The sequence below is a fragment of the Diplotaxodon limnothrissa genome, linkage group LG13, assembly GCF_057381915.1.
Source record: "Diplotaxodon limnothrissa isolate DT_005_m linkage group LG13, D_limnothrissa_male_GT1.1, whole genome shotgun sequence".
NCBI classification, from domain to species: Eukaryota; Metazoa; Chordata; class Actinopteri; order Cichliformes; family Cichlidae; genus Diplotaxodon; species Diplotaxodon limnothrissa.
In genome coordinates, this window is record NC_140608.1 from 22,357,772 (window position 1) to 22,428,630 (window position 70,859).

A 70,859-nucleotide genomic window follows, 5' to 3' on the forward strand; every position below is an offset into this window, starting at 1 on the left:
GCCATGAACCAACATCTTCGAGGTCGCCAGTAGCGCTGAGTCACATTTTCTGTCCCAGCCTTCCCTTTGCGCGACTTCTGGAGTTAACCCATCCTGCAGCGTGTTCACACCTTTGCATGTCATGCGTTAAAACGGACCTTACAGAAGAAAAAAAGCAGCACCGACTGTGAGGCTATGAGGAAGTCAGCGAGCATTGCTGCAATCCATATTATGGCCATGAAGACACAGCAGGCCGCATTGCTCCTGCCCAAAGTTCCTCCTTTTGCAACCAACTGAATGCTGTGTTTCTTAGGAGATAAGGGCAGCCTCCCGCAAAAGGTGACTCAGCAATCCAGCCACACGGCCTCTCCTGAGATAAGAGCCCTCTTTGGGGCTTGTGGGACACTGGGAAAAAACAGCCACAAGGAGAAAGAGAAAATAGTGGAGTATAAACTATCACATATTCTGTAAAATGAAGTGCAAACTTGTCCAACCTAATCCGTTAGGTTCATTTATATATGTAAACACAGCTGATCAAGCAGGGGTTCAAACTGAACTACATTACAAGCTCCACCATGAGATACTAGTGACGGGACATATCTCAAATTGAGTTTTAAAGTTGACGGCGGTGTGCAATTCCTGTTTTATTTGGAATTTTCTTCATTTTCAGTCCAAAATGTATATTTATTTGAACAAATTCAGACTCCATTTGTGGGCAGTCCGCTCAGGAGTCACCTATAGGGCTGCTTTAGAAGCTGCCACACAGGTTAGCAATAAAACAAACTGTAGGCCAGAAAGCCTCTTTGAAGTACAGTGTTGTATAATGGTGTGTGCGGCTGTCACCGGGCAGCAGTTGCGTGTGTGTTATCGCCGTACTGTAAGATGTGATAGCTCGACTTTGAGAGCATGTGAGCTGTCGCCGCGTTGGAACTGAGATGATTGACTTTAATGTGAATGCTGGCAGCAGTGGCAGCATCTGAAACTAACACATCTGATACACTTGGAGCCGGTGGCCCAGTGTTGGTTTGTAGATTCCTGCTCATGAAACCAGAGGGAAAACCACATTTCAGTAAATTAATGCATATCTGAATGATGATCTGCTGCAGGACTGAGAGAGGATGCACTTACTGTACACGTATTTTAAAACAGGAAGTAATAAAGGAGGCTAATGTTAAGAGATGCAACTGTTTGCTCAGGCTCAGACGTAATCCTGATTGTGTACGCTTCATTCGTGCTGTGTTAAGGTACAGGACAGGAGGCTATGACGCTAGAGGTAACACAGAGAGGTGGGGGTGGGGGGATGGGGGAAGCAAACTGGATGAAACATTAAATAGAAGAAGAAGAAAAGCTCATTATATGGGAAACACTTGTGTTATTTTCATGGACTGCTTCAGAGTGCCAGAACAGGTGACAGAAGGGGAGCTGTCCAATATGCAAGTGAGGAGTAACCCCCCCCCCCCCCCCCTCTCTCCAGCCCACACTACCCCCCCCCCCCCCCCCCCCACCTCCCCCAACCCCAATCAGCTTCTTCGGTGTGAATGAAATAAATAAACAATGAATGGTCCACTCTCCTCGCTCGCCTCATCCCATCTCATGCATGGCTGCCAGTGATGGTCTACTGGGTGTCAGCTTTTATTGGCACGGCACAAAGCAAGTGCCAGGGGTTCGGTGGCCCGACTCCCCACTGCAGACTGTGGATAAAAGCAAGCAAAATGCCTCAGCCGAGCTGAGAGACATAGTCATGTTGGGCTGGAACGAGGAAGTGCAGTGGAGAGGGGAGGGACTCAGGGCGCAGCTCCATGGGGCCGCCGCGGCGCTGCGACCTTCTGCACATGGAGCCGGGGAGAGTTGGAAGAACTTCATACTGCAAACTCAAGGAATAGCAGGTAAAGTGACTTCAACCGCACATTTCAGCTCGGTTCTCACCTCAACGGCTAGGCCAATACCTCTAAAGTGATTTCGATGGCAGTGAAATGGTTTAGGAGACATTTGCGCCTGACTGGAAAAGACTCTCCTTATAGTTTCGGTGCAGGTGCGCCTCAGCATCAAGGTCCCGTTTGATGCGCGTAATTTTCTACTGCCACAGAGTTTATAACGGATTAAATAACAAGACTGTATTTCAGTAATATATCGGGGAAAATATATTGTTTTTAAAGCGTTGTCTGTGTCTGTAAGCTACGTGCAGCAATTTAAGGGAAGTAGAGGGAAATGTTCCCCATTTTCCTTGCGTCTTTTTTTCTCTCTCTCTCTTTTGGGAAATATGGATAAATTATTTTCCAATTAATTCGACTTCTATAAAAATCCGAATCACATTTTCTTTAAGAATTCATACAGATCGGCTCGGGGCTCGTTATCATTTTAACTCGTTTAACTGTTTTTCCCTCTTCGGCTACGGCACCTGTTGCAACAGATGTGCGCACTCTGTAAACTTTAGGGCCCTTTTTTTAAAAGTGCCTCAAGTTTATTAAGATATTTAAAATGAACTTTTTTTTCAGGAAATAATTTTCTTTAAATTGTTGAAAGCGCAAAATTGACCGGGGCCTAAACTAATGCGAACATGTTTTTGCTTAAACAGGAAATCAGTACGCACCGACTAAACGCGCTCTCAAGCGGCTCGAGTTTACACACAAATCAGTCGCTCTGAGCATTTCTCGTTCCGTTAATCTTTGTGTCGGCCTGTTCAGAATCGAACCGCAGTCTCGGTCAGCCGGTAAGGCGTCTGTGTGGAGGGAAGAAAACAGGCAGGACTGATTAAACTTTTCACGCTGCTGACGCTCAAAGGTGAAAAAGTTGCTCATCAACGCCCAGGCAGAAAACTGAAAGATTCACCGCCGAAGAGATGGGGGGGGGGGGGGGGGAATGATCGGGGGGTTTTTTTCTTTTTAAACGCGATAAAAAAACAGAAGTCCAAGAAAGCTGAGTTTCCTCAAATATATATATTTAACCCTTCTCTAAATTATTATTCATTAACTATAATTAACCGTGTGTTTAAAAGTGGCGCTTGTGGGACGTAAAATAAGTTGGCATTAATTAAATTTTTTTAAACTTGGAAAGCATCTTTCTCTGATGTGTCCTATTTTTTTTATTAACACATTTCAAGTTTACGGTCAAGCAGAAAAAAAAATATTTCTCCGCAAATGTAAAGCAGTTATCTACTTTAACAATAAATGTAAGATAATAAATAAACTACGCGAAAAGTCAAATAAAATAGCAGAAAACTCATTTTTGATTTCTGAACTTGTAAACGGAGCTCAGTACCTGCGCACATAGGGCTTTTTTCATAGCTCAGTTGGAAAGAGAAGTGCTGAAAGTGCTGCAAATCTGTCTGCGGATACATCATCTTTCTTGTCAGTAGAAACAGAAGTAGGAGGGGGTGTGAAAGGGGGAGGGGGGTGGAGGGGTTAGAGGAAGACAGACAGTTATTAAAATGATTGTACTGTCTGAATAGCAGAGTAGTGAAGTGTGTCAGATGCAAATGAAGGAAACTTCTTCTTCAGCGCACCTTTGCTCTCCCACCACCACCACCACCACCCCCCTCCTCCAATGATAGACTCCCAGAACACATCTGCTAACACTATCTGCCCACTTCCACCCATACATTTCATGAATTACTGATGAGCATCTCTGCGTGCACACACGAACAGAGGTGTCCGCGCGCCACGTTGCTTGGCAGTGTGGGATCATCTCTTTTCCTCGTTATTGATAAGAAGGCGCCCACGGCGGTGTTACTTATTGCAAAACTCACAGGACGGATCGTTATTATTTGAGATGTTTTTCGATAATTGTCACTCAGACTGTTCAGTTAAAAGTGGAAAGTCTGAGTGGAGCGTATGAGTAGGAAATCACTCAAAGTGGGGCTCCTGATGTGAGGCGAAGTGTGATGAAGCTGCATTCACATAGCCGTGTCACAGCACTGCTGTTTATCTGCAGATATAGTTTAATTTATTTAAAATATTTAATTGCTGCCAAAACCTATAAGTATAAACTTGTTTTAAAAATACTGGGCCTTCAGTCATATTTATGATGTTTAATCAGTAGAAAGTTCCAAGTGAAACTCTCAAGAAGTGTCACTTTAAAAAAAAATCCTTCATATTTTCAGTTTGTTTTAACTGTGCATTAATCTAAACACACACAGACACGCCACTGTGTCAGCTTTCTCCAGGGTATCCAGACTTTGCTGGTGTGGTCCTCAGTATCTGTTAACGGTTTCGTGTGTTTCTCATCTCCACCCTGCTCCCTGGTGTAGCTTTGCACCTCGCTACCCCCACCCCCAGCGACACACCGCCACAACCATCCACCAAACACACACACACACACACGCACGCACGCACACGCACGTGCAAACACACAGGAGGAGGACCGAAAATTCTGTCAACCCACAAGCCTCTTCCTGCCTCTCCTCAGTTGACGTACTCCGACCAAAACTGTTCCAGTCCCCCCTTTGCGCTCTGTGTTAGAAGTCTTTTCTCTGACTCCTATTTCACCGCCTGAAAGATTCCACCTGCCCCCAGTTCGTACACTCATACACTTTGACACTCATACGCCAACGCGCGCACACACACACACACACACACACACACACACACACACACACACAATAATTTCACTCTGATTTGAGAAGGAGAATCATTAATAAGTCTGGATAGTTAGATGGAAATGTTTTAGTCGTGCTCCGGCTTTTATCAAAAAGTTCTACTTTCAGTCTGAGTCTTAACTTGATGATCACCAAATGCCAAAAGTATGTTAAAGTAGAAGCACTAAAAGTAAAAACAGAGCTGTCGGTAAACACAAGGAAAAAGTGCCATGAGTGTTCTGAACAAAAAAAAAAGAATTTCCTGAATATTCTACATGCACTTTACTTTCCACATGCCTACGCAAGTGGGTTGTGGCTGAATGTAGGAACTCTCTCTCCTTTTTCTAAACTTCTGTCAAAGCCCCCCCGCCAACACATCCGTGTTTCCCCTCTCACCATCTGCCCAGAAAAAAAGGGCACATGAGAATACACCTCCCTCTGCCCCCGACCTGCAAACTCCAGATGCTGAGGAACGGCGCTGCCGAGTTGTCGCTCGGCGCAGTAACACGCAACACCACCGTGTTATGCTGAACAAATCATCTGCACCAGTGACCTATGCCCCCCCCCGCGCCACCCTTTCTCCCTCCTCTCGCACTTGCATCCTGAGTGTCTTGCAGGCCTTTGAGCTCCTGACTTGACTCCGCAGAATCTTGTGCGTTGCGACAGAGCGGCCCCGTTGCTTCCCACTATTTGTTCCAAATGTGTGGAGCCATCTGTCAGTAAAACAGGAAGGGCTAGGTTCCCCTTCTCCCCTGGGTTTGTTTCGCTATTTTCGGGAGCTTCACTTCTCCCTGTGTGGCTGCTTGGACTGGGCAGCGGCCCCACCAAGGGCTTCTTGAAGTGGCGGAGCTGGGGCTGAGGCTGTCGGGCCCATCTGCTGCAGGTTTGAGGGCCATCCATTATTAATGGGGCCACGAGCATTGGTGACTCCTCAGATATGCAGCCCTGGCCGGAGGAGCGCTTCTGGACTCGATTGCCTCTTCTTGCTAAAAAAAAAGGTGGGGGGGAGTGTAAAAATAAATAAATAAAGAGAAGTTCTCGGTCCTTCTGCCTGCTTTTCTGTCTCTTTTCTTTTTCTGCACCTTCCTCTGACTTTTTGCCCTTTCACAGACATCTACTTCTCTCCATGCACGTCTCGCAGCCTTTTTCTCATCTCCTTCTTCTTCTCTCTCTTTTCCCTCCCTCTCTTTGTTTCTGATTGTGGCTTGCGTGTGTCTGCACTCAGGCCGCGGGCTCAGCGATGCATGCTCAGTAAATTAGAGAGAACACGAACGCCGATCAGCTGGGCACAGCAAACACCCGCATCCCCGGTGACCTGGGGCCAGTTAATTTTCTGCTTAATTTTGCGGCAGTCAGTTTGCATTTTGGGATGATTATGTGGCAGGAAATTAACAATAAATAACAAATGTGGTCTGAAAGCCTATTCCCGGCAACCCCGCGCTACCGTCAGGGCCCCCATCAGCCGGGGCCCGAGCTGCTCTCCGTGCTCCGTCTTTCTGTCAGACTTGTAATGAAAATGTCTGTAATTCTTTGTAATGTAATGTGAGGGAGAGTGGTGTATCTGCGGCTGTGACAAGAGCGATCTCAGTGAGGTTATGGAGTCACGCCGAGAAGTACACCCTTTTACTCCACTCTAGATTTTTATAACGTTGTTTCCTGCGCCTGCACTTGATTAAACTTACACGCACCTACATCTCTATCTTTCTCCCATTAGAGTACTTGCACCGCATGGAGACAGAGGAGGCCCAGGAAATAGCCCAGATGCCAGGTAAAAGCTCGCCTACTGCATGATTGAGCTGTAGAATGCACAAAGTAGATACAATAGGCCCACAAACAGGCTCTTACAGGACGGAGAGGTAATTTTGCTACCCCTGAATGAGTCATGTCACGGGGGTTGCGTAGTGAGTGATGGGTGTTTGCTGGTGTGTGTCTCTACCCCAGACAGGGACAGTCCCCCTGCCAATGAAGCGTCCGAGGAGGCAGAAGAGCCCATGGCTGTCCCTGAAGACCTGTCAGCCGGCTCCACCCAGCAGCAGAACAACCGAGGGGACAAAGGTAACTCAAGCGCAGCCTGACCGTCACCGCTGCTTCTGTGAATTAAAATGAAAGTAAAAAAATCAGTGTGTGATAGCAAAATTATGTTGATGTATTGAATATATCCCATGAAGCGGCAATCAAAAACAAGCCTAAACGACTGCAGTGCCCTTCCCAGCAGTAGTCAGACGTATCATTCCCAAAGCATCCAAATCAGAGTAAAGCGATAAGTGAAAGTAATGTAAGGATCAAAAGTGTGACATATATGTTAAAAAAAAGCATAAAATTAATCAAATGAACATCCAGTGGGAGATATTTGCTGTTCCAAATCCCTTGGAAAAATTAATTTAAAGCTGCAAAGAGACACATTTAGGTCATTGGCAGGAAAGGTAAAAAAAAATCCCTTTGATCCATGGCACGTCATTAATAAGCTGAATCTTAAGGAATAGCTAATGTGGCCTTGATTTGAGTTTGCAAACAGCAAGCCAGGGAATCTCATGGTGAAAATCAGGATGGAGAATGCAAGGGGGAATCACATCAGTGACATATGTTTATCTCAAGTCTCCTAACATGGGCGGTTTGTGAAACAGGAAATGTTTACTGGTCATTAAAGGCTGATCGGTTTTATATGACAGCAAGATAACCGGACATAGCATTCACCTTTCATAGGACAAACAGCATAGTTGTTTTGTGTGTATTGTGCCTTTTTAATGTCCAAAACATACTTTCACCTATTGAATGAATCACTTGAAATCTTCACATATCACATATAGGAGTTAGAATGCAAAAAAAAAAAAAGACAAAATGGAATGGCTCAAAATTGACCATCTTATCAGTATTTTTCCACTTACATCCAGATAACGGCAAAGATTAGCAGCGCACAGTCAAAAATAAGATGTGAGAGGAAACTGAAATAGGATGTGTAAGAGTTTCCTAAGAAGAACTTGCCATCAGGCAGTTTCAACACTCCTGGAGATAAAGAGTTCAGGAACGGGGCCAAGCTCGGAGAGCGCATCACCGCACCACATAGGTCGCACACCTGCTTACTCACAAAGGCTCTCTCTTTCCTACTTTTGAGCTGTCAGGTGCTGAACCCGACACAGGCAGGAATCTGTGAGTCTAAACAATCAACACGTGTTCAGCCGAGTAACGGAGGATGTGTGTGGAACCACGTTTTACATCACACATGCACGTCTTAGTCAACCGAAAAAAATGGGAAATGGTCGTCGTGAGCATTATCTAAATGTTTGACTTTCATTGGCAGCCTGTAAAGAAGGGAAAGAAGGTGCAGCTGGGTGTATGACTTTATGTTCTGCGTGCGAGTTTCTTTTCAATCCTTTTGCACGAGTGTGTGTCTATATAAGGGACAGAAAGAAAGAAGGGAAGTGCAAGTATCTGGTACATCTATGCATCACTGCCTCAGTGATAAGAGCCCAAATGAGTTATAATTATCGCCCAGGATCATGTGCTGCTCAGTTCTCTTTAGTGAAAAAAGAGGGGACTATATGTGGGACATGGGACCTCAAAGTATCGAAAGCTTAAAACCTCGAAACCCAGGTTATTTCCTGTTGCAAGTGAGTCTTTATAGCCTGGGAACGTCATTGTTGGCGCACATTCGCTGTGGTACAAGCTACACATGTATGACTACACGCACGAGGGAGGTTAATATGTGACGCCTATTTAACCATTTCGTGAAAGAAACGTTTTTACCGCCTTGTGTTTCTTACACCGAACATAAGCCCAGAGACTCTGTTAAAGTCACAAGACTGTAAGATGACCTTCACAACATCCCAGTGAAATGATTTCGCTTTCATTTTCAGTGATTCAGATAGGTCCTCGGCTATGTCAGAGACATGAGACTGAGAAGGAGACTGAGCGGTTTAGTTCCCGAAAGCATGGAGGCGAGTTGAAAAAAAAAACCCAAAAAACGAAAAAAAACAAAAAAACGTGTGAGGGCAAAAAGCAGGCTGTTTTTGGTGTTCCTGCAAGTTGTGTTCAGTGTGTTGCTGGCGTGGTTTAACACTTGTGGTTCCACTACTTTGCACACAGGGTTATTTTCAGGCAGTGAGAGCAGCACAACTCAGTAACAGGAACCTCCAGTGGCTCCTTGTGTTTCCACGCTGCAGAGCACAGTGCTGTGTTGCTTCCTACCCGCTATGCATCCTTGTCAATGCAGCTAGTTTATTTTTTCTTTTTATGCCTTTCTAAAGCTCTAGCATTTTACTTGTTAATTATTTTTCCAGTCACTGCTCCAGGGCGTGCTGTTTCTTTACCTGTAGTGTGAGGAGTAGATCCGTATCAGGTTATAACCATTTTATTGAGACCTGTTTTGTTTGTCTACTGTGATCTGACACTTGCTTCCCAAAATGAGTAAATCAGGATGTGTGATGTTCATGACAAACAAGATGTAAAGCAAAAGCTTTCTTCCTATTCCCAATTTAGTCACAACTTCCCCATATCCATGAGAAGTGGGTGTCAGCCCAGTGTTCATGGTTCCCTTCTGCTCCAGCTAGTTGATAATCTCAAAGCTTCACTGGTGTATTAGATGATAATAGATAAACACATTTTTTTCCACCCGCTCTGTATCAACCATTTCCTGAAATTGTACACCTGCCTCACTGTGAAAAGGCGTTATTCTTGGATCAGTTCTGTATTTTTTGGGGGGGTAGAGAATTCTTTCAAAAGCTAATGTGCACGTAATTTATGTACTTTTTACAATGTCTATCGACATTTAAAAACAGTGTAATTATCCTACGCTGTGGCAGTTGAAGGTTTTGCGGCTAAAACCATAAATTAAATTAGCAGGATTGAAGTGGTATAGCCACTTATGGAGTTTTGCTTTCGAGTTCTGTGATATGCAAATGCAAATTCATAACTCAAAAAAATCCCTACAGCTAAGCTACACTAACACATAGTCATGTAAATGTTTTGTTTCAATGAGAAAAAAACCCTCAGTGGTTAAAGTGAGAACCTCATAGATGTACACTTTGCAATAAATGAAACGTAAAATCTTCAAAAAAGATGACTATGGCTTCATAGCTTGTGATTTCTGTTTGTATCTGTAAAGACAGTTAGCAACAACATTCCATAAATCGGTGACGAGTTAACTTTACCAGGGGAACTGCTGGATTGCTGCATTTGCATTCATGAAATTCAAACATTTTTCCAGTAGCAGAAGCAGATTATTTTTATTTTTATCTCACTGATTTTTTAAATTTAATTAATTGTATCACATTGTATAACCTAAACATGACTTGCTGAGAGTGTACATAAATTGGAACTGCTACACAGTTAGCTGTCACAGAAAGGTTAGCTTAAAAAGTAACAGAATCATTATTAGGAACGCCATAACCAACAGATAAACCAAAATTTGTGGTAGTGGTTAATTGTTCAATTAGTTACCTAAATGTAATAGATAAATTATAGAACTACATAGTGTTATCCAAAAGTAACAGATAAATGATCAAAAGTGCTAGCTAAAATTAAGGGACAAATGATTATAGTTAAAAGTAGCCAGAAGGAGACCTTAAAGCTAATGCTAAATATAATGGTTAACAGTTTGATGGATAAAAACAAGGGAGAAATGTCTTATATAATTTTGATAAAAACCCACAAATAAATGGTTCTAATAGATCAAGTTTGAGCAGGCTAATGGCTAAATGCCTAGCTAATAGCTAGTGGATAGCAGCAATGTTAAGCTACTTAAACAAGGACAGTTGTTATTTTAACTGATATAATGTGAAACAGCTGATTCTTGAAAACTCAGAAAGATAGCAACGAGTAACAGATAAATGGTTGACATATTTGACTGAAGCTAATTTAAGTCACTGATCAAACTGAGGGTGAAACAGATTTTATAGTTTTTCTTTAATGTCTGTAAATAGTCGTTAAAATAAGTTGTAAACGTCTGTAAAAACAGAGAGCTCCTAACTGAAACTAAACACAATAACAGAACAATCCCCACTTACATGCCATGCTCATCTGTGGTGCATTGTAAGGACATTTTGAATGCTGTGTAGCCCCTAATTCCTACTTGGTTATGTAACATAAATGATGGCCAGTTTAGCATTCTAACCACACTTTTGTTTTTTATAGACAGCAAAACGGTTTCTTTCCTTTCTTTGCATGTTGGTGTGTCTTTTATCTTATCTCCCCAGCAAAATACAAGTCTGTCCAATAAACCCAGCAGTTTAACAGATGAGATTACTTCTCATGTGACATAAAATAAATAAATAAATAAACACATTGTTTTCAAAAGTGTGGGTATGGACTGTCAGATTATGAGAAAAGGGATGATCACCAACATCTCGTGATCCTACTCAGTTCTCATGTTTCACTCTTCCCTCTGTGGAAAATGTACATTAGGGGATTTATGCCCCCTCAGTGACTCTCGGTGAAAACAACACTCCTGCATTAGAAAAAAAAAACTGTTTCAGTTACAGGCTGTTTTACAATTCCTTTCCCATGCTTCCCTTTCTGTCACTTCTCCATAATTCTTGGTATTTCAGTTAGACAGGCCCTCTTTGTGAAGCTTCCCCTTTTCCATGGATTCCTATATTTCATGATTTCCACTTCTTCCTCTTCAGTTGTACAAACAGAGGTAGAGGCATGGGGAAATCAGGCTGTCACTGTGACATGCAAACCACAGGTTGGTAGCTGCGGGACTTACATGATCTGTCAGTTCTCTTAAATATTTCTTAAGTCCATTGGTGGGAAAATGAAGCGGCTGAGAGTTAATCGCACAGGGCACTTCTATTTTCCTTGGAACACTGGACATCAAATACACGCTACAGTGTGTATTGGTTTTTTTTTAAGCTTTTCTACAGATAAGATAAGAGCAGGCGCTGATCGCTCGGGTATAATTTTCTTTCGGCACTTTAAAAAGCTAGAAATGTACAAAATGACACGAAGACCTTTGCAAATGAATACGAGTGTGAAGAGGCCACATGGCTGTATATCTGTGTTGTTCGCTCGGTTGCTATGATAGATACCGCGCGTGTCCCTAGTTTCGCACTGCTTCCTGTGTCTCTGTTTCCTGTTTATCTTGCTGTCATTTGCTTCACCAAAGTGTGATGGTGTGAGATGATCGGCACGTTTCTTCATCTCCTCACTGACATCCTCAAAGAGTAGACATGCTGTCCACCTGTGTGCCCTTATGAAGAGCTTTGCCTTTTAATGTGAATTCAGAAAAAAAATGTCTGAAATAGGAGGGAAAGTTTCTGAAGGGCTGATGCAGCATCCCTCTTCACAAGAAAACGTGCACTAAAGGAAGTTGCTATTACAAAGCTGTTGGTGCCCTAGTTAGGGCAGTTGCAGTTTCTGTGTTACAGCTTACGGTGCTTATTCCAACAGGAGTAAACACAGAATGTGCAGAGCTCCACTGAAAAAAATATCTCTCTATATATGAATAAATTCAAATAAAGCCAGGTATATTTTGTCACAAATTAAAAAATCAATAAAGTTCAGTTTAATAGCTGGAAATCCCAGTATGAGTTCAGCATCATGGTTCTTTATACAAAAAGCAAAAAACAAAAAAAGTAGGAATATTAAAACACAGTGTTGGGATAAACATCTCTCTAACTTCTCATGCCACAGTATCAATATCACACTGATAAATTGCCCATCTTTAGTATTTAACATCATGCAAGAAACAAAAATGCTCGTATTCTAAACCGTGGCCCCCCCTTGCCCTCTTTTCCAGCCTGTAACATTAAAGTTGAGGCTCGCAGTGATGAGGAGAATGGGCTGGCCTGTGACATGAACGGTGTGGAGGAGGAGGAGTGCGCGGAAGACTTGCGCGTGATCGATGCCTCCGGGGCCAAGGTGAACGGCTCACAGCCGAGCCCCGAAGCCAAGGCCTTCTCCTCGGCCGGCGGTATCCGGCTGCCCAACGGGAAGCTCAAGTGCGATATCTGTGGGATAGTTTGCATTGGCCCCAATGTGTTGATGGTGCACAAGCGAAGCCACACTGGTAAGCCACGCCGTCTGCAACACTTCTTGCCCTTCCTTTGCACCCATGTTCACTGTTAGTATAAAGGAGATGGATATAGGGGTAGAGAGGTGTGCGCTGTGGCTCCTCCGCCTGTTTAGCCAAACATAAATTCTTTTCAGAAACACAAGCAATGTCACCATGCACACATACACACTCTCTGAGAGTAAATTCTTTTGCAGTCCTCCTCACACTCACTTGTAGCATGCTTGCATCTGGCTGTGTGCGTGCAGAGCCTAATATCGTGCATGAAATAGACTTCAAGATGTAGCATTAGCATTCGTGATTGTTTATCTAACAGTCTCTGAATTGCCACGTGACAAGCAACTGATCAGGTTATTGTGTGATAAAGTAGCAGAGACAAACTTGGTCCAAAGAAAACATACCTTCAGTTGAGAAACAGGATATCTGCAGCAATTAAATGGGATCTCTGCAAAGTGACAATTATCTGGCTATTAAAAGTTTTTCAGAATTCAAAATTGATATTCTATTGTAATGGAGCCAAACCAGTGGTGGGGAACATTTGTGAAAAAGGCACTTAACTGTCAGGCTTTAGAAACTAATGAAACTCAAAATGGAAGAAAGGAACAGTAGACTAATGTAAATGCAAAAGAAAGTACAATAAAAGATATAATGAAGTGCCTCCTATTTAAATAGAAAATATTCTGTGGTGAGTCTTTGCTCCTGAAATGCATTTTTAATGAATTTCCTTTTTTATATATTTTTGCTGCTTCACTGGTGACTCTTATTTTACGGGGGGGGGGCTTTGAAAAAAAAAGAAAGCCATATTAAAACGTTCTCACAGAATGCCACAACACTCGGAGAGGATGGATATTGGTTTATTCCAGAAGCGCTGATCAGGAAGACTGGCTCTCAACACAAAGTGTTTCCTTCGCTTTATTCAAATGAGGCTGAATTTGCATTGTGATGTGCCGCTCTTATTTTAGAGACGAAGAAGAGGAAAAAATGAGATTTTCAGATCAAATTGACCTAGGCAATGGTGCATTACGGAGCTGGCAGGCTGAGTCTGAAAGGCTCTTGTTCGATCAGAGCGCCAGAAGTCTGTGGGGCAGGGGGAGCATGGAGAGATGGAGTGTCACTCTGCTGTGAAACCCTCCCCACAGGCTGCTGGATCGCTCTCCGCCCCGGAGACGCTGCATCATCCGGCTTGTAGTGCGGCGACCTCCCGCGTCCCCGCAGCTTTTCCATCCGCACAGAAAAGACAAAGACTTTTATCGCTGTCAGTGGAGGGAGGGAACAAACACAGTCAGATTAGTGCACTCAAGGAAAAGCTTAAAAATGAAACAAACTGTCTGATCCGATCCATAAAATCCGAAAATTAGAAGCCAATAAAACATACAAGTTATTCTGTCCCACCCCCCTGCCCTTTCTTTCCTTGTGTTTACATCTTTGCAGTAACGTGTGTCTGCTCTGTCTGTTCTCGTCCTCAGGAGAACGTCCATTCCAGTGCACCCAGTGCGGCGCCTCCTTCACCCAGAAGGGCAACCTGCTGCGTCACATCAAGCTCCACTCAGGGGAGAAGCCCTTCAAGTGTCACCTGTGCAGCTACGCCTGTCGCAGGAGGGACGCCCTCACCGGCCACCTACGCACACACTCGGGTGAGCAAGGTCACCCCCGCTGAAAACTTCTGCACTTTTATGTTGGACGATTTTTACAAAAGGCACAGCAACTTCTGCAGCACATGCAGCATGAGCTCGGGACTATGTAAAGGGAAGTTGACAGGGTGTAGATATGGTGTCACTTTTTTTTTTTCAAATGCTTTGCAGAAGTACGTGTTAGTGTAATTTGGGTGTAAACAGAATTCTCCTTCTGAAGGGTTTGTCAGAAAAATGGAGGGATAACAATCACGATTGTGTCATTTTACAACGTAAATGTAACAGCGCCTACAAAAAAATAAGTGAGAAAGATTAAAGCATCTGATATATGTTGGTTATTGAGCTGAATTGTAATCATATAAATTCAGCCTGGAGAGCTTTCAAACTGGAGACAACTGGACTTATAATATTAAAGACATAGAATACTGTTATCATAGTAATGTAACTCCTAATATGTAAAAGGAATGTATTTAAATATAAATATATGTTAAAAAAAAAAGGCTTATTATTTTCCTTAAAAAACCAAAAACGCTAGTCACTTATTTTTAGCATGCAAAAATAAAAAGTGCATGCATTAAACTAATTTCAGCTGTTTTTATGAGCATTCACAAAACAAGTATGAATGGGTGGATGAGGGTCCTTAGGGACTAGTAAAGCGCTATACAAGTACAGGCCATTTACCATTTACAGGCCATTTGAGTTTGTTTTGTTTGTCTGTCCAGGTATGGGCAGAAAAATCCTCCCCTTCCTCAGATTTTTTCATATTTTGGATTTAATTTTCAGCACTTTTTAATTTAGGTTTATGGCTTTTTTTCTCTGTATTTAAAAATATAGCAAAAATCATCAGTATTTGTCAGCATATATTTTCTTAGTGAAAAATAAAAAATGTTGCTCTCCATCATAAGGTTTCAGTTTGCACTGTGTTCACTCTACACTAAGTTGCTACCTGAGTTACCCATAAATACAGAGGACATGAGCTCAGCACTATCTGCAGCAGCAGAGCTTATGGCATCCTAAGACATAAACTTCTACTTGTGAGTTCTTCCACAGGGCCTCCCAGAAATTGTTTTGGTTTTTGTTTGTCATTTACATTTTTGTAGGTGGTGCTCTTTTCTTCCCCCTTTACCACTGGTTGTGCCAGATCCCTAATCAGCCCTTATCTTGTTCTTAATCTGCTCAAAATGCATTCGTTACATCAATTCCTTCCTGTGTTCTTTCAAGAAGGAACCAAATGGCCATTTAACTTACTTTAGTGTTAATTATTTATAAAAAAAGTTTTGCACTGCTCTGCTTTCACTGATGTAATTTTTTTTTTGCAGTTGGAAAACCCCACAAGTGTGCTTACTGTGGGCGGAGCTATAAGCAGCGCAGCTCTCTAGAAGAGCACAAAGAGAGGTGTCACAACTACCTCCAGTGTATGGGACTGCAAAACACCATCTACACAGGTTGGTGCCTCACGAGGCGTGCGCTTTAACTTTCACCCAGATCTAATGACCTACTTTATCCTAAGCACGGGATGCAGGAAACTGTGCACAGAACAGCAGCCTATCACAGTCACTGTCTTTGTTGCTAAAAAACAAGACAGGCTACATTTCCATTTAAATATAGGCTCGTGTAGGTATCCGAGCTAATTAAGTCAGTTTCTTTTTCTATATAAATTTAGACACTTCATACTTAGTGTTCTGTACAGCTCTACATTAAAACCTGAAAACAGATCATTATGAGCAAATGTTATATTCGTAAACCAAGTGCTTCACGTGTGTCAGAATAGTCCGCTCTGTGCTCTGTGAGAAAACCACCATCAGGCTTGTGCCAGCAGGACAAACTCCAGTTACTTTGACGCTAAAATCTACTTCTCTGTCTTGCTTTCCAGTAGTAAAGGAAGAAAGCAACCAGAATGAGCAGAGGGATGACTTGAGCCAGATGGGATCTGACAGAGCCTTGGTGCTAGACAGACTAGCTAATAATGTAGCTAAACGTAAGAGCACTATGCCACAGAAGTTTGTGGGTAAGGGCTGAAATCTGCTTCTTTTGTGTCAATACAATTTCGCTGCTTTTTGCTGAAAGAAAAAAAAAGTGTAACTGTGACTGTTTGTGTTCATTGGGGTTGCATTTTTCTCTGCAAGCCTGGTTCTATGCAGTGCAGCCTAATCACAGACTGCACCTTTTATTTGCTTAATCGTCACTGGAAAAGACTACATTGAAATATTACCTTGATTCTGCATAGACATGTTACATTTAAGCGATTCATATCCACACAAAAAGCAAAAAACAATCAAAAGAGGGAGAATAATAGAACATCAAGAGGTAGACTGAAGTGACTCATTTTAAGACTCAGTGGCTCAGTGTCAAGATGGTGAGATGATAGGATGCAGGTGAAAGTGTGTCAGCGTAGTACGAACCTCACCCTGCCCTTCTGTCTCTCCTTCTCTTCAGGTGACAAACGTCTGTCGGACCTCTCTTATGACGGAGGAGCAAGCGAGCTGATCCAGCCCCACGTCATCGACCAGGCCATCAACAGCGCCATCAGCTACCTAGGCGCCGAGTCGCTCCGGCCTCTGGTCCAGACCTCCTCTTCCGATGTGGGCCTCGGCTCCATCTACCCCCTCCACAAGCCGGCGACGGAGGCCCACGCGGGGACGGGCTTGTCAGCCAAAGACAGTGCGGCCGAGAACCTGCTGCTGCTCTCCAACTCCAAGTCTGCCTCCAGCGAGAAGGACGGCTCGCCCAGCCACAGCGGCCAGGATTCCACGGACACCGAGAGCAACAACGAGGATCGCCCGACCGGAGCAGCCCCCGGCCTCATCTACCTGACCAACCACATCACTCAGGGGGTTAGGAACGGCGTGCTTCCCCTGGTGAAGGAGGAACAACAGAGGCAGTTCGACACCATCCGGGCCATGGAGATGGCCTCCGAGGGCTTCAAAGTAGTGACAGCGGACGGGGAGCAGGTGAGGGCGTACAGGTGCGAACACTGCCGCGTCCTCTTCCTGGACCACGTCATGTACACCATTCACATGGGCTGCCACGGCTTCAGAGACCCCTTCGAGTGCAACCTCTGCGGTCACCGGAGTCAAGATCGATACGAGTTCTCCTCTCACATAACACGAGGAGAGCATCGCTACTGAGCCACATCGACCAGAGAACACACATACACACTTTCACAGGATAGAACAGACACACACACAGACAGACAGACACACACACACACACACACACAGGCAAGCACATGCAATAAATTAATATAAATACATCATGTAAAATACATTGTTAATGTCTGTGTGTTTTTTATAAGGTATGCATGTTTGTTGACACACAAATAAATATACAACTATTAAAAACATTGATCTTCATCTCTGATACGAACTATTCTGTTTTTTTAGGGTTTTTTTTTTTAAAGAAAACAAAGTAAAGAAGTACTGTTCTTCATTCCTCACAGGAATGAAGAACAGTACTTCATAAATACACATCACCTGTGTATGTAAATATATATAAAAAAAAAGGTCTTATTTTTCCTCCTTTTTTTCAAGATTTAAAGTAATAGGATTTACATCCTTTTTGCTTTGACACCTTTCTGTGTTGAATAACAGAAAAAATGTCAATTCCTTCTGCGGCTGTTTCCAGTGCAGGCAAACCCAGTGTAACATAAATACAATCAGTAACGTAACAATCAGTGTAGATAGACCCACAGCTCCCCTGTAAGGTTTTAACCTGCTCTTGTGTTTGTAATAACCTTCACGTTATTTATACATTTACATGCCTGTCTGTTTTTTGTATTTATTACAGTGATCGATGTTTGTTTCTTAGAGTAGTCAAAGCTGCATTTTTTTTTCTTTTTCAGTTCGGCTGTACTAAATGTGTATGATGTTATCTGATCCATGACTGCTGCTGGAAGCTATTTTTAGTGTTATCAGAGGGAAATGTTTTCCTGGACTTTTCTGTTTTATACCTGATGGCTAAGAATTGTTTGACCCGTGAGACGAAAACGAAGTTGACCTCAGTTGAAGGGAGCTTAATGCTTGCAAAAATATCAATAAAGGATATTTTATATATGCAAATAGTGTGGGAAGAGTGTTTCTGTTTTTTTTTTTCTGTTTTTAAAGATGGCTGTAGAAGTAAGGAGAAAGCAGACCTCCTGGATATCCGTGTACCAAAGGAAATGTGAAAATCTACAAATTGGGGTCGGGCTCGGCAAAATTAACTCGGGAGTTAACGGAAAGTTTCCCTCAGATTCGTTCCCACATTTCGCTCTCTTCACACGCTCCTCAAAGTCTGTGAAATAATTACGTTTACATGTCATTCATGCTGCCAGCTCTAGCTGTCAAAGAAAAGGGTAGCAAACAGTGAATGACTGGCATTTGTGCAAAGAAACAAACACAAAAAAAGCAGACGGTGAGAAAATTAAGAGGGAGTGAAGAGTAAACAAACACAACCACACTGTAGACTTGTTTTTCAGGGGAAAAAGGCAAATACTAACTCAATTAAAATTTAATTTTGCCACATTAGATAATAAATCACCAAAGGGACAATATGAGACTGAAATATTGGAAGGTACATACTCCACACACACACATACAAAAGCATGTCGACGTGTGCCGTGCGTCCAAGACCTGAAGAGTCTGGATGGTCCTCTGAGCGGCAGAGAGCTGGGACAGGGAGGATCAGCCACCGGAGCAGAAGGCAGGGGCCAGGGCTCTGAGGGCCAGGTCTGTCTGGAGATGCTCATTCGGGCCGGCAGAGGAGCTCAGCAGCGCCGCGCACTGAGACAGCCTTGTCCAGATGGCTGCTGTGTGATTTAGCTGAAACGGGAAGCAGCTGTGGCCAGCGCTGAGCCCCCCTACGCTTGACTAGGACCCAACAGGGGAGGGAGGGCATTTGCATGAGAGGGATAATCTGGCCAACCAACTCTGGCCCTGCCAGAATCCCAGATCTCACTTCCCCTTTCAGCCCTGGACAGAAATACGCCTTCAAGAAGCAGACTAAACCAGAGTGGTGGCTTTAACATGTTCCAACAAGAAGTTTGAAATTACTATTTTTCACACTTTTGCCGGGCTGCGGTTCATTAGTGGAAGACCATAATAGAACATTTACTGCAAACTTCGCAAATGGGAGCGCTGTGTTTACCGGTGTTTCTCAACATGTGCAGATTACATTTGATTGCCTGTCTTGGCATTTCGTCACATGGATTTCACTACTTAGGAATGCAGTTTGATCATGTAAAGATATGTCTCACTAAATGAGCAACGGGGACATTAAGTGCATGTTTGCATGTTCTGCAGAAAGAGAATACTCAGCAGCAGAAATTAACTCATATTATAAAACATATTATGTTCTTTTACTCTCACATGTATCTACCTTTCAGACTGAGAATTTTATATTGAATTGTTACAATGTAAACAGTGCTGCAAGCTGGACAATAAGCAAAAAAAGTGTGGTTAGAGAAATCATCATAATTAAACAGATTCATATATAGCTAATTAGTGCTAACTAACAGACTACTAAAATTCTACCGTTTCACTCAGCACAAACTTGTTAGATAGTCTGTCTCACACAGCACGCCATAGTATTACTCAGATAACCTATTAAAATACTGTAAAAGGCCCAGCAGACCCAGATCATCTCTGGCTGCTTGCATCAATACACCTGTCAATGAATATGACCTCAACCGAAGTCAGACAATCCAGGTGAATTAATTATTTTTTTAAAAGTTCACCCAGCTCACTGTTACGAGCAGTAAAACTACCCATAGAGGCCAGACTGCTTTATTAGCAGGCTGTAAATATGTTATTTAACATTGTAAAGTTGGACATTATAACACGGGAGTCTTTGTGAACTGATGCTTTTGGAGCCAGCCTCAAGTGGCCATTAGTGGAACTGCAGTTTTTGCGGGACTCGATTTTTCCACTCTGGAGACTGCACTGTGGTAAAACAGAGTAAAGAAACCCCCTTTTTCAGTAATAGCCAGCAAACACAGTCTAATTTCATGGTTGGTGGCACAGAATGTTTTTCTTTAAATAAAATATTTGTGACATACAACAGCATGATGTACTCTTTCCTATTAGCCAATCTGAAGGCAGTATGGAATTACCGGACCCTGCATCAAACAATGCAGACGGTAACTGCACAATATGGATACATTGCAGAAGGAAATGTTGACTAAAACCATTGTATGCTTTCACAAGAACTCTAAATAAATATAGCAATAAATTTACCTGTAATGTTTCTATATTACAAATGACATGAGATTTGATTTTAAATACTGGAATTTTATTCCTATAACTTATTACATTTAAACTTCTACTTGAGCACAGCTTGTGTAGTTCTTCCACAACTGCATATACGTGAACACAGGGAAAAAAGCAATACCAAGTGCTTATACTTATTTCTACCTCAGCTTGAATCCGTATTAAGGATAAAATGATTCAGTAAAATGACCTTATTTTCTTCTCTGTAAATGTACTGTGTGATGTGTTTGTTTGTGATCACACTGCCCCAGATGTGACCACTTGCTTCACAGCCACAGTCAAATTGAGCTACAAGCTTACACCATATGGCACAGTTTTCAGTCCATACTCAATGGGCTCTATAGATCCCGTCAGCACCAGAGGAATTCTGCGCATCTGTCCTGGTCCAGCTGTGAGGAGTCCCCGCGATCAGAGAAGCCCACCCGTTGGGGGGGAAGGGTGCGTGTGTGACTACTTTCACTGCTGGCTAATTCAACAAAGTTTCTATACAGTGGCCAACAACAAGTGTGAAATATTTATCAGGGACCTGACAAAAAAGATGAAAAATAAATGAAAGCCCCGTTTTCATGGTCTTCCAGATTCTCAAAGATTTCTTGATGAAATTTACATGAGATTTTGTTTCATGTGTGCACAATCTCTAATGGCCCCCTTCAGTGGTAGTGCATGTGTGACCAGTGAGGCATTCAACTTGAAAAACATAATGTTAAAAATCCTCACACCGCTTGCGTGAGGGATGTCTTCACTGAGAAAGCAGTTGCAAACACTTTGACCGGGCACAAACTCCATGGATCAGAACTAACACAGAGGCCCTGCAAAAGGGATGTATTGCAGTAACACTGCTGTCTTAATCACTAACAGGAAGACAGGCAAAGTTTTTCTTTTTTTTCTCTTTTTAAACACAAGACCCAGGATACTCTCCGTGTTGCCCAACTTCCGCGGATATGATTAATACATCCAGCCTCAGGAACATTTCAGGACAGTGAGACTTCAGGCAAACCGTGGTTGTGGTGCTCAAACGTGATCACACTGCCCTCTGTGGATCGCATGGGATCGGATATGTCACTGCAGCCTAGAGATAAACTTATTGCTTACTGTCACACTCTGAGACAAAAACTTGTGGAGATGTGTGTGTGTGATATATACATTTATTAGGGACAAAAACAATTTCGATGCAGTTAACTGAAAAAGACCAAACAGATGACAAGCATTAAGTCATAATTCGACTGTGAATGTGTATCCTTGATGTGAAATACTAGAATTTAAATGGAAAACAGGGCTTCAACTGGAAAATGGTTTGTGTATAATACACACTACCTAACACTGGATCACAAAGCAACAGAACAAAATCAGCCTGACCGGCACAAACACCTGAAAATGACCAAAAAGCTGAACGCAGATGGCAAATTCTCTCAGTACAAAGTGGGAACGAGGTAAGGTTTTCTTCATTTTTTCTTCATGTTACGACACCCTGACCTTTACAAGTAGTGTTGAAAAACCTCAAAACAACAGACCACTAGCACAGAGACTAACACTTACACCCATAAAAGAGGCACCTGTTCACCTGTGCAATCCAATATGACTGAACTAAGCTGATACAGAGGGTTAAAATAACTATTTAACTGGTAGCCAATAAAAAGGTCCTTTTCTCTTCTTTAATTCTGTTTTCCTTGTCATTTATGGAAGCCCTGTTTTTCGTAGGCAAACAAATACAACTGAATTCAGCTCTTCATCACACAGATAAGGCCAACTTCCCATCATAGGGATATTTGGCAATATATGGGGAAAAAACAGAAAGACTGCATTAAAGAGACCCGTCTTATAGTTTTCAGACTGTCATTCTTTGTTTTTAGTCCTGGGTCCTCCCACTTTGTCGGGTTTGTGCAGAACAAAGAAAGCATTTAACGTCTTTACATTTTCCATTTCTTTCAACACCCAGAACCTGAACGGAGACAAAGAAAAGTTTAACGCCCACATCCAAAGGTTTTATTCCACTCTTCATACAGCTCCAAGTCCTTTGATGACACACTGGGACGTACAGTCTTCAGGGCGTCGTGGAAGTCACTGTAGATGATGGGTCGCACCTGATCCGCGGTGATGGTGGCGATGTCACTGAGCTGGATGCTGCGTATGGGCCCCAGTGCTGCCTCTCGACACAGCTGAGTCATATCGGCTCCGGAGAAGCCCTCCGTGGCTGTCACCACCCTCTCCACCTCGCTTTCTCCCAGCTGGTTTTTCTCCTGAGCCATGAGGTTTGTCACTATCTGGCGTCGGGCAGTCGCTTCGGGCAGGGGGATGTATAACCGCTTTGCCAGGCGTCGTCGTGCTGCCTCGTCGATCTCCTGGGGCCGGTTGGTGGCACCCACCACCAGGATTCGGTCCTCTGCTGCAGTGGCCGCTCCATCTAGCTGGACCAGAAACTCTGTTTTTATCCTGCGCGAGGAGTCGTGCTCACCGTCCGTCCGCTGGGACAGCAGGGAGTCGATTTCATCGATGAAAATAACAGCAGGCTGGTGGCAGCGGGCAATGGCAAACAGAGCTCGCACCATTTTCTCTCCTTCACCCACCCACTTGGATGTGAGTGATGAGGCGCTGATGCTAAAGAAAGTGGCACCTGATTGACAGGCAATACATTTACCTATCAGAGTTTTTCCAGTTCCTGGCGGTCCAAACAGCAGGATGCCTTTGGGTGGGCCACGGAGGCCAGTAAAGATGTCAGGTCGCAGCATGGGCCAAACCACAATTTCCTTTATGGTAGTCTTGGCGAACTCCAGACCTGCTATGTCGTCCCAGCCCACCGGAGGCCCGTGGTCCATGATCTCACTCATGATCAGCTCGATTATCTTTGGCTCAAAGTTTTTCAGACGCTCGTCCAGGATTTGAGGTTCCTGATTGGAATTACGGCTCGCCACACTTCCCTCCTCTTCCTGTCGTGGAATGGGAGACACAAATTTTGAAAATGCACCTCGAGGCCTGTTGGCGCCCAGAGATTTCTTCACAGTTGCCGCCATCCCAGGGGCCTGACCTCTCTGAGGCTGATGGGAGTGCTTTCGCTGCTGGTCAACAACAAACTGCTCACGAGCTGTTTTGAAGGTGGTAACAGCCCGTGGGTCTGATGACACCTGACTGCCATTTTGCTCCCTGCCAACATCACCTCCGTCTGTGTTGTAAAAATTTTTCCGCTTCGATGTGTTGGAGGTGGGAAAGAAGGAGGACTGATAGTGCTGCGTGACCCCTGCGGGGCCAGGGTTTACATGTGGGAGAGCTGGAGAAGGGCAACTAAACACAGACTGTGGCTGAGCTGGAGGTCGGGAGAATGAGGGTGGATTGACTGAAATCCCTTCGTGACTGCTGGGCCTTTCCACAGAAACATTAGCAGGGATACTGGCTGCGATTTTAACCTCTGATTTAAGCTGCGGTGGTTGCACAGTTTTAAAGGGAGGAGTGAGAGAGCTACCTTTACCCTCTTGCCCCACAGTTATGTTAATGTCAGCTGGTGCCACCACAAAGCTCTCACCTCCTGTCTTTGCCTGAATTGTTTTCTGAACACTGGGCAACTCCAGCACGCTCTCTGCAGTGAGGGATGACTCCCATTTGTCGCTGTAGTTCTTCTGACTGCGGGCCAGATGGAGCGCGCTTTCTGCATAGTTGTTGAGCCCTGTGCGCGGGTCGTCCGAGTCCAACACTGCAGCGTAGCGCTCCGAGTAGGTCCTGAGCAGGCTGGCCATGCCGGCCTGAGAGAGCTGGGAGCTTGCCCATGCATACTGAATGGAGAGGATGTGGGCCCGGTAGGCATCGGCCGTCTGTTCAGGTGTACAGCTGCCAGATGAAATGTCAAAGGACCTCTTCTGCCATTCGTCCAGGTGTGCGCCACTCATGCCTGGCCTGCTCCAGCCTGGTGAAGACGAAGGGACAAGAGTTATTAAAAATACATGACCCCAGTAAATGCCAAGGCACAAATCTCCCCAAAACCCATACAGAGAAAAAGCTGCCACTTAATTACGTTACATAAATAACCATGTATGCAGTAACACTGAGTTATAGTGATTTTGATATAAATGAAAGGAATTAAAAAACAAATAAACACGTGATTTGAATCCAGCTTTAAAAATGGTAGGCCACACTCATTAGCATTGAAACTGAACAGCCTTCATCCTTCGCCCATGTCTTTAATACTCCACATGTCCCAGCTGAGATAAACTCTAAATACAACATTTCGTTTTCTCAGACTTAAATAAAACTCCTTCATCCCCACATAAAGCAACATACAACTGCCTCCCTGAGCATTATCTCCAACGATGAATAGTCAGTGACAAGGCTAAAAGTAATCTGAATCTCTGTATATGTAGCTGAACCACGGAGAGCTGCAGTAAAAACAGGTTATCAGTCTCGATGCACCCAACTTGTCTGAACTGTTATCTGAAAATGCGCCACAACAAACAACAGTATTCATAATGGACGTCACTTACTATTACTGATATCTTGTCAAAAAATTATAAAAAATATATGAATACACTCGTAACAACTTTTGTAATGCACTTTAACTCGATGTTTACAGTAGCGGTAATTCCCGCCTCTAGTTTGTTCTCCCTCCCGAAACTAGGACTTCCTGTCTCGTTCCAATTCGCTCTCAAAAAATCTACAACTGTGGCCGTCGCATAACTTTTCACCTAATACAGGGAACCAGCACAAAGAAGCAACGATCTTAGTTTTTGAATACATAAAACATCGAATAATGATGACGAGACTGGGACATTAAAGTAAACGAAATGAAGCAACTAAGTTTTTTACATGTTGGAACGAGACCCATAAGTTGTCACAAGTAGGGAGTGCTCCATTTATCCTCCAGTTCCGCCCAGTCCAGGCTACAAAAGCTAATACACCTCGTTATCAAATTTCACGAAAAGTTTCGTGATTGATGTTAGTTATTTTAAGAATTAAGAGGAACTTAATATAAAACGTGGAGCGATTTTTCTTCAGTTTCAAGACTTTTTTCTGCGGACTATGTTGCCAACAGTACACAGGTCTGCTAATTTTAGTGAGGTCTACGACGCCATCTCCTGGCTACAATACGCATATGGCATTGCCGCTTTAGAGTCTTTCATTCTGGGAAATGTAGTTCTCTTGTCATTGAACTTCATCCAGACTTTGAATTAAATCAAAATCGAGTTTAAGTGAAGTAGATTTTTTTTATACATATCGAATTCATTTCGTGTTAAATTGCTTTAAAAATATAAAATAAACATTTAAACAGATATTATCCTGGACATCACTCTGTTAATAAACTACACTAACCACAACGGTTGCGCGGTGGTGTTTATGCTGTCGACGGTGGATGACAGGGTTTGCTGCTGATTTTCAGAGAATAAAGCGCACGCCGGCGGTGGGAGAATAGCCCGTGTTTGTGATATTGTGCAGCAAACTATCCACTTAGTTAATGTTTCCGCTCCTTGTGACTTTTTCCTTTGCATTTGAGGACAAATACCGGAAGTGTCTCGTAGATAACTGTTAGCAATTGTCGCAGACCGTTAGCTATAACGTTAGCTAATCCGGAGACGGGATGTAAATTTATCCAGACGGGACCAGCCCCAGTAGCCGGTATCAGCAGTCAGTCACTCCCTTGTGTGGGGCTTCTGAAATAACCCTGTGCCGACTTATGTGAAATTGCTTTACGTGGCATGGTGTTTTATATATAATACATATTAGCCACGGAGTGCTGAAATTAATCTTCCGAGCACCAGTTTGAGTTAACTGGGAAGTGTGGAGGGGATATGACTGACTCATCATCATGGCACGGACAGAGGAGATAACCCCAACCGTTCTGTCTGCTGCAGTGCCAACCCGGCAGCCGCACAACTAGCCAGACAGCTAAGTTACTCACACACTAAACCGTTTTGATTAAACCTCTGACCCCCTGTCGCAGCGGCATTATGAACGCCCCTATGTACACCTTTGTTTCCCGTGACGACAACAGTACTGTTTATGCTGAAGTTTCCAAAATCCTCCTCTCAACCGGGCAATGGAAGAGGCTGAAAAGAGACAATCCCAGATTCAACTTGATGCTGGGTGAGCGGAACAGATTACCCTTTGGGCGTTTAGGTAAGTCAGACTTTCTTTCTTGTTTCTTAAGAATTGTTTTCGGGCTATTTTTGGTGTCCACCCTTTCTGGATGAGAAAGCAGCTGTGACTGTGCAGGGCTGCATCCTGTGGAAAGATTGTCTCTCTTATTGAGAGTTTCTGTACACTGTGCATGCGGATTTATGAACAGACGGTAAAGCATCTTCACTGTGACCTTACAGGCCATGAACCCGGACTGATGCAGCTGGTGAATTACTACAGGGGGGCAGACAAGCTTTGCAGAAAGGCATCCTTGGTCAAGTGTGTGCAAATCTGTCATTCCTGCCATCATTCATGTTACTGACACTGCAGTTTATTACATGACCACTTTCCTTCTGACCCCTTTCTTAAACACTAGGCTAATAAAGACCAGCCCAGAGCTGTCTGACTCCAGTAACTGGTTTCCAGAGTCCTACATCATCTATCCCACTAACCTCAACACACCTGTTGCTCCTGCTATGAATGGCATCAGCCATCTGAAGAGCAATCCGAAGACAGATGAGCGGGAAGTTTTCTTGGCCTCCTATAACGCTAAGAAAGAAAGAGCAGAGGGTACAGTGTGGATAGCCAAGTCCTCTGCTGGAGCTAAAGGTGATATCTATATTTAGTATTTAATTGGTTAAAAACAAGACACTAGTTGGAAGCTTCATATATATATATATATATATATATATATATATATATATATATATATCTGTAAATGTGTGTGTGTGTGTGTGTTTTTCTTCTTGTTTTCTATTACTACAGGTGCTGGTATTTTGATATCCCACGATGCTAATGAGTTGCTGGACTATATTGACAATCAGGGACAGGTTCATGTTATTCAGAAGTACTTGGAGAAGCCTCTGCTTCTTGAGCCGGGACATCGGAAATTTGACATCAGGCAGGTTTTTTTTTTTCTTTTTCTTTTTTTTGCCAAACTTAAAGCCACAGAGAAAGCACTGCTATGTCCCAACTTAACAGCTTATCTTTATGTTTATGCTATTGCTAGGAGCTGGGTGCTAGTGGACCATCAGTATAACATCTACTTATACCGCGAGGGCGTGCTGCGGACCTCCTCGGAGCCCTACAACAGCTCAGACCTGCAGGACATGACCAGCCACCTGACTAACCACTGCATCCAGAAAGAGCACTCCCAGAACTACGGCCGATACGAGGAGGGGAACGAGATGTTCTTCGACGAGTTCAGGCTGTACCTGCTGAACACTCACAACGTCACGCTGGAGACCACCATATTACCTCAGATAAAGCAGACCATAAAGTAGGCAACTATTTTGCTATTGTTTTTATTATTAGTTCTTAGATAAAAAGCTGAGCTTAGCTTTTTTTATGCCACACTAAAAGGCAAAATATTATTATTTTTTTTAAAATTAGAAATCAGACATAATGCCTCTCCGTGAATCGCTACCTTATCGTGGTGAAGGGGTTTGTGTGTCCCAGGGATCCCAGGGGCTATGTTGTCTGGGGGCTTTTGCCCCCTGGTAGGGTCTCCCATGGCAAATTGGTCCTGGGTGAGGGACCAGACAAAGAGCGATTCAGAAGACCCTTATGAAGAAAACATCGAGGGAACAGTTTACACTGCCCGGGATAGGGTTACCGGGGCCCCGCCCTGGAGCCAGGCCCGGGGAGGGTGCCCGAGGGAAATTGGGTTAAGGCTGCCAGCCGTGCCAGCGCCATCTTACCCTTCCGACCATACATACATATTCCCGTTTTCCTCCTGAATCCTGCTGGTTTTTACCTCTTTAACACATAAAACTTCCAAAACATCACCTGACCAAGCTGCAATTTAAGTTAAAGCACACTCTATCAGCTCGGTAATATGATGATTGAGTCCATGTGAGAGTAATTGTCCAGAGAATTCATAGAGAGGGTGGGTATCATGTGTCCTACCTCTTTAGTGCTCCAGTCTGAGAGCTCTCTTGTCCAAACTGCACAGAGTATTCCTAGCTGAGAACATGTCTGATGTGGACTTTCGCTTGTTGTGCTACAACATGCAAAATAGGAACTTTGAACAATTCCTGGACCTGATCCTCCCAACATTATAATAGGGGTTCATGTTTTCACTCTCGCTTATCTACTCCTTGCTTGTTTGTAGTTACCCTTCTTGCGTCCTGTGTGAATAAAAACACAGCTTTAAACCTATGCTGTGGTTTTGTACAGGAAAAGGAAGATTGTGGTTTTTAGCAGAACCTCTTTTTGTAACTGTTTTTTAACAGATATATGAGTGGTTTTACACCACTTTGCATATAATTATTGGTGATTATTAATTTGTGAATCTCTTCCAAAGCATGTCTTTGTTCTTTCTTCATCCACTCGCCCCCAACCGGTTGCAGCAGATGGCCGCCCCTCCCCGAGCCTGGTTCTGCTGGAGGTTTCTTCCTGTTAAAAGGGAGTTTTTCCTTCCCACTTTTGCCACGTGCTTGCTCATAGGGGGTCATCTGATTGGTCGGGTTTTCTTTGTATTATTGAAAGGCCATATAGCGCCCAATCACAACTCCTAAAAACTGTCGGTGTGCGATTAAACCTCATATACTGGTGTTAATAACAGCAGTATACAACCATTACTGTTGTGAAAACGTGACTGATGTTTGGCAAATGCTGGTTGCTCTCATCACTCAAAGAGACTTTGTTATAAAAGGATGATCGGTGAAGATTTTGGATGTCTGGTTTCACAGGAGCTGTCTGACATGCATCGAGTCCGCAATCAGCACCAAGCACCTGTCCTACCAGAGCTTCCAGCTTTTTGGATTTGATTTCATGGTGGACGAGAACTTCAAAGTGTGGCTCATTGAAATCAACGGCGCTCCAGCCTGTGCACAGTCAGTACCTTCCATGTTACGTGTCCTTTAGCAATGTTTTTCCATCTAAAATATAACAAATTTCACATCTGTTTAAAATTTGAAATGTTTATTATTATTTTTATTATTGTTATTATTTATCCTTTCCTAATGCAGGAAACTATATCCAGAGTTATGTCAAGGCATTGTGGACGTGGCCATTTCCAGTGTCTTCACCCTAAACAGCGGCGACTCCTCATCTGCGTCCTCTTCTCCTTACTCGTCCTCCCCATCTTCCTCCTCCCTGTTCACCACCAACTCCTGTTCCTCTCCCAAACTGAGAGCACCTCTCCACGTGGGTCCTTTCACTCGCCTGTAAGCACAAATATGCCCCCTCCCTTTTTCTTCTGTGCTAGAAGCTTCTTCCATCTCCCCCATCCTCATTGGTCGCACGTGCCGCCTCTCTGCACCCTGAGATGCTACACATGCGAGCAAGCTGCCGAGCCGCTCCTTCGTACTTTTGCACACGTTGGCCCAAGGGAGACTTTCTCTTTAGGGACTTCTCTGAACTGCAGGAAAGATCCGTGCGCTCCTGATTATGCATATTTTGAATGCGAGGATGGCAATGAACTGGTCAGTAAATGTTCTCAGAGTTTCTGAACGATGACGGGCATCCCCAAGCAGATTGGTCGAAGTGGTGAAAGTCGCAGAGACGCTCCAACTGAGACTGTAGTGCCTTACATTTCCAACCACTCTCCCTTAAAAAAAACCTGCCAGTTAGCTTGCTCTGTTACAGTAACCTGTACTCGTTCTTTAAGCTTTTGCACTGTTGCTCACTGAAGTCATGTTAAGTCCACAAGAAAATAGCATAAAACAAGGCATTTGACATTTTAGTGAGCTTATGGAGGTTTGAGTGCTGTTTAATCATCAGACACTTCTTGTTTTTCTGTTTTTGTTTTTAATCACTTTTTATAACTGACTTACAAACAAGTTTGTTTGAAAAATATTAGACATGATCAAGAAGCTCTAGAGACTGAAGGATGAAGGCTCTGGTGTGTTACGCTAACACTACTTGTCTGATTGAGCTAAAGGATGGCCTTGAAACTGAACATTCCTCCTGACTTGACCATGTGGACACTACATCAGGGCAGCTGGGTGGCATAAGTGAGCAGGGAGACTGTGCTTCGGCTGTAAACCCGGGAGCGAGTCTGCTACAGGGACCTCTCAGTGGCGAAAAGGGAAAAATCCTCGTCAGTTATTCTGTAATCAATTTGTTTTATGTGATCTGAAGAGAGCATATTTGTGTGAAAGCATGTAGCATACAAGCCCTAACCCACAGCTCTGTTTGCTGTAAAGAACTCTGTGTTTTCTCTCTGATAGACTGTTATTGTAAAGTGTAAAGTAGGTCTTTGTTATTGAGCTGGTGAAGTGAGCGTAGAGTAGCTTGTACAGAGTGTCTTACTGCTTCTTAAACATGTTTAACGACCCCATTAAAGGACACTTGGAAAAGATAGCAAAGCTGATAAAATGCTTGTTTCCCGGTGTGTTGAAAAACACACTGTGGTGAGCATTACCACATCGTCATTACCAAAGAAAAGTCAGCGGTGTTAAGGAAGTCCCAATACAGTGGTTAATTTCATAATAACTTGGACTTGTTTCGCTTTGTGGGGTCTTTAAATATTTGACCTTTTCATTCGAACGAAATCTTTGTGAGTAGACAAGATTTTAGAGGTGTTCCCGTCCAAGACGACTTGTGTCAAATCTGTTTTGTGTTACTGCTCGTTAGAAATGATTGTCAGATTGTTCAGTTGTTGTCTTTTATTAGATTGAAATAGTTGACAGTTGCACATTCATGTGTTTCTAGGGGCTCGTTTGATTCCCTTAAAAAAAGGAAAAGAAACAAAAACACCCTTTTGTTGAAATATGTGAGGTTTTGTGTCCCAATAATTAAGGTGAATCATCAAAACATTTCATTCTTTCTTTTTTTTTTTTACTCTGTGTTTACAAGAAGACTCGAGAATGAAGGATGTGTAAGAGACTGAAGTTAATACGAAGAGAAAACAAAATCTTAGTATTGTTTTTAAATCTGTAGGGACATTTCCATCAAAGGGAAGGGTTCCTTAGAGGGAACTGTATATTGTTTTTTTTGTAGTTGTTTTTTTAAAAGGCGTTTAAATGCACCTTTATTTTTTTTTTGTACCGGGGTAAATTTGCCTCTTTCATTAGAAAACCTCATTGATGTCATTTCCTCTTACTTAGTGTTTTTGTACATGTGACTCATTTTCTCATGTTTTCCTTGTGTGTTTTATATCTCTACTTTCTCATCTTTACCAAAGATTATCCTGCTGCATTTTCAGTGTTACACCTTTTGTAGTGAACAGATTGTCACAGACCTGACTCGAAAGCAAGCATCATGATCAGAGGAATGTGTGCTGTTTTTTTTGTTTTCTTGTTTTTTGTTGTTGTTGTTGTTGGGTTATGATTTATTGGAAATCTGCATGAACGTTTGTCTTTATCAGAGACAATATTATTAGAATAAAACATGTTACTGCTTCTGTCATGCAAACATTTCTGCACATCCACGTGTTGGGCTGCATTTCTGATGTGCATTTCAGGCTTCTGAGCAACACTGAAGAAGATGAGGGAAGCAGAGTGGTCTGTGAACGCAGCTCGCAGACGAGCTACAGAACGTTCAGAAATGACCCAGACCTTTGGTAGGTGGATGGTGAAATAATACGACACTAATAAAAGTTCAGTTTTTGTTTCTAAATTTTGCCTCTCTGCTGTGAGACTGGTTATTAACTAATGTTTTTTTGATTTGTCTTTGAACGCCTCGCAGATTAGTTAAAAAGAGAAAATGTGTCTAATCCATTTGTTAGGTGTGACTTCTTTTATCATGGGAAAAGTCCACATGAGTAGGTTATCATGCAGATGAACCACACACCCGCACATAGTTATCTTATATTTCTTCCTTCTTTTATTACTCATGGTTTTCTTCTGAAATTTGGCTTCTCTCTGACATAAGTTGACCTCATTTGCCCCCAGGAGGTGTACCCACATGATCTTAAACAGGGACATTCAACCAGCTTTGCGTGAAGAAATTCCTTTTAAACTAGTTAACCAGGAAATGAAACAAATTATTAAAATTTTATCTAATAATCTTAGCCAAGATAGCAGTGAAAGAACTGATGTGTGGCACAGCTACATCATCTGTCCGTTGTTTTGTTCTAACCCACTGAGATATATGTAGGGTCATGTGATCTTAGATGCTATATAAACATACAATACATACATACAAACACAAACTTATGTGGGGTTGCTTTTACTAAAAAATCACTATCCACGATGTGAAAAAACACGAGGGAAATAATTATTTGATCCCCTGATTGAATTTGCAAGATTGCTTCTTTGGAAGTGAGCAATCTTTTAGACTAGTTTCATTTTGATGGAGAGAGACAGAATATCAACCAAACTTCCAAGGAAAGAGATGACATGAATGTTATAAATTGGTCTGCATGTCACAGAACATGACTTGGTGGCGAAATCTTTGTTGGCAACTACCAACAGCGCCAAGCAGTAAGACATTTCTTGTAGTTGGTCACCAGGTTTGGCCACATCAGGAGGGATTTTGGGCCACTCTTCTTCAGAGAAACTCAGAATCATTTTGGTTTCTTGGCTGCTGCTTCGCAACTCAAAGCTTCAGCTCCCTCCACAAATTCTCTCTAGGACTGAGGTCTGAAGACAACTCCATGATCAGAGAGAAAGGAGGAGCTCTGCACACCTTTACTTGTATGTGTTGATATTTGTGTATTTTTATGATTTAACATAAAACCACTGAAACATCCTTTAGTCTGTTGCACATCTGTAGTCACAGAAATCACAGCCTCAGTATTTACACTCTGTTTCGACCACAAACCTTGGTCCAAACCTTCTCCTGGACATCCAGCTGAGGTGAAATTGGAGCCCACATTAATTCCTTTTATGTGAACATTTCTGAGATCCTGCATTCACCATCCCACGAGCTTCCTTCCAAGGATGTTGAATGTGAAAAATGCTAACAGTTCACTTAATTATCCAAATTTCACACAAACTAGCACTTTAACTGCTCTTAAAAAACAAGTCAATGTCCTTGTCCAGTTTAGAGCTGGGGCTTTGTAACAAACAGAAAGAGTGGGACAGACTGGATTGTCCCATGACTGAGACATCAGCCAGCAAAGACGGGCATGGAGAAGACACCTAGAAACAGAGCTGCAATCACTCGTTTTATGGTGTGTTCTTAATGCATAGGTGGGCTTCGGACTCACAGATGGGTCAGCCTATTATTCACGTTTCAACTGAAGGAGGAAGAAGGACACCAAACCAGGGAGTTTCCAGATGTTGTGATGGCCTTTTCTTTCGTTTCTGCAGTACAGAAAGGTAACTTACAGGCCAGTCAGGCAAGCAGGCCATCGCATTGCCACATGTTCTCAAGTTGTAACTTGAGATCTCTCTGAAGGAATTTTCCCTCTTTTTTTTTTAAATCTTGTACGTATATCAAAGTTTATTACATGGGAAGGCAATGAAGTCACTCCCTGTATCAGATATACAAAAAAGACTTGTCACATAAGTAATGTCGTCAGAGCGAGGTGTGGAGAGGATTACTTGTATGGATTGTGTATGTAAAAGGAAAAGAGTAACATCAGAATCACAATGACATCATTGCGTGTGTTTTGAATCTCTACCTGTTTCATCTGGGTCTTCTTCCTGCACAGTCATCTCAACAAAATTACACAAAAACCCCCAAATGTGCACTCTGCCACAGGCTCCCAGATGACTGATTGATTCCCCTATTAAAAGCAATATTAAAACATCACATATTTATGTGTGTGATCTTTTACCGTTATTAAAAAAATGGTATTGCTTACCGAACCAGCAGTAACACTAGAGACAGCTTTGACCACGAAGCACTGTATGTGACTCATAAGCTGCTTTTCAGCAGTTTCCACTAAAAAAAAAAAAACTTTCCATAATTACAGGTTTATTCTTCAGTAACTGAATGACGTTGTGAGGGGGAACACAAACTCCACAACAAAACACTTTATTTAGTGTTAAACGTGTTAACCTGTGGCGTTTTTACTGTCACTAATGTCAGGTCATTATTGCTGAAAGATAATGTTGTTAACGGCTTTCTAAACTGGTTCCAGATGACGTCACGTGTGTACTTAATGCTTAATGCTCATAAAGTTCCCCCATGTATATATTCACTTTATGCATATAATGTTCTTCTCTCCCCTTTTGCAGTTGAAGAGCGTGTCAGGATACATTTCACTGCGTGTTGTACTTGTATAACTATGCATGTGACGAATAAAGAATCTTGAATCCTGAATCGTGAATCTTCAGTATAATAAACATCACAGTGTTACATTGAAAAGCAGCTGAATTTGTCAGATGACCTATTATAGTGTCTAAGAATAATTTGGAGTGAATAATCATAGATTTTAATATAATCCACCTGTTTTAAAGTGAAGACTTTGGTCATCAAACCAGAGGCAAAGGCTCAGTCATTAAAGAACCCCCAAAAGTTGATTCTGTTCATCTGGACGTAGAGTTTTGTGGGAGAAATGTTTCGTCACTCATCCAAGTGACTTCTTCAGTCTCAGCTGACTGCAGGTTTCCCCAATCTTATAAACAGTACATTTGCATAATGACTGAAACCAGCCCACTGAAGGAACAATGGGCTGAGAGATCAGTTCCTTCATCATAATTATGCAAATTCTCATGACCAATGACCAAAACCCACTGATCAAAGACCACTGATCAATGGCCATGAGTACCATTCACAGAGAGTTGGGGAATGGCTGCAATCACAGCATTGTAAGATGGCGAAAGATGTACCCTTAGGCCCCCTCCTCGATTCAGAGATGGTCTTTCCCTTTTCACGTAAATGGCCTCCTTGACTCCGCACTCAAACCAGCGTTCCTCCCTGTCCAGGATGTGTACATCCTCATCATTGAAAGAGTGTCCACTGGCCTGTAGGTGTAAATAGACTGCAGAGTCCTGGCCTGAAGAGGTAGCTCTTCTGTGTTTTGCCATCCGCTTCGCCAGAGGTTGTTTGGTTTCCCAAATGTATGAATCATAACAACCCTCCTGGCACTTAGCAGCGTACACTATGTTACTCTGCTTCTGTCGGGGGTCCAGCGTGCTTTGGGGTTTAAAAGCAGATGAGACGTGGTGATCACATAGAGGCAGTCCACCAAATCATCAAGCACTTAAAGCAGCATCATTCAGTACAGACACTGGATAATCAAACTGCCACTCCCTGTACCCGAAGCAAACTGGTAATAGAGTTGTTTTATATGAAAGTTTCTGCATTCATACAAACCCTCCTGTCATTAAGCAGACTCAGCACAGAGCAGTTTTATTAACAACTCCTCAGCTCAAGGAGACTGTTGTTGTTTTTATTTACTAAATGTTGTAGTGTAAAATGATTGCTGCAAGCAAAGTGTAATAAGTGGAGTTGTGGATTATGTGTCAAGATAACCAGTACTGAATGATTTTAGAAACTGGAGCTGACAAAGGTCAGGAAGACAAAGAATTGGAGGAGAAATGTTTTTCAGTTTGATCTGTGGATGTGTCCTATTAAGATTTAGCCTTGAAAAATAAAATGGTTGAAGTTGGTGTGACTTTGAATCGTGTTTTCAATGCACTTTTATTACATTACAATATGCCATTTTCTTGTAATCTTCTATTATTGTAGCATCTTTACCTTACAATATGAAGCGCCTTGAGACAGTGTTGGGTTGTTACAGTGTGGCGCTATATAATGAAATTAAATTGACTATGTAATGTGAAACATTAAGATTTAATCTTTACCTTTAGCTTTTTTTTTTTATTTCTGGAATAATAATAATGTTATTTTAAATGAGCAGGTGCCGCGAGGGCAGAGCGTCCCTCTCGGATGACGTCACGTGTAGACACCTTAAAGCCTGCATGAACGAGAGCACTTCTCGCCGGGTGCGGTGGCGCGCGCCTGTAATCCAAGCTACCGGGAGGCTGAGGCTGGCGGATCGTTTGAGCTCAGGAGCTCTGAGCTGCAGCGGACTATGCCGATCGGGTGTCCGCACTAAGTTCGGTATCGATATGGTGCTCCTGGGGGAGCTCGGGACCACCAGGTCGCCTAAGGAGGGGTGCACCGGCCCAGGTCGGAAACGGAGCAGGTCAAAGCCCCCGTGCCGCTCAGTATTGGGATCGCGCCTGTGAATAGACGCTGTAGTGCAGCCTGAGTAATACAGCGGGACCCAGTCTTTTTATACTCTTTCTCCTCTCCACAGAAATATACACACAGCACACACACTCACACATCACGTTTTGTACAGCTTATAACACCGTCAACACAGCTTCTCTCTCCTTTCTTTCCATTGAAAAAGACTGCTGTTTGTTGGTCCCACAGCGCCTCCAACTTGAGGAAGAAGAAATTACCAACACATTGCAACTTCACTAATAATAATTTTTTAATAATAATTCATAATAACTGTAAAAATTATACAAATAACCATTTTTCTTTCTTCGGTGACTGTATTCAATGAACACAAAAATAAACAAAAGCAGCCTAAAGCAAAGCTCTACTTTCTCTTTTTTAAATAAATGAAGCATGAATACTTTCAGCTATTATGTCATCCAGAGCTTCAATGTGTAATCTTTTGCTTGGCAGTTGTAATATCCACAGTCTCCCTGTGGTTTACAGTTTAATGCTACAGTGCATCAGGAGTATAAGAGAACCTGTAATGCCTGTTGCAGGCAAACTGATGTCTGAAGATTTGAAAGATATTAATTTACTAAATAAAATCAAAATGCTGGACTGTAAACAGCACAGAACAACAGCTTGAATTTATGTTGTGTTTTTTTCTGCTCATAGAAAAAAATATTTGAAATGCACTTCAAATAGGTAAGCACTCACCGCAAGTAATAGGTAATGCAATTAAATATGAGAAACTACAACTGTGATAGGCTACAACTTTAGCTGGCTAAGAGAAATGGATGGATGTGGATGGATTTTTCCACATTTGTCCAAAATAATGGAATGGGAGTTTGTTCCTCTTTGAACTAATTTTTTTTTTTAAAAACTGGAAAAATCCTCAGCACTCTATATAAAGACGTGTGGACGTATCCTATAAAGATTTAGCCTTGAAAAGTAAAATAGTTGAACTTGGTGTGACTTTGAATCTTATTTTCAATCCACTTTTATTACATTACAATAATTTTGTCTGCTATTTAAGATGTAGCAGGGCTTTATGGGCTATCAAACAGAAATCTCTTAAAAGTGAGGAAACATTAGCCAAATAGAATGAATATGGCACATTCCTCTACATGACTAGAAATGAAGATCAGAAGCAGGGGCCACTCTGGGTTCAAACCTTTAGGGGGGCTCAGCTGTTAAATCACAGTGTCATGCATACAGTGCCTTGTAATTAATATTAATGGAATATGCTGTTTAAAAGTGTAATTTAAACTTTTAAAATTTGCAAACCTCAATTCAGTATATTAAACATCACAATGTTACATTGAAAAGCAGCCTAATTGGATGATCTATTATTGTGTCTAAGAATATTTTGGAGTGAATAATCATAGATTTTAATATAATCCACCCATTTTAGTCATCAAACCTGAGGCAAAGGCTCAGTCGTTAAAGATGTTTTAAGGAATCATTTGTTGCCAAGCAGATAAGATGAGAAACATGCACAACATTATTTCAGTCTCTTAATCACATAGAGGCAGTCCACCAAATCATCAAGCACTTAAAGTAGCATCATTCAGTACAGACACTGGATAATCAAACTGCCACTCCCTGTACCCGAAGCAAACTGGTAATAGAGTTGTTTTATATGAAAGTTTCTGCATTCATACAAACCCTCCTGTCATTAAGCAGACTCAGCACAGAGCAGTTTTATTAACAACTCCTCAGCTCAAGGAGACTGTTGTTGTTTTTATTTACTAAATGTTGTAGTGTAAAATGATTGCTGCAAGCAAAGTGTAATAAGTGGAGTTGTGGATTATGTGTCAAGATAACCAGTACTGAATGATTTTAGAAACTGGAGCTGACAAAGGTCAGGAAGACAAAGAATTGGAGGAGAAATGTTTTTCAGTTTGATCTGTGGATGTGTCCTATTAAGATTTAGCCTTGAAAAATAAAATGGTTGAAGTTGGTGTGACTTTGAATCGTGTTTTCAATGCACTTTTATTACATTACAATATGCCATTTTCTTGTAATCTTCTATTATTGTAGCATCTTTACCTTACAATATGAAGCGCCTTGAGACAGTGTTGGGTTGTTACAGTGTGGCGCTATATAATGAAATTAAATTGACTATGTAATGTGAAACATTAAGATTTAATCTTTACCTTTAGCTTTTTTTTATTTATTTCTGGAATAATAATAATAATGTTATTTTAAATGAGCAGGTGCCGCGAGGGCAGAGCCTCCCTCTCGGATGACGTCACGTGTAGGCACCTTAAAGCCTGCATGAACGAGAGCACTTCTCGCCGGGTGCGGTGGCGCGCGCCTGTAATCCAAGCTACCGGGAGGCTGAGGCTGGCGGATCGTTTGAGCTCAGGAGCTCTGAGCTGCAGCGGACTATGCCGATCGGGTGTCCGCACTAAGTTCGGTATCGATATGGTGCTCCTGGGGGAGCTCGGGACCACCAGGTCGCCTAAGGAGGGGTGCACCGGCCCAGGTCGGAAACGGAGCAGGTCAAAGCCCCCGTGCCGCTCAGTAGTGGGATCGCGCCTGTGAATAGACGCTGTAGTGCAGCCTGAGTAATACAGCGGGACCCAGTCTTTTTATACTCTTTCCCCTCTCCACAGAAATATACACACAGCACACACACTTAAATATCATGTTTTTACAGTTTATAAAAGCGTCAACGCAGTTTCTCTCTCCTCTTTTTCCATTGAAAACCACCGCTGTTTGTCGGTTGCACAGCGCCTCCAACTGGAGGAGCGGCGCAATGACCACCACTCGCGTCATTTTAGCTAAACGAAATTTTATGCATAACTACGCCCACAAGATGGCGCTAAGCTAGCAGTGTGCGAGTCTAGTTACACCCAAAAAACTTAAGCGAAGAAGAAAACGCTTCTCTTCCTGTGTAGGGCATGTGCTTCCTGTGTCAACCATGCACATGTGGTAAACAAGCGCAAGCATGGATTTTTCAAGTAAGTGGAGTGATCTTCCCAAAGGTCCGAGTCTGAAAAATCTGACAGATGGAAGCTTTGGCCACATGAAGGACACCCAGCATGCTGCCATTCAGGATCTGACCAAAGCTCACATCGAGTCGTTTGACCAGGCAGTCACAGACGGACTCAACCGCGTTGTGCAGGTCAGCAAATGTTTCTTCAAAGTTCTCAACAATGTGATGAATCACTTCATTAAGACCAGCGATTAACCCCAACTAGTTAAAACTACGATTAATAGCGTACACTGTGTGACTCGGAGTTGTGTAAGCTTGTCTTGAGCACGCAGTGCAGTGATATGCAGTGAGTTACTGTAGGCCAGTGAAAGCCACCATAACAACGATGAAATGAGTGAGTGAAGAATTTGGTTTCCTGCTGGTCGACTAGCTGCTGGTATCATTTCCAGCAGTATTTTCTCTGAAAGCTGCTCAACCTGCTGTGAACATCCCTCTTGCAGATGCTTCCCATAATCTTTGCCTTTCTTACGTTTCTCACTTTTCCGTCACCTTTCCCAGTCCATCCCCCCCTTAGAGTTCATGTTCAAAAATGAACGGATCAGCCTTGGTTTCGTTGAAGCTGCCATCCAAAACCCAGTGGTTGCCAAAGGGAACATCTGCAAGGAAATGAAGGTGTTCCCAGCAGAGTGCCGGGGAAGAAGATGCTCGTACAAAGGGAAAATAGTGGTAAGCCTGAGTCGTGTTTATATTCCCACAGCAACGTTTTAAAATAATCCATGTTGACTGGGTGAGTGTTGACTCATTTCAGGCAGACGTCAGCTGGTCGATCAATGGAGTTCCCAAAGGCATCATCAAGCAGTCTCTGGGTCATGTGCCCATCATGGTGAAGTCCAAGCTGTGTAACCTGCATGGCATGTCCCCCAAAGAGCTTGTAGAGCATCACGAAGAAGCCGAGGTAGGATATGGCAACTGTACTTTTAAACTGAGCCAGGATGGGTTTAAATATTGTCCTATAATACCAGCATCAACTTTGACAGGAAATGGGAGGTTATTTCATTGTGAATGGAATTGAGAAGGTTATCCGCATGCTGATAATGCCAAGGAGGAACTATCCTATCGCCATGTCAAGACCCAAGTGGAAGAACAGGGGTCAGGGTTACACTCAGTACGGTAAGTATTACTTCTAAAGAAAACAGTGCAGCAATGAGTCCACGCCTGCATGTTTTCACCGGCTTTTTCTTCACTCAGGTATTTCTATGCGTTGCGTGAGGGAGGAGCACACAGCCATCAACATGAACCTGCATTATCTGGAAAATGGAACTGTGATGCTGAACTTCATCTACCAGAAAGAGCTCTTCTTCCTCCCACTAGGCTTTGCATTAAAGGTGAGCAAGCCTGCAGCTTTCATTACAGAACAGTTAATGATAAAAATCCTTTAGGCTCATTGTGTGCTCATTTGCTCTCATGTTCCTCAGGCTCTGGTGGACTTCACAGACTTCCAGATCTACCAGGAGCTGATCAAAGGCCGCGAGGACAATTCTTTCTACAAGACCTGTGTGTCCGAGATGCTGCGCATCGTCATGGAGGAGAACTGCACCACCCGCAGCAAGGTGCTCAATTACCTCGGAGAGCGCTTCAGGGTTAAGATGAACCTCCCTGAGTGGTACACAAATGAACAGTGTGCCAACTTCCTGTTAAAGTAAGTTCTGGGGATGGATACGGTTGACACCCGTTCTGCTTTATGTTTGGTGGTATGTTTATTTAAAAAAAGGGGCTTACTCTGTTTTGATCAGTGAGTGTATCTGCATCCACCTGAAGTCAGACGTGGAGAAGTTCTACTTGCTCTGTCTGATGACGAGGAAGCTCTTCACTTTTGCCAAGCAGGAGTGCATGGAAGAAAACCCCGACAGTATCGTGTGCCAGGAAGTGCTCACTCCTGGTCAGCTCTACCTCATGTTTCTGAAGGCAAGAATCTTCAATATTTTTCTTAGTTTTTTTTGTCTTTGTCCTTTCTCCTTTGCTGAGCAGGACTGTAGTAGCATTTCAGCTGCTCCTCTTAGGCAGATCATTTGCCTCCATCTCACCCGATTGCTAACATCTTTCACAGCAGCCCTCTGCATGTCCTCCTTCACTACATTCATGTTTCTTTTCTGTGGACTACTTCTTGTCTTTTTACCTGACTGCTCCATATCCACAGTCAGTGTTGGGTAGTAATGGAATACATGTACAGTGGTCCCTCACTGTAACCTTTCACGTCCTCGCTGTTTCGCGGATTTTTTTGGTGCAATTTTTCATGTTTTTTTTGTTTTGTTTTTCCAGCACATTGTGTTCTGCATCCTGATTGGCTGTAGACCATTGTCAGTCAATCTCGTGCTGTGTCTCCTTTACAGTACAGAATGCGTTCAGCTTGTTAAATTTACGTAAATCTTCGATCGCTAGCAGTGTGCTGTACTGTATGTTTGTAACTTTTCTCCCCAACAAACACAATGTCGACGAGACGTTTTGCACCGTCAAAGGCAACCACGGGTGCCTTTGCCTTCATTTTGTAATACTGGACTTATTTTTCTACGAAGGTTTGAACTTTGAGAGCGTTTAAGAGAGAAAAGTGTTGTGCCTGTCTGCGAAAAGTGTATAAAGTGTGTAGTAAGGGGTTTTACAGCCTTAAAACATCTATAGTAATTGTAAAAAATAAAGTTGGCTACTTTGCGGATTTCACCTATCGCGGGTTATTTTTGGGACATAACTCCCGCAGTAAACGAGGGACCACTGTACCGGCATTATGTATTTAAAATAACTGTATTCTATTACAGTTACCGTTTAAAAAGGTGGTATTCAGAATACAGTTACTTTGTTGAAATAAATGGATTACACGGCGGTCTTTTCCTGATTCATATGTTAGACTGTGCTCTCTTTTGGTATTTCCACGCCGGTGGAAAGCCATTATGGCGAGTAGCCTTCAGTAATAGTAATAAATCACACAGCAGTAGTACATTCATGTAGTTGTAAAAAGCATGATAATATATTAACTAATCCAAAGTATTTGGAATACGTTACTGTCATTGAGTAACGTAACGGAATACCTTACAAAATACATTTTGGGGCATGTATTCTGTAATCTGTAGTGGAATACATTTTAAAAGTAACCTTCCCAACACTTTCCACAGTGCTCACACAAAGTGTCTTCTTCCACTTAAGCCTTCAGTTGTGTGATTTAACCACTCAAACGTTTTCGCAGGAGAGACTGACTGCATGGCTGGTGTCTGTGAAGCTGTCCTTTGACAAGAGAGGCAGCAAAGTGACCGGAGGATGGAGCTCTGAAATGATGATAAAGATGCTCAACATGGGAACTGACTTGACCAGACCATTTGAATATCTGCTGGCCACTGGAAACCTCCAGTCTAAGACAGGTCCTGTCCAAGACTAATACATGGCCAGCTTTGAAAATTCACTAAAACATTCATTCATTCATCTAAAAATGTGCTCCCTCCTCCCACAGGTCTGGGCATGCTGCAGAACACCGGGCTGTGCGTTGTAGCTGACAAGCTCAACTTCATTCGCTACCTGTCTCACTTCCGCTGCGTGCACAGAGGAGCAGCGTTCGCTAAGATGAGGACCACCTCTGTGCGTAAGCTGCTGCCCGAGTCCTGGGGCTTCCTGTGTCCTGTCCACACTCCAGACGGCGAGCCTTGCGGACTCATGAACCACATGACAGCCAGCTGTGAAATTGTGGCATTGACCTTGTCCACCACGTCACTGCCTGCTCTGCTCTGTTCGCTTGGTGAGGACTGACTTCAGGCAGTTGTTGTACAATCTTACCCAGGACCAAAAGCTAGTCCATTGTCTACCACAGAACTAGACTCTATAGATTTGTGACAATTAGGGAGGAGAGGTCGGCGCGTGTGCTTGCAAATGAGAGACATAGCAATACTTTCATGAATCAATTGTTAAATAATACTTTTTGTAAGGTATTCCAATAACAGTGACCTGCCTGTGGGGAAACGTCATTAAAGTAATGCTGAAATAAAAGATTAACTCAGGCAGTCATTGATATACTTCGTAGGCCTGGCCAGGTAAAGTCTCTGCACGTGGCACTGGGTTGAAATGCGTTTGCTGTATCTGCTCGTTTAGGTGTCACTCCAGTGGATGGAACTCCTGGTCGGGCCTTTGCAGACTGCTACCCTGTGGTCCTGGACGGTGCTGTTGTTGGCTGGGTGGAGGCTGACTTGGCTCCAGTTGTGGTTGAATCACTGCGCAGGTTCAAGGTATTGTCTTCTGTTAGCTGCTCCCTTTAGCTGCACCACAGTGGATCATCTGCCTCCATCCCTAGCATCCTCCCCTGTCACATCGGCCCTCTGCATGTCCATCCATGAATCTTTTCTTGCTCTTTTTCTCCTGCCTGGCAGCTTTATCTTCAACATCCTTTGTCCGGTATATCCACTGTCCCTCCTCTGCACATCCAAACCATCTCAGCTTTGCCTCTCTTCGTTTATATTAATTTCTTATTGCCTCCATCCTGGTCTCTCCCAATGAAAAGCTATGATAACATAAGCTCCACCTCTTTTTGTCAGTTCATCAGAGCAGGTCTTGCTACCTACTTAAATCCCTTTTGCTCTTGTTGCTATCACCTCTGACACTGGTCTCCATCCACTCTACCCTGCCTACACTCTCTTCTTCACTTCACTTGTGCACTGTCTGTTGCAGGTAGGGCTGCCACAAACGATTATTTTGATAGTCGACTAGTCACCGATTATTTTTGCGATTAGTCGACTAATCAGATCATCATCCATTGGACGTACAGCTTATTGCACCAGCAGCATCTGGTCTTATATAACTATCATTAGCTTACAGCTTTAAGTGTTTGTGCTAACTAAAAATAAAGACAAGATGGTAGTTTATTAATTTTTAATGAAATTTGCAGATTGTTTCGGTGAAGTTTAATAAACTCCTTGCTTTCTAAAATATAACAGGACACCGGAGTATATTATCCAGCGTCTCACACTTCTGATGATCAGCTGTCTGCTTGAAGTTTATTTAGCTGTGCAAAAACTATAACTTTAATCTTAGCCAAACCGATTTACTCAGGAACAAATAAAATACTAAAGAAAGCCAAACAATAACATTTTAAGTTATCTAAGTGACTTATATATTATGTTTAACCTGAGTAGCGAAAGACAGTGGTGGGTTTGAAAACGATTTGCCGGGAGTCCGGTGTTCTCACGGCTCTAGTTAGCCTTGCCCCCGCCTAGCTAACGAGCTAGTGGGTAACAGACGTCTCCGAAAACGTCGGAGAGCTTTTGAAAATATGTGGTGTCTTGATAAACTGAGCAGATATTTGAGGTTTACACAGCTACATTCTCGCCTGAAAATATGTTAAACGTTTATTTTGTGACCCAGAAAGAATAATAAGAGTAAAGTTAAAACTAACTAGCTGCCGCCATTGTTGACAGCTGCGCTATGAATTCTGGGACACAGCTTCTTCTTCTTCGGGGTTTAACGGCAGCTGGCATCCTTGTACATGCAGTGCTGCCATCTTCTGTTTCAGTCCGTTATTACACCCTTAAATCCTACTACTCATTCCTGCGTCCTTTGTGATCTTACAAAGCTTCAAACGATGCGTCGACTATTAAATTAGTCGTCGACGATTTTAATAGTCGACATAATCGTGACTAGTCGACTAATCGTGGCAGCCCTAGTTGCAGGTTCACGGTATACTAACTCCTGCTTGGTGTCACCTGTGTATACTGTGCAGAAAACTGATCTTTAAAACTTATACCTCCAGGTGTTAAGAGAGAAGAAGATTCCTCCCTGGACAGAGATTGTCCTGGTTCCCAAAACAGGCAAGGCCAGCTTATATCCAGGCCTGTTCCTCTTCACAACACCTTGTCGCATGGTGCGGCCTGTACAGAACTTGGCTTTTGGCAAGCAAGAGTTGATTGGCACCTTTGAACAGGTAATGTGTTAAAAGTGGAGGGTTTTTTTGTAGCTGTAAGAGCACCGTTTCAGTCCGAGCACCTTTTCTCCTTTGCCTGCAGCTTTACATCAATGTCGGAATCTTGGAGAATGAGATTGAACCAAGAGTAACCACACACCAGGAGCTCTTCCCTCACAGTATGCTCAGTGTGGTGGCAAACTTCATCCCATACTCTGACCACAACCAGAGTCCCAGGAACATGTACCAGTGTCAGATGGGTAGGTTATTTGAATCTTTTCTTTGACAGTTTTGAGCAAACCTACATTTTCCATGAACCACTGTGCTCATTCCCCTTATTTCAGGTAAGCAGACTATGGGCTTCCCGCTACACTCTTTCATGGATCGCTCTGATAACAAGCTGTACCGGCTCCAGACCCCACAGAGCCCACTAGTCAGGCCTTATATGTACGACCACTACGGCCTCGACAACTACCCCAGCGGCACCAACGCCATCGTGGCCGTCATATCCTACACAGGCTACGACATGGAAGATGCCATGGTGAGTTAAATGAAACTGTTCTCTATTTTTAATCGGGATAGGGTTGAACTCTTGACACATGTTGTTTTCATCAGATTGTGAACAAGTCGTCATGGGAGAGAGGCTTTGCCCATGGAAGTATCTACAAGACGGAGCTGGTGGACCTGGCAGAGAAGGTGAAGGGAGAAGACGGCGTGGTGTTTGGAACCAAGCCAGGCGACCCCAAAGTGAAAGAAAAACTAGACGCTGATGGACTGCCCTTCATCGGATCGGTGCTTCAGTATGGAGACCCTTTCTACAGCTACATCAACCTCAATACTGGGCAGACCTTTATCTCCTACTACAAGTACGCGATAACATTTTTGTAGCAGTGTGATCATTTTTCATCAGCTCAGTTGTAAAATACCTCTGTTATTCACATTTTATGGTTTCTCTTCTCTGTTTGCAGGAGTCAGGAGGCCTGTATTGTTGACAACATAAAGGTCTGCAGTAATGACGGCGGCTCAGGCCGCTTCAAGCGCGTGTGCATCACTGTACGAATGCCCCGAAATCCCACCATCGGTGACAAGTTTGCCAGCCGCCACGGACAGAAGGGCATCCTGAGCCGCCTGTGGCCGACGGAGGACATGCCCTTCACCGAGAGCGGCATGACTCCGGATATCCTGTTCAACCCCCACGGCTTCCCCTCCCGTATGACAATTGGGATGCTCATCGAGAGCATGGCCGGCAAGTCGGGCGCCCTGCACGGCCTCGGCCACGACGCCACACCCTTCACCTTTTCCGAGGAGAACTCGGCGCTCGATTACTTTGGCGAGCTGCTTCGGGCGGGCGGCTACAACTACTACGGTACGGAGCGGCTGTACAGCGGACTGAGCGGTCAGGAGCTAGAGGCAGACATCTTCATCGGCGTGGTCTACTACCAGCGGCTACGTCACATGGTCTCCGACAAGTTCCAAGTTAGGACGACAGGAGCACGAGACAAAGTGACCAACCAGCCCGTAGGAGGAAGGAACGTGCAGGGAGGCATCCGTTTCGGGGAGATGGAGCGAGACGCCCTGCTGGCTCACGGCTCTTCATTCTTACTTCACGATCGCCTCTTCAACTGCTCAGACCGCTCAGTGGCTCAGGTGTGCGTTGACTGTGGCAGCCTTCTCTCCCCTTTGTTGGAGAAACCGCCGCCCTACTGGTCATCCATGCGCCACCGTAAGACTGTCTGCACCCTGTGTGGCAAAAGTGACTCTGTTGACTCGGTGTCTGTTCCTTATGTCTTCCGCTACTTTGTAGCTGAGCTTGCTGCAATGAACATCAAAGTCAAATTAGAAGTCAAGTGAATTTTATAGGATGTAAAGATTCATGCCTTAAAGCGCCAACCCTGCACACTTTGTTCAGACGGGTCTCAATAAAGCTGCTCAAATCATGCGTGCCAACAGAAGACGATAAACGCATAACATGATGTCCATGAAAAGTTTTATTAGCCCAAAAACATGACCAAGTATCAGTGTATGATGGGATGCACGGGTTGACAATCTTCTGCGATGAATAAAAATGTTCAGTATCAGGTTAATTTGTCATTGCTACAGTAGAAGTCAAGACTACTCAGATCCATTAAGAGAAATTATGAAATATTAAAAGTGCCACATTGGACTAAAATTTCACACATGACCACAAAATGCACTGGAAATATAAAGTGTCCTGAAAATGTCCCCTTGGGGAAAGTGTGTGCTTAATACTTTACTGAGGTGCTACTAACAGTAAATTAGTGTAAAAGTGATCAGGATGAAGTAAAGGCACTGAGCCCGTTTCCCACAAAATCGTATTTTCTTCAAACAAAACTGTTTCAAGCTTGATTAAATAAGAATAAATTAAAACTGTCTAAAACTATTTCATCACAACAATGGAAAAGAGGGAGGGGTGAGCAGCTCTGGGTGAAAGGTGAGTTGCCTACAGTGCTGGGATCATTACTTTTTTTTTTTTTAATTAATGCGTTACATTACTCACTGGAGGAAGTAATTTGTTATACCACTCATGATATTAAATACATTAGCAGCCTCTTATATAAACCTTACCGGGATTTATGCTTCAGTGAGAATGCTGTGACCACTGGTGTAACCTGTAAATACACGTTGGCTCAAAGTAGTCGACAAACACTGTCGACCAGTTCAGTACGTCATTTCCTCTTGTGCATTTCCAGCTACTGCTTTGTTGAGGTTTTTGGATTTATTAGTAAGAGAATAATCGTCTCAGTATTATGGATAAATAATAATAGCGTCAATATAAGGACTAGCAAATGTCAGGAAATTCCTGGAGGGAGATTACTCAAACTATTGGAATCACCACAATGAAGACCTGGATGCAGGAGGAAAAGAAGGCCCAGTGTCTTGACTGATACAGCATGTAAAACATAACCACATGGTAATTAACACATACTGCGCCGGCACAAGTATAAACGCTAGCAATGAAGACAGCCGCTTGCGTAGTTTATGTCGTAGGCTCTACAAAGCAGAAGTCTAAATCAAGCCTTAGGCTGCACTCCCACAAATCCCAGCCTATTGAGGACATAAATATTCTCTTATTTTAGTTTTAAGTGTGACTGCAGAGCAAAGTTTAAACAAAAAGACTTTGAATGGGTCAGCACTGTGATTCTACTGTAGAAATGGAGGATACAATGCTGACTGCTCATTACTGCCTTTGTTACCTACTAAAGAGCAGGCTTTGGCTGCTCAGCTTTAACATCTGCTTGGCTTCCTGAATGCTAGTTTGTGTGGGCGTGCTGTATGTGCTGATGCTCGCAATGAGACGATGTTGTCTTAGCAGTATGATGCAGTTGTTTCTGTCCTGGACACAGTTTGCACTTTACCTGTACACTCTTGTACTTTTGTGCAATAAAACAAAAATAATGTCCATATTCTCCAATTTTCAAAAGTCTAAAGAGCAGGTAACCTAGTAATAGGACGGCTGGTGATTCAGTCCCCATCTGCTCCAGTCTGCACGCCTTGGGCAAGATACTAACCCCAAGTTGCCAATCCATCGGTGTATGACACTGTGAATGTTAGATAGAAAGCACTTACATAGGTAAGGCATAGAAAAACAGTGCTCGTATGAATGGGTGAATGAGGCAAGTTTTATAAAAGCACTTTAGTTCAGTCCATTTAACTCCTCCCAGCACACAAGCTGAAATTAGCTGATTATATACACGTGTTTTTATTTCATCATGCAGGTAACTTTGTGTAACTGAAGAATAAATTATAACTAATGTGATTACTGAATTGAATACAGAAATGCATGTGCTATGGAAAAATTTAACGTGATTACAATAGGGCATCAGTCTGAAATGCCTTGAACCCAACAGTGCCAATGTCAAAAACATGCTTAATAATCTCGTACAAGTATCTTAACTGTACTCGAGTTTTTAACTAAATGCAATTACTTTGACTGCCTCATGTGTATAATAGTGAAGCTTCAACACACATTTTCTTACAGACTCTATGTTCAAAATTACGGTGTCTAAAATCCCAACCAGAAACCTCAAATTAAAATGCACCTCGTTGAACACTGGAAAACTAATAGGAGTAGTACCGTAATTGTCGGGCTATAAGCCGCTACTTTTTGCACAAGCTTTGAACCCTGCGGCTTTTAGTCAGGTGCGGCTTTTCTATGGATTTTCCATGATTTTTGTGATATCGTAAGACGATTTGTTTTGTTTGTTCCGCTGTTGTACGGCACTACGTTGCCTGGCGGAAGGATCGGGGTTCAAGAGTGGTATGTTAGTCACATGTCCGTCCGCCAGGCAACGTAGTGCCGTACGAAGTAGCGCGAAAAACAAACTTCAAAGTAGCGGTACGCGTTCAGCGGGAGGCGTGGATGACGAGCGGCGATAAACTTGCGAAAAGCAAGTTATGCTCAACTCCACCGGTGGATTCTGACAGCGTGGAAAAGTGCGAAAACATCCACGATCACCAACGGATTTTGAAGGGCTGGACTGCTGCATGATGGAGAGGAGGACACCGCCACGGCCCTTCAGAGGGTGTTCGACTCTGACACTGACAACGAGGATTTCTTTGGTTTTGAAAGTGACAACGAAGGAGAGAAGCGGAGAGTGGATGACGAAGCCATCCTGAGCCTGTTCGTTTCCGACATTGGAGAAGAGGACTTTGGTGGTTTTAGTGCGCAGGAAGAAGAGAAAGATGGTGAATGACTGACTTTTCTTCTTGTTAAAGCCGTGTCACTGCACCTGAGCCTAAAAGGTAGTCCGAATCTATTTTTCTGGTGTGCTGTAGGTTACTGTTATGTACTACATGTGCAAATATGTACCCATAACTTGTTTTTCAAAATATTAATAAAAGTGGTGTGTCTCCAAACAGCCATCTCTTTCCTGACAATTCCCTTTGTGCATATTCTCTTACATATGATAAGTCAACATTGAAACACCTGCGGCTTTTGGTCAGGTGCGGCTAATGTATGTACAAAACAGGATTTTCCCCTGATTTTAGCTTGTGCGGCTAATATTCAGGTGCGCTTTGTAGTCCGGGAAATACGGTAGTCATATCTAAATCAATTATATCAATAGGTAAAAATTCCCACAACATCTCAAGTAAAACTCATTCACTCTTCACCAGTTGTTCTTATTGCAGCTGTGCCAGAATATCTGGTAATTCCAGAACAGTAGTGATAGTGTAGTCTGGCTTCTCTGACGCGCCCCCCCCTGCACTATTAATCCAAACTGTGGCCCGAACTCCGGCATTCAAGCCCCCCTGAATGTCTGTGTCCAGAGAATCTCCCACCATCACACAGTCCAGAGCCTCTACCTCCAGCATGCTGAAACACAACCTGAAGATGGAGGGGAATGGTTTCTGCTCTTTGTGTTCTCCTGCGATCACAATGGCATCGAAGAACTCCTCACATCCAGCCGTCGCCACTTTCTCTCTCTGGGTCTGGGCTACGCCGTTGGTCAGCAGCAGCAGCTTGTATCTGCTGCGCAGCTGTTTCAGGAGGTTGCATACTTGAGGAGAAAGAGTGAGAAGCTCCAGACGACTGCTTTTCCACATGTTATAACACTGAGCTGGCAAAGAAGGCGTAGAGCAATTCCCTACAGTCTCCTTGATGCTTTCCTCCCAGTGATGCGCACGGACATCATCTATGGTTTGACCAGCTGAGCAGTCAAAATTCTCATGGAACAGCTTCTGCTTGAACTTGTCACAAATGGTGCAGACGGTGCTGTCATCAAGGCCCAGCGTGGTCTTCAAAAATTCACTGGTCTGTATGAAATTCAGAAATTCACCACAAGATGTTAGCCTCCAAAATCCTTTTTTCATTTTATGCAAATGCAAAAAATAAAAATAAAAATAGTCATCTGTGGCTGAAGAACAACCAAAGACACAAAGAAGGGCATTTATTTAGGTGGTTGTAGGGGCTTTAGTATTCTCGTACTCTAAACAAGCAATTTTGAGGTGCGACAGGATTTTAGTTCCTCACATGTATTATGTGCTTTTTTTTTCTGATTTTTCCATGCTTTAGTGGCATTTGGAATTGTTGTAGCAAAAAAGATATATATAAAACAACTTTTTTTTTTCTAATCTCCCTTTCTTTATTCTCTTGTACAGTGTGAGTGTCGGGGATGGTCATCTCAGACGCACTGCTCTGTCTGTGAGCACACCCATCCACTAGCTGTTCAAAACTTTGGTTTGCAAGGATTAGCCAATCCGAAAGTTTTAGAAAGAAGGACAAACGGAGCCCCTGCCTGTTTAGTGATTAGCTGAATAGTGGCCCCTTCCGGACTCCGTATGCGGTCCTGCCAATCGGACAATAAAAGTGAAAACTAGGCAGCAACAGCAGCGCAAACGTCCATAACAGCCACTCAGTTAGTTAAAATAGACAATAAAGAGCCCCGAACTGAAGACAGTAAAATAAATGTATCATTGGGTTGACTGAAAGACGTCACTAGTCTACGCACTTCCATGTAAAACTTACAAAAACCGACTGTAATTAGCTGACGGAAATAACTTAAATTCTAGGCGAATAATTTCTTTATTTTATTACCTTTTTTAGCGCCACTTCACCTGCTCGACTCGTTTCAATGAGCGTGTTGTCCAAATCAAACAAAATCGCTTTCACAGCCATGTCGTCAGCGGTAGAGGAGTGCTCTATCATTCTACGCCAAAACGCTGGTCGTTTGCGGAAGTGCTGCCGAGTGAAACGATTCATGGGAGTTGTAGTTCTAATTAACATCAATCCATTGCTATGTAGCTGTTGGATGGAGAGAGACTTCACATACTTAATTCAACTTCTGCTTCTCCTGAATTTGAATATTTGAATGAAATGCAAATGAATGAAGTTTTATTATTATTATTATTATTATTATTATTATTATTATTATTATTATTGTTATTATTATTATTATTATTATTATTATTATTATTATTATATTCCTCCCTAGTTATTCCCTCTTATGTATCCCCGGTATTAATTGTTAACAATTTTTTGAGAAAACTAAAAAGAACATGATCGTCACGTGAATCGAATAGCCTTCAGATAGTTCCCGGAAGTGCTTAGCGGGTAATTACAATATATAAATACAGAACTTCAAAATTGCCTTTCCTACTGTAGTTTGTATTATACAAAAAGTGTAGTTAAATCTGTGGATAGTTTAACTTGCAAGCCTTACCCTCATATATTTTAAACTTGGTCTTTTTTTTCTTTTTTCTTTTTTTTAAAGAATGCTAAATAACCACAGTCAAATAATAATATAATTACTATATTTTCTTGGAACAAAATAAACATTTTTAAGTTAATCATTTTCTGACAGTTGTTCTTCCTTGTTCTTTCAGTCATGTCGTGATAACTCTGACCGCTAATCTCTGACTAAGACTTTCGGGAAACGACATAATGGGACTGTAAGGTGACTATAAATGATGATTAAGTGCACTAGCATGAGGATAAGTGCTCTTTCTTATTAAATACAATGCACACTTAGTATTTCGAATGACTTACTCAAAGAGCTCTGGGCATTGTGATGTTTTTCCTCGCGATGGCGCCATTAAAACGAGGTATTGCATTCTTGCGTCCAGCATTATGTTGCAGATGAGATTCCTCGCTTTTTGTAATGACAATAATTTTAGTTCTTGTTTCCCCGATTAATAGTTACTAATACCTTTGATTATAACTTTATTCACAATTTGTCAAAATATAAATACAAATATTTGCAAGCAGTACAATAGTACAAGTGATATTTACTTGAAATGAAATACATCAAATCAATCAAGAATCTGATCACAGTGACTCAACAAAACACAAAACATTTACACAGTTTTTGGAACTCAGCATCTATAGTGCATTGGTCTTCATGATTTAAACAACTTGATGAGATGTATTCTATAGTTCATGACATAAATTCTCATTTATATTTTTTAAACTGGAGTTTTTATTTTAATCCTTTAACTATTAAAAAATAATAAATTAAATGTTACTGTCCATATATAGGTTTTAATTTGTAAGATTTTTTTTTGCTATATCGTGTATCAAATATAATAGTTTTGGCTTTACAGCTTTAATTTATATTTCTAAAGCCCAAATATAGCAGCTTTCCTAAACGTATCCATTGCCTCATTGTGATTTAGACTCTGTGCACTATTTTCCACAGCCCTAGTTCCCTTTTAATGCGTGCACTTTGTCTGTGTCCTGCTTATCTTAACCACCAGAAGGTGATGATAGAGCAGGAAACCATCAGTGTCATCGCTTGTCTACGTAAATTGCCTACGTGACTCTTGACCAGGCATATTTCTAATTTAAACCATATTCCGTGACACACACTCTTTCAAAATAAAAACATACCTCAGTTCTTATGCAACCTGTCCTTAACGCTGTCTCATCTGGCAGTGAGCCAGAGGTTCACACGCAACAGTGTGCAAGCCTGTTGTACTCTCGTACCAAACCTGATCAGAAATCACAACAATCCTTTCTCACGTTACTTCAGAGGACTCTGTCTGCAGCTCGAGCGATTGTGCCTTTTTACAGAAACTGGGGCAAAAATAGTGTGGGAGGCTTAACCTGTTTTTATCTGCCAGACCAAACAGCACTTGATGCTTGCATGCGAAGGATACGCTTATTCAAATTACAGACGTGCATTAAATGAATCCAAAACCTCTTTTTTTTTACTCCTAAACTTAAAAGGGGAAACGAAACATAAACAGTGAATGAGTGACGAGCACACTTACAAGTGTAAAGATGGAATTTCCCCTCTCATGTGAGGGGGGTGGGGGGTACAAATAACTTCCCTAATACTTGTCACTCTTTCCAAGAAAGTGCAGGCATCTGAATGACCGATGAGACCTGGTGTCTTTGTGTGCACGACAGCCATCCTCCTTTATCTGTATGGGTAACCGTGGCTGCACAGTCACACGCTATCTCTCAGCTGGTCACGAATCTCCTGCAAAAGACGGTTATTAAGGGTGCAATTCCTCTTTGTAACCTTTTCATAACAGGAATATGATATCAGGGTATTTTTGATCTATTTTTCCCCCTCCACTAGTTTAAAGATATTATCATCACCTGTTTTTCTTGTGACCCTCACTCGGCTCTTTAGATCCGAGGTGCTCATCTGTGTTTCTGATCTCTTTATGTGTGTGTGCGTTTGTGCTTTTGGCGTGTCTTCTGCTCTCTCTGGACTAATTCTGGGTCAGGCCTACAAGTCATTGGGACAGGTGAGTGTAGGATATCAAAAGAAGGTGGTGATCATTTGTTATTAAATGGATTTTGCTGCTCCGCCTCATTATTAACAGCAGGTGAATATGGTTACCTGAACTTTACAGGCATGTTCTGAGTGCTACGTGACACCAGGCATGAATCATAGGAATTGTGCAGGTCAAAAGATATGAGGATCCCCTCATGTAGATAGTACTTCATCTGCACTTCTCATAACCAGGTGACACAACGTTTCATTAAATCATTGAAATATCTAAATGCTCTTCAGTTCTGAAAGATTTGGATCTGTCATGCACGCTGCGTTAGGAAGGATAACTGAAACCTAGTTGTCCCTACTTTGTAAAGTTGCCTCCAACAAACCTCCCTCTGATATAGAGACAAACTGCCACACACACATATACACGTACAAGTGAGATTTAATCGAGTGTAGGGGAATGCATGAACTACAGTCTAAATAGAGAAACACTGGTGTGTCAAATGGCACTTGTTATGGAAGCAATGGGATGAGTTTTAAGCTGCACGTACACACAAACAAAATCAACACAATCCGGGGCAGGATGGTGCCTCCTCGGGCGGTTATGAAATGCTCTCTGTGATCAAGGAGCGATACGCCTTTCTGCACAGCTTATATAAATTGTGTGACCTATAGAAGTGTCTCCTCTACAAGCAGCAAATCTCAATAGTCAAATCTTAAGCTTCATGCGTCTCTTGGGTACTAAAAAATCCAAATGCACATAAACTGTCCACTTTCTTAGTGTTTTTTTTTTTGTGGCTGATTATCATCTGAAATGTGGCTACTATGAATGTTCCTGTGTAGGAGAATATAGGACCTCCCATAGTAGTCTGGCTGGTTGCCAGTTCTTCCACTAGCCTCGGTTTCTGTGCTGATGCACCTGAGCTCTCCTGACCAGCCACTGAACCAGCGCACCAGCAGGGAGGCAGGCAAACTATGTGTGGGCAGTGGAGTATAGCACCGAGAGCATCAGAGCCATCAACACAGCAATCGAAAGCCAGTATCCAGAGGGCCATGTGTGAATTTATACTGTGCACATTGTCAGTGCTTTTTTTTGTATTTGAAATCATAAAGTTGCACACTGCATCAGATAAATGAAACTTCTATGATAAAAAAAGACAAATTTGAGGTTAATAATTGCTGCTGTTGTCTTGAATATATATCTTTCAACCTAAACAAATGCTTAAACAACTATCTAGTCAAAATTGGTGTCAAATATATTTAGTTTATTATGCAATTTTCATAAAACAATCTGTATTTAAATTCACCCTCCTAAGTGTTTACTTTTAAATCCCACATCTCCAGTTTGTAAAGCACTTTTTTACTGCAAATTAATACAAATACAAAGGAAAGACACAGACCAAACCAACAGGCTCAACGTATTAAAGTCCCAAAGAAAATTTCCCAATAAAATTATTTCATTTTGTTAATTTTCCAGCTCATCGAGTTTTCATTTCCATGAGCTGAAAGTGATGTCATTTCCCTAACACCTATAAGGATGTTGTATTTTATTATTACGGGGCTATTAAATCAGAGACGCTTGTTTTTTTTGTATTTGTTCCGGCAGGCCTACAAAAAAAAGAAAAAAAAGAAAAAGAAATTCCACCTAACGAATAATTCACAGATTTCAGAAGAGGTGCGTTCATCTTAACAGTAAGCCCTGGACGGTGACTCCCTTCCTCGTTTCTATTTAGGCAGGAACAAAGTCGCACGAATGACTCAGGATGTTAAAAATACACAGAAATGCTGCGTAACCGTGACTTGCGATAATCTGTGACTGCTGGTTTCACGAGAACGGCCAAGAAGTTGCAACAAGCTGAAAAGTTCCCCCGCACTGCTCTGCTGGCATGTCGCTGACATTAATTATAATGTCACATTTTTACAAGAGAGCAAAATAAACTGCCAGCAGAGTGAACCAGCTGACATATGTTTCCATGCATCCAATTACTTTTGCTTTTCAAAATGTACATTTATGTCTCTTTAGGTGTGGTCAAAATATGGCTTTTTGTCCCATTTTTAATTATTGGAAAATTCTGATATATTTTGAGGTGACTGAGTGAGATTCAGACTCACAATACACTAAACCAACCTCAAAATACACAATAGGAAATCCCTGTTATACATTCATGTTGTGAATATAATGAATATCGTGGATATCGTGTGTGTGATGACACAGCAGCGATGCTGAATGATTCTACGTCGTGTCACTGTATGCCAGTGGTGCAGTTTTTCAGGCTGACTGGATGAAGACGAGATGGGGGAGGCTGGGACAGATGACTGGATGAAGTGGATCCGACGCTCTGATGGTTCCTTCTCACACGTGCAAGGAAAAACACAACACACATGAAACCATAGCCAGTCGCTTGTACTGCAGCTCCTGAAAAGCAATTTAATCTCTTATCAAATTATTTTTTTTCTATCTAGGACTCTTTCAGTCTTATTTAGAGTTTTAAAATCTTGGTCAATACAAATTAAAAGAAGGCAGAAACAGATTTTTATAGCACTGCTTCCAGTAAGAATGAAAGGAAAGGCTGAAAATGTAATACAACACTGGAAACAGAGTCGACTTTGTAGCCAAAAATCTGTCAACTTTAGCAGGTGATTTGCAACTCCTACTTTCCCATGTAATCTTGAAACTCTGACATCATGGGTTGTCGCACGCCATTTGCCTTGGAAAAACCCCCAGTGGGACATTTAGAAAGTTCCAATCAACTGACAGCAGGTGATTGGTGAAGTCCCATGACTTATCACAGGTTTCCGACCCATTAAAGATGATGATAAAATCTTAAAAAAATCTAATGGCCCCTATCATGACTGAGGGGTTAGGATAAGATATGTTGTGCGTTTCAAGATTCTGTTTCTTTTTGAGGTTTTCCCCAATTAGTTTTCATTTCTGGGAATATAATATTTTTTTAAAGTAAAAGTTCAAGTTCTAGTTTATTTTGCACCAGGGTATTTCCTCATTTTCTTCTTGTTTTGTTCTTTTTTTCTGTAAAATGTTTACTAGACATAGCTTTGCAATATTATTTTCACTAATTCTAAAAAGAAATTGACACGTTTGTGGAATTTGTTTGTTTGTTTTTTGTTGACTTTTAAAACAGATTTACAAAGCAGCACACAGAAATTGCTCCATTTCAGACAGTCGGTTACTTTTACATGGACATTAAAAACCCCATTATGAGTCCTCTCCTGACTGGGAGTCATATTTGGGATCTGGCATTTACACTGAACCTGGTCAAGCAGTTTTCTGATTGTGTGACTGCCCTCAGTGTCATAACTGTAGCACGCCAGGCTGTTCCAAACCAGGATCCGGCCTTATCCAGGTTTTCTGAAACCAGCAAGCATATGGCAACACATTTTAGGATCCTACATTATCCTTCTCTTTTAAAAGGCCACTGTGGGTAAACTGAAAGCTCAGCTCAGCATCTAGTAAATGATAAATGGCTTTTTTCTAGTCTTATTGCCCAATCAAAGCACTTTAACGCTGCCAAATTAATAACTTCTCTTATCGACAGCTGGAAAGCTTACAGATTAGCAAGTTATGTCACGTTTGTTTTATCTGTAAAAACCACTGAGTAAGAATTACAACATGTGGTGTTATAAGTGTTAATTATGACACACTGTAACTTTATAAAAACTTTGTGTTTTGATTTTATGGATGCTGAGAAGACAAGTAAAGTGGCCAAATGCCCTCAAAACAACCTAAATAATTATTATTGTACATGAATTTTTAAAAAAAATAAAAATGTTTCAACAGAATTGCGGGCGAAACATTACTTCATGTATACACACACCACAGTGCGGTGTGTGTATAATGTGCAGGGCTCTTCTCTGATATGACAAAAAACCCGCCCCCGATCAAATCTCCCTTTCCGTGCGCTCTCAAACTGGATCATCAGCTCGAAAAAAAACCCGGAGGTGGAGAGAACAGATGGCGTTTAGCTGCTTGACACTTTCCATCTGATGTTTTTTTTTCCTTCATCGGGGAGGAGTGTTGCCCCAGTGTCGTTGCAGAGGTTTTAAAAGAGGCTTCCAGATGGAGGCTCTGGCACTGACGTGGAGGAGACATGACTCTGTATGGATTTTGTGTGTCATTCCTGCCTGTCCCTGTCTATGGGCTCACTATGAGATCACCCACCAGTCGCCTCCAAACGTATGACTTTAGAGCCATGACAAATAAGCGTGTCCTCTTTCAGTATGGAATAAAAGCGTGATCATTTAAAGGAAAAGTCACAGTCTTTTTCTGGTCATTATGACTCTGTGTGTAAACTTGCTTCAATGTGTAAACTGAAATGAATGTAATAATCAGTGCATCAGATTGAAATAACTCATTTTGCATGTCTATGCCATGTCACAGTGAGTTGCAGAAACCTTTGTAGGTAAAATGAAAAATAAACAAATGAATTGTGGGATAATATTTTGTATAATGTGTCCCCAAATGGCACACATGATCCAAAAACAGGTTGCTGTAATTTGGATTGTGCATGGAGTTGTGTTTCTTGTGCATCCTGTGCCTCGGGGATTTGGAAAAGTCTTCTTTTAGCAGGGACTATATGGCTTATGTCATTACATAATTGGATCAAGTGGGTTTTGTTACCTGGGCAATGAAATCAAGCATGCTCCAAACTATACTAACCAGTTCCCATTAACACACCCCTGAAAATGCTGCTGGCAGAGAATATGTGATTTATTTCAAACTTAAATCTAAAGTACATATCGGAAGAGAAACCGTTTGCGTTTTAAAGATGCTTTTTTTGACTCGTTGGCATTAACCAAAGGTTCGGAAATGCTGGTGGGTTACATTCCACGCTCAACATCCTGTGGGTCTTTTGACAGAGCTCTCTCGTGAAGTAGGACACCAGATCTGGATAAGGGTGGTGACGGATGGCCCCCAGGAAGACTGTTAGCTGGACCCTCCTTTTATCTCACCTGGCTGGGAAGAACGAGGCCTCTGACCTTGGATGCAGAAGCTGAAGGGAGCCTTTGTTGTCAGTGTGGCATGGGAATAACGTTGGATAACAAAGAGGCCCTCTCTGCCGGGCAGCAAACTCCTCTTTTCATCTGTAACTTCTACACTGGTGAGAGTTACACCTGTGCCTTTGTGCAGGCTGTCAATGAGGTTATACAGCAGCACTGTTTATCTGCTGTTGGCTAAAACGATTCCAGCATGTGGAGCAGAGGGATGCGGAGTCTTAAAAGAAAAAAAAGGAAATATAAAAATAAGAGATAGGAAACATGAAGCTGTGACAACAAACAAAAAGCAGCCTAGGCCTATTGCAGTGTAACAAACTGAGGACCTTATCCAGCACTAACTACATGCTTTATCAAAAAAGGAAAATTGAAACCTAATTTTAAAAGCAGGAAGGGCGTCTGTCTCCAGAGTCGAAACTGGGAGCTGGTTCCACAGAAGAGGGCCCTGAAAGCTGAAGGCTCTGCCTCCCATTCTACTTTTGATATCCAATTATAAGCCCATAGTGTGAAAGCAATGTGCTCTGTTGGGGTGATGTGGTGTTATGAGGTCTTTGTGAGGTCTTTACCAAGACCATGGTGCATTCATGATAAGCAAGTGGGTGTAATGTGTCCTGCCAGCCAAGAGAGAAATGGATCTCCTACTTTATGTTACATGTAAACAATATTGCAACATGAATTTCCCAACACGGTCTGGAGTTCATGCGTGAACTTTAGTGGGGCGTTTTTTTCTTTCTTTCTTGATGAGGCACAAAGATAAGTCTAAATAAATCCTAATGTTGCACCATGTGTGCTGGATCTGTCAGCACAGGTGATTCTGTGCTAACGTGAGAAAAAGTAAAAGCAAAAGAAAAAGTAATAGAAACTAGTAATATCCCACCTTTTTTTGGTAATCATTCGGTTTTTATCTGCCTTTAAGTGCTTCATGTTCATATTCCAGATAGGAACTGTGAACCAGCTGAAAAGCATAAGGAGTGTCTATTGGTCAAGTGGCCACAACCAATTCAGGCTTGGTAGGAATGACAGTAGGACAGAGAGGCCAAAAGACATCAGTCACTATTTGAAATGAAAGCCAGTGCAGAAGTACTTTGAAATGCTTTACACATGGGCTGCCCCCACAAAATCTTTGGCTCTATGTTAGTAATTTTTTCCCCCCCACAAGTCAATGTGACATTATTATGTAAATGTACTCTTCAGATCAATGTGCTTGTCACACAGTGGAAATTTGTATTTATCTTGTATATTGTTTTTATTCTGATTTTTAGTGTTTATGAGTGTCGTTTTATTTGCATGGTTTTATTCTGTTTCTGTTGCATGGTTTTTAGTGTTTTATGTGACATGGTTTTTATCCACTGTGGACTGGCTGCACATGGGACAAATTAGCTGATAGGGACCACCTGCTGAGGCAGGGGTGTGTCCAGAGGTGGCCTATCAGCTGTGTAAAGACCTTTTAAAAACAGGCTAGCTGAGCACTGAAGGGGAGAGGCCCCAGACTGGAAGGTTAACGTGAGATGGCCAGCGTGACGCGGCGACCCAGTCCTGGCCTCATGGAACGGCAACAGTAAGAGACAACGCGTGTGATCGGCAGCAGGGCAGAGGTTTACCTCTGCCTGCATTTGTGAGTAGGGTCTCTACTGTTGTTTACTGGGTGCAGCTGGATTGGGAGAGGGTCGCCAGGGCTGCTTCTGGAACCATTGTTCTGGCCCCTATTTGTCATTTTACAGGACACCGATGCAAGGGGAGCTGTGGCGATGGTCGCATGATGGATTCGGGTGCAGAACACAAGCCGGGCTGGGAAGTGATGGGCCAGCGGAAGGACAAGAAGATGGGAGGCTCTTTCTTGTCTGTCGAAGACGAGGCTGGCGTGGACTCTGCTCTAAAGAAGGAATTCCTGGCCTGCTGATGGACCCATAATGAACATGTGGCATAATTATAGCAGGGTGGGTTTTAGTGAATGTAGAAAATGGTAGTTTTACGGGTTTTAGAATTGTTTTATTTAGTTTTAGTAGATTGACAACATTTTATTACGTACATTTTAAGGGTGTTTTTATTTGTGCTCCCTGGCCTAGTAATAAACTGTTTCTGATCAGACCTGCTTCCTCTCTGTGCCCGTGGTATCTGACTCGCTTGCTCCCCCTTGTATTTTAAAGACTCTTTCTTTTTAGCGTGACATTCTGGCGCGACCGCTTTAGTGTCGTTGCGTGTTACATGCTGGTATTCATTTTGAAAATAATCCCATAATTAGGAAGGTTTTAAATGTTTGGGGATGTGATTGGCTTCACTGACGTGCTTGGTCTGAAACGACTGACTGGGCACAGCAGGTCAGGAGGCTTGTTCACGGGTAAATCCAAGTCACATTCAAACAGTTTCAATTGCAGTGTAATGTAAAGCCTGCAATCATGCGTCATCTGTTGGTGAAGTAGCCAGGAGTTTTTCCACAAACAGCTTTGCTGTTCCTTAGCAATCATTCGAATCAGTTTTCCATTCACTGTTATTACAGCTTCTTCTGTTAATTGTACAAACAGTCCCTCAATGAAGTCTAATATTCATTTTTGTTTCAGTAAGTAAATGTTTGTGCATCTTCCTTTATGGTTTACACTTTATCTACCTCAATCCCACTAACCAGAAAAGATTGCCTGACCATAAAGCTATTTTTCGAACTTTATTTGTCTCCAATGTGTGAACCAATGCGTGCCACCATCAGACAGCTGAGATCACAGCACTTCACTTCAGAGTTTAGAAAATGAAGTGTAACCAAGTTCTTGTTTTTCAGCTTAAAGAACACGAGGAGTGTCTGCTGTGTACATGGCACATTCAGCCTGTACCTGCTTTAGCGGTGACTATGCTTTGGAGAATTTTTGTATTTGTTCTCAATGATTGATGCATATCCTGAAGGTACATAAAGTACAAGCTGCAAAAGCACTTAGATCATTTTCCGTGACTAAGAAACGGTGAGTGAGCTGATAGTGATGTGTTGGGGCTTGGGTTTGTAAGGGCAGCTATCTTTGCTAGTAAGCTACTGATGACCCAGACTATGGTTACATTCCAGGAGGGATGTTAGTGACTCAAACGCCTCTGAACAGGAACACAGTGTTTGGAGCAGAGATAATTGGTGGGTCGTTAAAAACGTAATCCTGTTACTGGATTATGTTTCTCATGAAATGAGAGTTATACTGTAAATGTGTACATTTTATCAGATTTCATTGTACCTGCATTGCCAAAAGCACTCATACATTACACGTTTATAACTGACTAGTGCATCTATAAAATAACAGAAAGTGTCCCAGTGGACGTTTGGTCTTTTCCTTTCCCTCTCTTTATGTTATTATCACTTCACTTCTCTTTTGCTAACCTGGCCTTCACCCCCTGTCAGCTCCGGTATAATAAGCGCAGAGATAATCATAATGAATAATAGATAAAATAAATAAATAGAATAAAAAGAGAAGCCTATAGAGAGTCTATAGTGCTGCTATGAACTCCCTTTAGAAGCAATGAACCCTTAAGAAACAGCCCAAAGAGACCACATGGGACCACCCTCCTGTAGGCCCACCACCTGCCAGAGGCGCCGTAGGGGACGGGTGCACTGTCAGGGGCAGAGCCTCTGGATGGCCAATCCCTGGCTATCTAGGCTGGCTATTTAATAATTTAAATCATGGAATGTTGATTTGAATTTGTAAAAATAAATATTGTAAAAAAAAAATCTTTCAAAATTTAATTCACAAGGGTATTTTTAAACATTTTATATTAATTACACACAAAGCTAAATATTTCAAGGCTTTTTTTTTTGAGAGATGATAATGGCTTATAGTTTATGGAAATCCCAAATCCAGTCCAGGGTCTCAAATTACTAAAGATCCAATGTAGATTTTGGACATTTCTCATTTACAATACAGAAAAGTCCAACTTGTGCATTGACTTTGGACGTGATCAAACACTGGACCAACAATGCAAGAAGATGAGATGGCACAGACTGCAAAAACTTCACACGGGATTGCAAACACTTTGGATTCAGTGTCTCTCCAATCTTTCTCTGAAAGACTAGTCCAGAGAAGAAGCCTCCGACGCTCTAACTGGTTTAGGAGTTGGTTGACTCTTAAAACAGATATGGTTTTTGTTGCAGAGCCATTAGCCTTTCAGAACAGCTCTGAAAGGCTAATGTTTCCCAAAAAACACCTTTTTCTTAATTTGCAGTGCGTTTGACCTCTCACCATAGAAAAGACTTACTGTGCCTTTCCCTACTCATGGAGAGTGTTTATGACCGCCTGGAAAACTTTCAAGTGTTCTCCATGATCAGGGTTTTATGTATGGAATTAGACTGAGGGATGCATCATGTTTATGCCTTTTGAATAGTTAGAAGCTGATACTCAAAATGTTTTTCAATAATGTGAGATACTGGATTTATAACTACAACAAATAAAGGCATGAAATATTTTACTTGAGAAAGGTTTATGGAATATACAGTCCAGACCAAAAGTTTGCGACCACTTGAAAAATGGCAAAAAAACATAATTTGCATGGCTGGATCTTAACAAGGTTCCAAGTAGAGCTTCAACATGCAACAAAAAGAAATGAGCATGCAAATTATTGAAAACTTTTTTTTGATATTCTACATTGTTGAGATGCACAAGTATTTGTGGATGAATCTTAACCCCTTACAAAATTGTATATTTTTTTACTTAATTACTTTTAACATTTTTTGTGCTAATTTTTAAATAATTAATTAAAAATGCCCAAGGCTGAAGGTTCCTTCCATCTTCATGGTCAGTCACAGATATACAAAAAACACCTTAATGCATTTGCCTTCATCAGAAAAAAAAAATATGCAAGAGTGGGTAAGAAATGTGGTGTAGAAGATATTTTCCCATCCCTCCCCAAATCCAAAACCAGGAAGCTGTAAATTGTTTGATAAAAAGACTCAGACAAAATGGCACCACATTGTTGTTTACTGTACCTGCCTGACGGTTATTTTCCGACTAAACACCAGAGCAACAAAACTGAGCCAACTGTGCAAACACAATGGCAGCCAACAGTGAATACAAGGCAGCGATAAAAATAGAAATGTGGATATATCACGTACTGCACAGGTAGACAATCCATTTTTAGGAAATATGTCAAGTGATGCATGGGGGTAGGTGGGATATGCAGGCTGTGACACACACTGAATTTTATTCCATTATCCTCTGCCACCAGGGTTCTTCTCTCTCTTTCACAGAGAGTTCCAGTTGAGGTGCATTGCTTTCTTTCTCAGGGTGGGACAGCAGTTGCCTTAACACAGTTAAGTGCTTGTAAAAACATACAGACCATAGTGACTGCCTTGTTGTGTGAAGGTGAAATCACGCCATACAGTATTTAAATGAGGTCCACTCAAACCCTCTGGTTTACAACACAATGGATCCACAAAGAAACAAACATACTGAGCACGTAGCGTTCCCATCAACACCCTAATCACACGATTCTTGGATCATTACTGGGTTTCGATTTCATATGTTGCGTGTTCCTGCGTTCCCATGAATTACACTTACACTACAGCTGAGGGATTGCAGCAGATGTTGACATCAATTAGCAACGAACAAACATGCGAAAACAAAGGTGTGTCACAAAGTTCTGAGGAAAGTGTTAAATTCAGCAGGCGCATGTACTGTACACTGAGACTTTACACACCACGGTGGGAAGCTGTCAGTGCCACTCTCAGCAGCCTGATAATTACCAAACACTATTTTAGTTGCACTGGCAGGAGACACCTGGCTCCACTGTCACTAAAAAGGCCTCGATGCCCAAGTGAGGCAGGGTACGTTTGAACATTTGGTAAAGATATGCAGCTGGTTTATTTGTAAGAGTTACTTTAACCAAGTAGAGTAACAGTAGCAATAACAGATATTACTATTCTCTGGCAGGTATCTGCAAATTAAAGCATAAATGCACATTTTTTTAAATAATTGCATAGGAGGCCTGCCTGACCTACTGGTTCAGGGGGCTCAGGGAACTTTAAAAAAAAACAAAAAAGAGTGGTGCCAACAAGAAACATTGATTAACTCCTTGGACATGCAAAACTGACAAAAAACGAGAGGAAGATGCCAAACAACTACTAAGAGATGAAAACAAATCCTCTGACTGAAATACACATTTACAATTATTCAAACAGGAAATTAACCTCTTAAGCCCCAACGGCCCCTGAAATGGGGGTTAACTATAAATGATGGATGTGACTAAAAAGACATTCTGTGCCTTTGTGTGTGCATGCATGCTGTTCTCTCTCCAGCTGTAGGACTGAGAGCCACTCGAATTGTGCTTCAATCTTTTTTCTTCCATGGAGCAGCAGCTTTCCGAGTTCCTGTTTCAACTGGACTGATGGCTTGAATGCCTCAAGCTATACAATTGGATTCAAGTGTTGCACTTGAGTCTAGTTTTGAAGTACTTCTTCAATTTTCAGACTCCAATACATTTCAAAAGGACTTGTTCCTCTGCATTTACAGGGCACCTGCAGTGCTTTAAAATAAAAGTCTAATGAATATTAAGTCAAACACTGAGAAAACTTACATGCTGGCTGATTTTTAAACACTACTGACAGACATTAACCTTATAAAAGTTTATTATTTAAGCAGCACCTGTGTCCCAGCTGTGTCCGGTAATCATTTTGCAATCAATTTTTTCTGTGTTGGGGCAATGAGGTGACTAACTTGAACTCAGGACGACAGCAAGTAGGTCCTGCTGCCTTTAAGAAGAATAAAATAGAGTAAATAATAATCAGAACCATAATCATGTGTTACTGTGCTCTCTCTTGTTTAAGCTGACATGTTTAATGGACCTGAATATCACTACTGATGATAAGTATTAAAAAAGTTTTATGAAAGAGCAGCTTAACAACAAGAAAAAAAAATGCTAAAGAAAATCACATATTTACATAAACAAGAACAGGAACATGAACAACTAGATGTGACATTACATATCTCAATGCATATTGACTTTACTCACTATTTTAAATAACATTGCATTGTATGTTCCTTTAATGCACTTGTTTTATACAAGTGTATACATAATATATATAATATATATATATATATATATATATATATATATATATATATATATATATATATATACATAATATATATAATATATTATATATATATATATATATATATATATATATATATATATATATATATATATATATATATATATATATATATATTATATATATATATATATATATATATATATATATATATATATATATATGACATATGAAATCGAAACCCAGGCCTGAACCCCCTCAGTGAGATCATTAACAAGACTGGCTACGGATACCGACTACGGAACGGAGCAGTTGTCAGCCACCTCCTGTACATGGATGACATCAAGCTGTATGCCAAGAGTGAACGAGACATCGATTCACTGATCCACACTACCAGGCTATACAGCAATGACATTGGAATGTCGTTCGGACTGGAGAAGTGTAGTCGGATGGTAACAAAGAGAGGGAAGGTAGTCAGAACTGAGGGGATTGAACTACCAGAAGGCAACATTGCAGACATAGAGGACAGTTACAAGTACTTGGGGATCCCGCAGGCAAATGGGAACCATGAAGAGGCCGCTAGAAAAGCTGCAACCACCAAGTACCTGCAGAGGGTCAGGCAAGTCCTGAGGAGTCAGCTGAATGGTAAGAACAAGATCCGGGCCATCAACACGTACGCCCTGCCCGTGATCAGGTACCCTTCTGGGGTAATAGGCTGGCCAAAGGAGGAGATAGAAGCCACTGACATAAAGACAAGAAAGCTCCTTACCATGCATGGAGGGTTTCACCCCAAGTCCAGCACCCTGAGGCTGTACGCTAAGCGGAAGGAAGGGGGCCGGGGACTGGTGAGTGTCAGCACCACAGTCCAGGATGAGACAACGAACATCCAAGAATACATTGGGAAGATGGCCCCAACTGACCGAGTGCTCAGTGAATACCTCAGGCAGCAGAAACCCAAGAAAGAGGAGGGAGACGAGGAACCATCATGGAAGGACAGGCCCCTGCACGGTATGTACCACCGGCAGATAGAGGAGGTGGCTGATATCCAGAAATCCTACCAGTGGCTGGACAAAGCTGGACTGAAAGACAGCACAGAGGCACTAATCATGGCAGCACAAGAACAAGCTCTGAGCACAAGGTCCATAGAGGCTGGGGTCTATCACACCAGGCAAGACCCCAGGTGCAGGCTGTGTAAAGATGCCCCAGAGACAATCCAGCACATAACAGCAGGGTGCAAGATGCTAGCAGGCAAGGCATACATGGAATGCCATAACCAAGTGGCCGGCATAGTGTACAGGAACATCTGTGCCGAGTACAACCTGGAAGTCCCGAGGTCAAAATGGGAGATGCCCCCAAGGGTGGTGGAGAATGACCGAGCTAAGATCCTGTGGGACTTCCAGATACAGACGGACAAAATGGTGGTGGCTAACCAACCGGACATAGTGGTGGTAGACAAACAGAAGAAGACGGCCGTAGTGATCGATGTAGCGGTTCCGAATGACAGCAACATCAGGAAGAAGGAACACGAGAAGCTGGAGAAATACCAAGGGCTCAGAGAAGAGCTCGAGAGGATGTGGAGGGTGAAGGTAACGGTGGTCCCCGTGGTAATCGGAGCACTAGGTGCGGTGACTCCCAAGCTAGGCGAGTGGCTCCAGCAGATCCCGGGAACAACATCGGAGATCTCTGTCCAGAAGAGCGCAGTCCTGGGAACAGCTAAGATACTGCGCAGGACCCTCAAGCTCCCAGGCCTCTGGTAGAGGACCCGAGCTTGAAGGATATATATATATATATATCTGCTACCCTATAACAGCAGGTTGCAACTAGCCTTGATCTTGATTGCAACACAATTGGCATTTAAATCTAGTGGAGATTTTATTGTTCTTTCAAAACTCTTTTTATTTTGTACCTGTTTTTATGTGTTAGGACTGACTCATTATATTCTGTGCACTACAGCGGGTCTCTGCTCTGTGCACTGTCCCTGCCAAGTACACTAGCTGAATTTTAAAAATAGATTTTATATATAATGCTTCTTAATATTTACTTTTTTGTGGATTCGCAAGCTACCATGCAGGGAGGTAATCCCTTTTGGTTAAGCAGATAATTAGAGCAGTAATAAGTTCAAACTATGCTTCACCATTCTGCAGAAACACACACATATAATGGTTTGTCATCTGCGAGTCTCCTTAATAATGTTTTTTTGCTCAGTTTTTATTCTAAACGTTTTATAACTCAATATAAACTCAGTATCGCACGTCATTTTAAAACACAGAAACCACCCGAGTACAAGAACAAAAGACTGTTGAATCTGCTTTGTGTTGTTGCCTTCAGATAACAGATGACAAATATTCGGACCGAGCCTACACCCATGAAACTCGGTGTTTGTATACCTTTAGGGAGCACGCAAAACCTCGATAAGTTCATATTTAGGCCAACCAAGAAAATATTACTTGGCCACTCATTGATTGTGCTGATCTCAGCCTCCTGTTGTCCTGTTACCCTCCTGAGGCTCACACAGACATTCCTCTGACTCTGCCCCACTGAGGTAAGCTCTTCTAAGGCTTTTAACTAAAATCTTGATATGCATGCAAGCAGCATTCATCTGATGTCGTGGAGTCTTAATAGCTGCTTCTGAAAGATTCCTCATTAGATATCGCACCGCCCTGCAAATCCTCCCCTCCCTCGCTCGATCTTTTCGTGAGAAGAAGGCGCAACAGAGAGCTGTCCGGGCAGAGCTCCACACGTGATGGTTGCAGTGTAACAATAACTCTCCGACAGCTCATCTTACCATCTTACCTGCTCCTGTCTAGTGAGCATAAATCAGACACAGGCTACAAGCATTTGCAAAACAGGGAGTTTGTGCTGTTAAAAGGGAATGAATGCATTTAAATATATTTTAAAAAATCCTGATGCAAATTTCAAAAGCCCTTCGAAAGTATTTGTGGCTGCAGAGCAAATGTCTCAGCAGGCGTGTTTGCGTGCATACATGAAAGCAGGAGTTGAAGATTACAGAGCATTGCGTGCTGCTGCAACCTTGTCCATCCAGTTTGGTATGTTTCATTCAGCCTGACACACACACTCAATTACCTGGTTATAAACAGGAATGTAAACTACAAGGAATGTCGACAAAAAAAAAACCCTACAGGACAGAACACAGGGACTTTTATGAATGGGAAAAAAAGCTGTTCTCACATACCATTCATAAATTTGCTTCGATGCACTCGCAAGACAATCCAAGCCTGCAGAGAGAGGCTAATACAATAAGCTGTATTGTTGTGATATTAAAATTACTCAGTGTCAGTTTTGGGGGAAATTACATCTTACAATCTAAAACAAGTAAAAATAACCCGAAGTTGTGACAGATATTTTTCATCTGCTGATCAAGTTGCTTGTGTGCTGTAAATGCACTCATTTGAATGCACTCTTCCTGCTTGTAAAAGTTATCTGAGGCTGTCACAGCACATCGAAGTCTCACTGAGACGGACTTAATCCAGAGTGACAGGCCAGATTTTCACCTCTCTGCCAGAGTACCAAAGCCATGACAACATTTTCTCTTTTTTTTTTTGTTCCACCGAGACAAAAGTCAAACAAACAAACAGTCCCATACAATCCTAGTGGTGCTTTATGCTCCTTGACAACCAACCGGCAGAGGTTTCGATGGGAGTTGATGCAGCAGCACAGGAAGTTATGTCACAAAGGCTCTGAAAAAGATGCTTCTGCTCAACCTATTACAATTCACATGATTTTGTAAATGGAGGATTGCCAGACCTGCTTTAAGGTCTCAGTGGGAACACAACAGAAAGAAATTCTCAGTGTTCTCAGTGGATGTGCTGCAGCGCACTACAACCAGGCACTTATTGAATAAAATGGCAGTTAGAGGTCCTTCTGCCAATCCAGACAAGAGGAGAAGATTCAGTTCAACTAAATGAGTACCCAACAACGCCACTAATTAGAGTTCAGTCTGAATTAGTAGAGCATGTCGAGAAACACTCAAACAATGTTTGACATATATATACATCAATTAGACCAATCAATCAACAGCAGTATTGTAAGTTCACCCCCGCAGTCACGAAGGTTTTACACAAAATTACGTGAACGTGTAAACTTGGTTTTTTGAGAATAAAGGATGTTAAATGTTGAGAAGTGGTGTCTTAGAAAAACAAAACTAAGCTTGTGGTTTTACTCCAGCCTGCTCTCAGACAGGAACTAAACATCAAAGGATATTACAAG

General features: G+C 42.3%; 5 protein-coding genes and 2 non-coding genes across 10 annotated transcripts; 5 read left to right on the forward strand and 2 right to left on the reverse strand.

Annotated features, from left to right (window-relative positions):
* Positions 1-1,537: 1,537 nt before the first annotated feature.
* Positions 1,538-17,405, forward strand: ikzf1 (IKAROS family zinc finger 1 (Ikaros)). Of its 4 annotated transcripts, none has more exons than XM_085369527.1 (8): positions 1,538-1,865; positions 6,267-6,320; positions 6,494-6,607; positions 12,288-12,557; positions 14,027-14,194; positions 15,511-15,636; positions 16,065-16,199; positions 16,628-17,405. In XM_085369527.1, the coding sequence occupies exons 1-8, from the start codon at positions 1,538-1,540 to the stop codon at positions 17,317-17,319; spliced, it is 1,887 nt and encodes a 628-aa protein (XP_085225653.1). In that variant the 3' UTR covers positions 17,320-17,405. The 4 variants fall into 4 exon arrangements, with proteins under 4 accessions (XP_085225653.1, XP_085225654.1, XP_085225655.1 ...); XM_085369528.1 differs by having other exon boundaries at positions 1,577-1,865; positions 16,068-16,199; XM_085369529.1 differs by lacking the exon at positions 12,288-12,557 and having other exon boundaries at positions 1,577-1,865.
* Positions 17,406-22,397: 4,992 nt separating this feature from the next.
* Positions 22,398-25,243, reverse strand: fignl1 (fidgetin-like 1). Its single transcript, XM_085369531.1, has 2 exons — positions 25,225-25,243; positions 22,398-24,328 (listed from the first exon to the last, which is right to left on the reverse strand). The coding sequence occupies exons 1-2, from the start codon at positions 25,241-25,243 to the stop codon at positions 22,398-22,400; spliced, it is 1,950 nt and encodes a 649-aa protein (XP_085225657.1).
* A 984-nt stretch (positions 25,244-26,227) lies between these two features.
* On the forward strand, positions 26,228-29,856 carry ttl (tubulin tyrosine ligase). The gene is made up of 7 exons (XM_085369532.1): positions 26,228-26,532; positions 26,733-26,811; positions 26,909-27,141; positions 27,298-27,433; positions 27,542-27,811; positions 29,226-29,369; positions 29,505-29,856. The coding sequence occupies exons 1-7, from the start codon at positions 26,364-26,366 to the stop codon at positions 29,704-29,706; spliced, it is 1,233 nt and encodes a 410-aa protein (XP_085225658.1). The 5' UTR covers positions 26,228-26,363; the 3' UTR covers positions 29,707-29,856.
* Positions 29,857-36,315: 6,459 nt separating this feature from the next.
* LOC146620298 (signal recognition particle RNA) lies at positions 36,316-36,614 on the forward strand. The gene has a single exon (XR_014906679.1).
* Positions 36,615-38,845: 2,231 nt separating this feature from the next.
* On the forward strand, positions 38,846-39,144 carry LOC146620299 (signal recognition particle RNA). The gene has a single exon (XR_014906764.1).
* Positions 39,145-39,459: 315 nt separating this feature from the next.
* polr1b (RNA polymerase I subunit B) lies at positions 39,460-47,738 on the forward strand. Its single transcript, XM_085369534.1, has 15 exons — positions 39,460-39,679; positions 40,049-40,216; positions 40,299-40,445; positions 40,528-40,660; positions 40,739-40,875; positions 40,966-41,189; positions 41,284-41,455; positions 42,726-42,897; positions 42,987-43,268; positions 43,619-43,752; positions 45,270-45,440; positions 45,523-45,679; positions 45,764-45,960; positions 46,035-46,285; positions 46,388-47,738. The coding sequence occupies exons 1-15, from the start codon at positions 39,503-39,505 to the stop codon at positions 47,268-47,270; spliced, it is 3,405 nt and encodes a 1,134-aa protein (XP_085225660.1). The 5' UTR covers positions 39,460-39,502; the 3' UTR covers positions 47,271-47,738.
* Positions 47,739-50,561: 2,823 nt separating this feature from the next.
* nanp (N-acetylneuraminic acid phosphatase) lies at positions 50,562-52,086 on the reverse strand. Its single transcript, XM_085369615.1, has 2 exons — positions 51,976-52,086; positions 50,562-51,194 (listed from the first exon to the last, which is right to left on the reverse strand). Exons 1-2 carry the CDS (start codon positions 52,084-52,086, stop codon positions 50,562-50,564), a joined length of 744 nt encoding a protein of 247 aa, XP_085225741.1.
* Positions 52,087-70,859: the final 18,773 nt, after the last annotated feature.

Bases quoted from the DNA above. Each gene is read 5' to 3' on its own strand.
- ttl (XM_085369532.1), top strand. From the start codon at position 26,364: ATGAACGCCCCTATGTACACCTTTGTTTCCCGTGACGACAACAGTACT. The intron at 26,812-26,908 runs GTGTGTGCAAAT...CTTAAACACTAG, and splicing joins AGAAAGGCATCCTTGGTCAA to GCTAATAAAGACCAGCCCAG. The intron at 29,370-29,504 runs GTCAGTACCTTC...TTCCTAATGCAG, and splicing joins GGCGCTCCAGCCTGTGCACA to GAAACTATATCCAGAGTTAT.
- polr1b (XM_085369534.1), top strand. From the start codon at position 39,503: ATGGATTTTTCAAGTAAGTGGAGTGATCTTCCCAAAGGTCCGAGTCTG. The intron at 40,661-40,738 runs GTAAGTATTACT...TTCTTCACTCAG, and splicing joins TCAGGGTTACACTCAGTACG to GTATTTCTATGCGTTGCGTG. The intron at 40,876-40,965 runs GTGAGCAAGCCT...CATGTTCCTCAG, and splicing joins CACTAGGCTTTGCATTAAAG to GCTCTGGTGGACTTCACAGA.
- ikzf1 (XM_085369527.1), top strand. From the start codon at position 1,538: ATGGTCCACTCTCCTCGCTCGCCTCATCCCATCTCATGCATGGCTGCC. The intron at 12,558-14,026 runs GTAAGCCACGCC...TCTCGTCCTCAG, and splicing joins GCACAAGCGAAGCCACACTG to GAGAACGTCCATTCCAGTGC. The intron at 14,195-15,510 runs GTGAGCAAGGTC...TTTTTTTTGCAG, and splicing joins CCACCTACGCACACACTCGG to TTGGAAAACCCCACAAGTGT.
- nanp (XM_085369615.1), bottom strand. From the start codon at position 52,086: ATGATAGAGCACTCCTCTACCGCTGACGACATGGCTGTGAAAGCGATT. The intron at 51,195-51,975 runs GTAATAAAATAA...AATTTCATACAG, and splicing joins GTGAAGTGGCGCTAAAAAAG to ACCAGTGAATTTTTGAAGAC.